At 35.0% G+C, this 66,993-nt stretch overlaps 7 protein-coding genes across 11 annotated transcripts in view; 5 read left to right on the top strand and 2 right to left on the bottom strand.

The window, feature by feature from the left end:
* LOC110096388 (chitin elicitor receptor kinase 1) overlaps positions 1–11,583 on the top strand; it is a 32,330-nt gene extending 20,747 nt beyond the window's left edge. For both annotated transcript variants that reach the window (XM_020822311.2, XM_020822310.2), the window contains exons 6-12: positions 2,375–2,464; positions 6,628–6,721; positions 6,818–6,969; positions 7,042–7,133; positions 10,157–10,292; positions 10,561–10,659; positions 11,152–11,583. In XM_020822311.2, coding sequence (XP_020677970.1) covers positions 2,375–2,464; positions 6,628–6,721; positions 6,818–6,969; positions 7,042–7,133; positions 10,157–10,292; positions 10,561–10,659; positions 11,152–11,316 — 828 coding nt within the window. In that variant the 3' untranslated portion in view covers positions 11,317–11,583. The remainder of the gene's footprint in view (positions 1–2,374; positions 2,465–6,627; positions 6,722–6,817; positions 6,970–7,041; positions 7,134–10,156; positions 10,293–10,560; positions 10,660–11,151) is intronic.
* A 2,145-nt stretch (positions 11,584–13,728) lies between these two features.
* LOC110096381 lies at positions 13,729–18,927 on the top strand. The gene is made up of 5 exons (XM_028695035.1): positions 13,729–13,960; positions 14,040–14,135; positions 14,245–14,437; positions 15,893–16,064; positions 18,780–18,927. The coding sequence occupies exons 1-5, from the start codon at positions 13,899–13,901 to the stop codon at positions 18,893–18,895; spliced, it is 639 nt and encodes a 212-aa protein (XP_028550868.1). The 5' UTR covers positions 13,729–13,898; the 3' UTR covers positions 18,896–18,927.
* A 5,628-nt stretch (positions 18,928–24,555) lies between these two features.
* Positions 24,556–32,273, top strand: LOC110096378 (putative 12-oxophytodienoate reductase 4). 4 transcript variants are annotated; one of them, XM_028695306.1, is made up of 10 exons: positions 24,559–24,767; positions 24,862–25,002; positions 25,126–25,256; positions 25,797–25,970; positions 26,065–26,587; positions 30,218–30,358; positions 30,653–30,783; positions 31,270–31,443; positions 31,524–31,785; positions 31,908–32,036. In XM_028695306.1, exons 1-10 carry the CDS (start codon positions 24,700–24,702, stop codon positions 31,915–31,917), a joined length of 1,755 nt encoding a protein of 584 aa, XP_028551139.1. In that variant the 5' UTR covers positions 24,559–24,699; the 3' UTR covers positions 31,918–32,036. The 4 variants fall into 4 exon arrangements, with proteins under 4 accessions (XP_028551138.1, XP_028551139.1, XP_020677988.2 ...); XM_028695305.1 differs by having other exon boundaries at positions 24,556–24,767; positions 31,524–32,260; XM_020822329.2 differs by lacking the exons at positions 30,218–30,358; positions 30,653–30,783; positions 31,270–31,443; positions 31,524–31,785; positions 31,908–32,036 and adding an exon at positions 29,274–29,400 and having other exon boundaries at positions 24,572–24,767.
* Positions 32,274–33,871: 1,598 nt separating this feature from the next.
* On the top strand, positions 33,872–36,524 carry LOC110096376 (putative 12-oxophytodienoate reductase 11). The gene is made up of 5 exons (XM_020822290.2): positions 33,872–34,031; positions 34,252–34,392; positions 34,852–34,982; positions 35,471–35,644; positions 35,742–36,524. Exons 1-5 carry the CDS (start codon positions 33,964–33,966, stop codon positions 36,326–36,328), a joined length of 1,101 nt encoding a protein of 366 aa, XP_020677949.1. The 5' UTR covers positions 33,872–33,963; the 3' UTR covers positions 36,329–36,524.
* Positions 36,525–51,157: 14,633 nt separating this feature from the next.
* On the top strand, positions 51,158–53,311 carry LOC110096379 (putative 12-oxophytodienoate reductase 11). The gene is made up of 5 exons (XM_020822293.2): positions 51,158–51,331; positions 51,536–51,676; positions 51,801–51,931; positions 52,402–52,575; positions 52,675–53,311. The coding sequence occupies exons 1-5, from the start codon at positions 51,264–51,266 to the stop codon at positions 53,259–53,261; spliced, it is 1,101 nt and encodes a 366-aa protein (XP_020677952.2). The 5' UTR covers positions 51,158–51,263; the 3' UTR covers positions 53,262–53,311.
* Positions 53,312–55,985: 2,674 nt separating this feature from the next.
* Positions 55,986–60,681, bottom strand: LOC110096375 (protein NRT1/ PTR FAMILY 6.1; the record flags this gene model as incomplete). The annotated part of the gene is given in 3 exon segments (XM_020822288.1): positions 55,986–57,075; positions 57,666–58,246; positions 60,464–60,681. Coding segments are annotated over 3 exon segments (1,667 nt in total), but the record flags the coding sequence as incomplete, so codon positions are not given.
* A 4,442-nt stretch (positions 60,682–65,123) lies between these two features.
* LOC110096404 (protein COFACTOR ASSEMBLY OF COMPLEX C SUBUNIT B CCB1, chloroplastic) lies at positions 65,124–66,875 on the bottom strand (the record flags this gene model as incomplete). Its single annotated transcript, XM_020822350.1, is given in 3 exon segments — positions 65,124–65,535; positions 66,509–66,661; positions 66,757–66,875. Coding segments are annotated over 3 exon segments (459 nt in total), but the record flags the coding sequence as incomplete, so codon positions are not given.
* Positions 66,876–66,993: the final 118 nt, after the last annotated feature.

The raw sequence follows: 66,993 nt of genomic DNA on the forward strand, positions 1-66,993 counted from the left end.
AGAGTTGACAAGGTTCGATCCATAAAGAGAAATGACTTCGAACACCCCGATGATGGCTGTGTTGAATGATTTTCTCAACCGGAGGGGTTCCCAAATACTTTCAATTGTCTCCCAAAAGTCCATTTCAAATACTCCAAAGCTCCACCCAAAATACTTATAAAAATCCAAAGCTCCACCCAAAATCCCAGAAAACTCCAAAATTTTAAATCCCAAAAATATTTAAAATGAAATCAATCTATCAACGTACTTAAAGCAAAATCCATCCACCCTCCGCAACAGTCTGCCGGGGTGGACAAATTTAAATAAACTCTAGCTCACAAAGAGCCAAATGCCTAGTCGAAAATATCACTAGGATCCATTCTCAAACAATCTTTTGCCAGTAAGGACGTGGTACGTGTCCTCTAACCGGCAGTTTCGCCGCCAAATGGCACTGCAGGTAAACGGTTATGACTCGGGGCCCTCTGAACCGAGTGGTTTTGCCGCCAAATGGCACCACAGATAGCGGTTATGACCAGAGCCAATACGCTCCTTAATGGCGTTAAATTCTTGAGATATGAATCAATAGGATATGATTGATAGGGCACAAAGCCCTCTGTTAGCTAAGGTGGATTCAAATTTGTCCCCTTAGGCAAACATCCAACCCAGGTCTACAAGGTTCCCTTGGATGAAGCAACCCATGGCTGCCGACAAGGATCCTGCTGTCAGGTTGGGTCGACTACCTCCTATGACTAAGTAGACAGGGACCACGATGGCCTGGGACGACAGAACCATGGGATCTTGATCGGGTCTATCATCCATTCCCCCACCATCCGCTTTAAGTGCAAGATGGTGTAATTTCTAATTTTAAATATCAATCTATTTTTCTTCAAATTCCCAATTTCTCTAACCATTCTCAATACCTAAACCTATGCTGCTACTATATGACAGATACACGTATTCTCTACTTATTTGATCTATGCTGCTACTATATGCCAGATACACGTATTCTCTACGTATCTGATTGACGACTAGCTCTAATCGAAAGTTCTCTCTCGTGATCGGGAGGGGTAATTAACTATAGGGGCTTGCGCCTATAGGAAACCAGAACTCAGATCATAAAGTCCTCGCAAAATGAGGGCGAAATCTCTGGGTAGTGTCTTATCTACAAACCCATCTGCCTTCCAAAATTTACCCCGAAACTTTATTCCGTTAAAACTCCCTCGCCGAATAAAAAGAAAAAACGCGAGTGGAGGCCGGGGCCGAATTTTCGGAGCCCACAAAGATAAGAACAAGGATGTTACTTGGTCCATATCTATAGTTGGAGAGACTGCAACAACCTATATAAAGATGAAGGCTAGATGTAGAGAAGAAAAAAATATTGTTCTTTTTGTTGTTACTCTCTTCTTGTTCTTGTCGCAAGAGTTTGAATAAATGCCTCTTATTATCATGGCCAAAAGTTGTCTTCTTGCTTAAATTGAAAAAAACAACATATAATTTCCCCTCATGTTGAAGCCAAAGATCTCATCTTCAAGCTCCTGAAAACTCCTCCCTTCATCTCTTTGTTGGTAATTTCTCTCCTTTCTCTCTCCATCTCTGTCTCTCTTCCCCCTGTCTCCATTTGCTTGTTATGGCAATCTCTCTTTCTAAGGCTGAATTTATAGTAACACTAAATGACTTTAAAAACATTGAATTAATTGGATGATCCCACAAAATTTTACAAGTTCTTTTGAAGTCAACAAAAAATCTCACAAGCCACAAATGATTTGGCATTATCGTTGCAAAATATTTATCCAATATTTGTAATAAATAAAAGTACTTAATCATTATTATAGAGATTTGTTAAAATAAAAATTTTTATTCTATAATTTTAACTGTGATTTGTGTTAAAAATTTGTGGGGCTAGTATTCCTGTTTATTTGATAGCATAAGTGTCTTCTTTCTCTCATGCACGTATTTTCCCTATTGTATTCCAAAAAAGCATGTTTACACACATGCATACTTGTCAATGCAAGTGTGAGTATATACTTAGTGTGCTTCCATGTCTTTTCCTATTTTCTTGAGATGTTTTCCTATCAGACCAAATCTGTTCTAGGATAATGAAGGAATATGAAGTTTGTTGTCTTGTGTTAAATTCACCATATGCCCGTGTCTGCCATGGTTTACCATGTAGAAGGTTGATCTTACATATTATTACGTTCCCTCTTTTTCATTCATGCCAAATTGAAAGCGATTTGGGAAAGATGAGGCTACTATAGTAAATGTAAAGAACTATCTGGTGTATTTTAATACCTTATTGTTAATGAAATCAATTGAAAAGTATGTTCTTTTACTTTGAATGACCTTGGTTTTTCAGAGAACGTGTCTACTTACCTACTGAATGTTGCTGTGCTTGTAGAAAGCTGCTATTAAGAAGATGGATATGGAAGCATCAAGAGAATTTCTTGCTGAACTTAAAGTTTTAACTCATGTTCATCATCTAAATTTGGTAAGTTTTTATTCAAATTTTCCTTTATGTGAATCATTTTCTAATTTCCAAAGCACTGCAACGTGAATCTTCTATACTAGTTTATTCTTAATGTGGCGAATATTTTTTACATTTCTTGAATGTAAACTCCATACGCATGGTAACATATCTTTCTGAATAAGGGCCATGATCAATAGTGGTGTTCTCTTTTGGAATGGTGAAAACTTCCACCTTTGGTTGTTACTTGCATTTTACATCTACTAGCTAGGAATACGTTAAAAATAGAGCAAATTAATTTTATTTCTTTTCCCTTTTGTTTGTGTTTTAAATAATGACTAAAATAATTTTTAAGGATAATAATCTTTTAGCAAGTTATTTGTTAATGTTATAAATATAATAAACTTGAGTTGTTAATAGGGTTCTTAAAAAATTAAAATCTGCTTGAATTTGGCTCAGTTTGAAATCAAATCAACTCAATGTCAAATTTGTTTTTGAATTGCTTGATGTTGTCTCAAAAAATGACTCAAAATGATCAAGTATTTATGTAGAAAAGTAGAAATATGAAAGTGATTTGATTTAGTACAAAGTGTAAAAGTATTTATAAACTTTTTCAAAAATCTTATAATGGAAAGAAATCAAAGCTAATAACAAAAAAAGGAAAAAGTCCACAAGAGGGGTTGGTGGCTAGAAGAGGAAGAAGAGGCACATGGATTGCAATTTAAAGGTTATATGAGGATCAATCCTAAGGTTGGAATCATTAATCAATGTGCTCAAGAATCTTTACTAAGATTGGTTAATTTGTAGGTCGCATGGTCTTTCAACACTTCCCCTCAAATTGAATGGCATAATTTTATGATTACAAGTTTGCTTACAATATATTTGAATATGAGATTGCAGAGTCCTTTGGTGATAATATCGACTAGTTGATTTCTTGTTGATACATATGAAGTACAAATCAACCCACTTTCTAGTTTCATTTTTATGAAATGCCTATCTACCTCCAAATATTTGGTACGATCATGTTGCAGTGGATTATGAGCAATGTTAATGTTAGATTTATTGTAACAATATATCTTCGTTGGCCTTTCCTATTTGGTTTTTAAATTTTCCAAGATAATTTTGATTTATAGAGGTTCACAAATTTCTTGGTCAATTACTCTAAATTTAATGCCAACATTAGATCTTGAAACAACATAATTTTTTCTCCTTAATGTTATGAGATTTCCTCCTAAAAATGTATAATATAAATTTGTGAATCTTCTATTTACAAGTGATCATGTATGGTTTGCATCAGTGTACCCTTCAATTTATATGGTATCTTGCCTTTTATATGAATTTTTTTTTATATGGACTTGATTTAAAATATCTAAGGATTCTAAAAGCAACTTGAATGTGAGACTCTGTAGGTCTGTGCATGAATTGACTGATGAGACTTCTACAAATGTGATGTTTGGATGCGTGCGAGATAGATAGATCAATTTTCTAACTAATTTTTGATATTATCCAATGTCTATTTTATTTTTTCATGTGTCCATTTTTAACTCGAATTAGTTGAGTTTTCATAAGCTTTGCAATCAATCATTTTTGTTTCTTTCAGTAGATCTATGATATATTTTTGTTGATAGATGAATATTCTTTATTTTGATTGAGCAACTTTTATGCCCAAAAAATATTTCAAGTTTGCCCAACTTCTTAATCTTGAATTCTTCAGCAAGGTTTTTCAAGAGAGGCACATTTTCTCTATTATCACCACTTTTATCAATTATATTGTCAATATATATAATGAGAATTGTAATTTTATTATCAATGGAGTGTTTTATGAAAATGCTATGTTTCTCTTGGCTTTATTTGTATCCAGCTTCATTCTTGACTTTTATGAATTTACCAAATTATGTATGCGAAGTTTGTTTAAGGCCATATAGGGCCTTTTTTTGTTTATTGTGAAAGAACTATAAATTTCAAGTGTTGGATCCAAATATAATTCTTTTTCGATGTACCTATATAAGAAACGTTCTTTACATCATATAATCTTGCATGGATCATTCATGATTTGCTATTAAAAAAATTATGATGCGTACTATATTCATTTATGTGGTAGGTGCAAGAGTTTCTTAGTAGTCGATTCTATAGGATTGAGTATAGCCTTTGGTTACCAATCACCCTTTATGTCGTTCTAGTCTTCCATCTTCTTTATATTTAACAGAAAAAAATTCATTTGCATTCTATCGTTTTCTTAATTTTTGGCAGTTCAATGATCACTCAAGTGTGATTTTTTTTTTAAGAGCATTCATTTCTTCATCGCATCCTTTAAATTCTTATTTTCAAGTGCCTCAAATAGGATATTTGGTATTGTAATGGAATTGGAACTTATATTTGTAGAGACTTTATGGGTAGGAGAAATTTTTTGAAAAGATGTGTAATTATAGATATTATATTTGGAGAATGCATAGTAAGGGCCTAAGGGGTTTATCATTGTTACTTGCTGGAGATTTTTGTTGGGCTTATTCCTTCTCGTATATACTTGAAGGAGTACAGTATCTGAATTTGTTGGAGGTTGTGTTGTTACAATATTAAGGTGAAAGATAGAGATTTCATCAAATGTATCTTTTAGTTGAGAGTTCTTCTGAAAATGAGTTTGATTGACAAAACTTTACTTATCATAATGTGACATCTTTCGAAGGATTTCAAAACAGTTTTTTGACGGCATGATAATAACACTTATACCTTTATTGAGTTGAGGCATAACCGTTAAAGAAATATTTGAGAGCTCTATGATCATGTTTATCTCAGTGTTGTTTATGGGTGTGGACACGAACAATGCACTGAAAAATTTTTGGTGAAACTTTTGAGAGGAAGTTCTTTGTGGGGAAGAATTAAACTAGATAGTTTAGAGGATCTTTGAAGACAATTACCCTTGAGGGTATTCTATTGATTAGGTATGTGACAGTTATGATTGTTTCTCTCCAATTTTTTCTACACTTAATTCTGGAAAATAAGAGTTTTAGTGACTTTCAAAAATGTCAAATTTTCCTTTTCACCACTCCATTTTGTTGGTGAGTGCTCAGAGAGGAGGATTTGTTGATGAATTTTTTTTTGGAAAAAAGATGATAATGTGTGATTAAAGTAATCACAAGTATTATCAATCCAAAATACCTTGATGTTACTATTAATTATTTCTGTATTATTGTCCGTAAAATTGAGAAGAATAATGCTCATATTAGATTTTTGTTTGATAAAATATGCTCATGTCATATGATTGTAATCATCAATGAAAATGATAAATTCTGAAGCTCTAAAAATGTTGAGTATTTTGGAATGTCCTCAGTTAAGAGTCTATAATTAGAAAAGGAGTAGAAGATTGATAATTATTTTAAGGAAAAACAGTACGATGATGTTTAACAATTTCATAAGTTTTACAATGAAATATTTTCATTCATAAAATGAGATGGAAATATATATTGCAGGGTTTTGAAAGAGGGATGCCTTAGCTTATAATTATGTTCTCATATGGATTTCATATTTAGTGTAGAAATGGAAGAACATGAGGGGAGGCACACAAATTAGAATCTAATAGTTATAAGAGGATCGAGACAACTATTATAATCATTAATATTTGTGCTTAAGAATCTCTATTGAGATTGATGGACTTGTTGGTTGCACGGTCTTTCAACAATTTATATAAAACATATAATGAATATAATATGATATATGTATACTATATAGTATGATACTTACATTATTTACGTAGCTAACTAATTAAAAATAAAGTTCGGTTCGACTTTGAATCAAATCATTTTGATTTGATTCAGTTTGGCTTGAGATGACTTAATTTCTACTCAAGTTCAAATCAAGCTAGAATTGAATTTTTGTTGTTGTGAGATGAGCAAAATTCAACGCAATGTCAGATATGTTGTTGATAGGTGCTTTAAAATTGTCTACATTTTTGTACATCCTGATTTTCAGCCATGAATTTTTTTGGTAATTAATATTTACCTTATGTTGCTTTGTGAGTTTTACACGCCATTGTGATATGTATGGAAAAATCATATTTGTATCTGGTGCTTATCCACTTTTGTTGCTGTTTATGCAGCATCTTTCCGACACTGATATACACTTTTTTTTTCTTCTTTAAAGTTGAATTTTTTTGGTTGGATGACATTTTCAATGTTATTATTCAAATGCAGGTTCGCCTAATAGGTTATTGCACTGAAGGCTCCTTATTTCTTGTTTACGAATTTATTGGAAATGGTAATTTAAGCCAACATTTGCGAGGATCAGGTAAGATAATTTTGAGATCAAATTTTTTGTAGTGCAAATCAAGTTTTAGTGCATAAAGGTCAAGTTGCAAAATTTCATATCTATAAATGATTTTAGGCAGGGATCCTCTTCCATGGCTGAGTAGAGTACAGATTGCACTTGATTCTGCAAGGGGTCTAGAATATATCCATGAGCATACAGTGCCAGTTTATATTCATCGTGATATCAAATCTGCAAATATTTTAATAGACGAGAATCTTCGTGCAAAGGTTTTCCTATCTTTAATTCTTTGTGCTACAAATTTATTGTAATTTTATAATTAAAGAAATTTTTTCTCCCAGGTTGCAGATTTTGGGTTGACCAAACTTACTGAAGTTGGTGGTGCAACCTTGCAGACCCGTCTTGTTGGAACATTTGGTTACATGCCTCCAGAGTAAGCATCTTATATTTCTATTGTTAAACATCCTTTACTTCTTCTTTATTGGTCTAGACTACTAATTTCTGGTTTCAATGTTCTTGGTCCTTCGCTTTTTATTTTTCATCTATTGTATGCTGGAAAAAAATTCATCTGTTTAAGCAGTTGCAGATAAGTTATTATTTTCTCATATTCCCCTAAGCTCACCCCAACCACCAATGCATTGAATTTGGAGGTTGTAGCCAACTGCTCACCTGTTGTGTCTTTACTCCCCACTCTCTCCCTTTCTTAGACCCAAAATTCTCATGGTTCTGGTTGTAGAGGAATGTTAGCCACCTCCCTGCCCCTTCCTTCTCTCCCACTCATTTTCGCTCTTTGTCATTGTCCCTATCAAAAAGGATGCCTGCAATTAAGGTAAATTTTAATTAAAAATAAAATGTTAAAAGTTGGTAATGAAATTATTACTGATGTCCCTAATTGCTAATTATCATTCATATGAGGTAGGTGGTTATATAATTTGAAGTAGCTGTGATCAATTCACACATATATATTAAGAAATATAGATATATGTATATATTGACACACGCATCTTTTAAGACATTATTCAAAACATGTGCCATCTTCAAAACTTGGGCATAATTTTGCTTAAGAGTATATATATTGATGTTCGATTTTTCTATGATCACAATTTGTTTCAAGTAGATGAGCCATGACTAATATATCTTTGAATCATTTTGATCATATCTACATTGTGTTGGGATGCAAAATGGAACTAAGGATTGGGTTCATAATAACTATGTTGGCTTTTATATATTAGCTTTAGCTTTCAGATTGTTTGGTGTACACCTGTTAGTATTGAAGAGAAGAAGCCTTCTGTAAATGGAAACTTTAGACTTGTAGGCTTTTGTATGATTCCTTCGAAATCTTCTCTAAAGTAATGGCTAATAAATTTGGCTTTTATTAAGGGGAGAGGTATTACTGACTGCATCCTAATAGCTTATGAACTTATTCATAGTTCGCCAAGATTAAAAAATAATTTATTTTTAAGGTGGACTTTAAAAAAGCTTTTGATTGGGATTTTATTCTTTCAATTCTATTTCATAGATTCTTTCCTCTTTAGTTTATATCCTAGAACAAAGAAATTCTTGTCAATGATTGGTACCTCCTCATTTCTTTTTAGTTGCTTTATTGGTAAGCAGTTTAAATGCTTAAGAGGAGTTGACAAACTGATCCTTCATACTTCTACTCTTATAATGGTGGGAAATGCTCTTCACAAAATGATTATAGTACTTATCTGATGAGGTGGATTGAGGGTTCTGTTAGAGAAAATAGTTCTTATTCTAGTATCCAAGTTATTGATGATACTATCATATACTGTGCTGCTGATTCCAAGCAAGATCTTTAAAACTATACTCTTCATGTTTGAATGAGCTTGTGGTCTCAAAGTTAACAACTGCTAAATCCTCTCATGGTCCTGGGTTTAGTCTTCATCAATTGCAAACTTGGAAACCTTCCTTATGAAACTCTGGGAATTTCTCTTAACAATGAACAACCTTAAAACCAATTGTGGCTTCTAAGCTTTGATTAATTAAGAGAAGTTTGGCCAGTTCGAAATGCAAATTACTATTCAAATGTGGTAGATTGATTATTATCAATTAAGTATTTTCATCGATTCCTCTCTATTATACTTCTTTCTTCTGTATTCATTCAGGGGCCATTAGGAAAATCAGGTGTAATTTCTTTGGCGATATTGTTTGAAAGGGAGGTTTTTTTTGTGCTTCAGGAATCCTTAATCATAGAACTCTAAATCTCTCTTTTGGGGAGATTGATCTGGAAATCTTTGGAGAAGAACTGTCATCCTCTTGACGGTTCTATCATTCAAGATAAATATTTTTAGCGGAAAAATGCCGTAGAAATCTTGAAGGTTAATTTTTTTGCTCTCATTTTATCGTAGGGGTTGAGAAAAGCTCTGAAGCTTTTTTGAAAAATATTGTTAGGATTCCTTATTTGAAGCGCTCTCTTTTATGCTGGTCTTATATCTGGATTGATCTCTGTTCTATGGCCGCTATTTTCTCAGATCTCTTCTGTCTGGTTTGGAATAAAAACTGAACTATTCAGTCTTTTGTTCTTTGTTGGCATCTACTTTTTTGCTAATGCTGAGGATTGTGTGGGATGGGTAACCAGAAACCGAAAGGTTTCTGTTAAAACCTTCTATAATTTTCTTATTGACGGTGGGATCAGGAGTTTAGTTTGGGATATGTTCTAGGATTCTTCTATCACTCTCAAAATACCTATACATGCCTGGTTGCCTTCCAATTAAAAACTTCCTCGTAAATTCTTATTAGCTTAACATGGTACATTTCACTCCACTACGCCTATTACGTTCAATGCTTCTGAAGATGATTTACATCTCCTTTTCAATTTTGAGATTGCAGATAACCTCTGGAGAAGAATAAACTGGTTGTTTAATATCAGCGTCACTGTGTTTCCCTCTTGTGCGTTTTCATTATTCATCGGTTCGAGAAAGCTGAATATTTATGCTTCTTTTAAAGTCCTTTTTATTCTTTACTTTAAGTCTGCTATATGAGTTATTTGGTTGGAGAAGAATTGAAGAACCTTTAATTACAATGTCATTATAAATGAGAGGCTCTCTATGGTTTTCTTTACGATATCTGGTACAAAGGGAAGCAAGTCATGTAAACTAGAGGCAACTATGAAAGTTGTTTGAATGACTGATGATCTCAAAAGTTTTTTCATCGGCAAATTGTAATTTTTATGCTGTAGTTATTTATTTGATGTTTTTTGTGGTGGCTTGAGTCTGTCTTTTGATAGAACTCTTTTGTGTTCCCCTTTATTGTTTGCTATTGTGTAACTTTTTCTCTGTTTTAGTAGTGGGGTGTGATATACCCAAGCTATTACATTGATAAAAAATCCTGTTGAGCTACAAAATAACGTAATGTTTTCTAATTTTTGGGGGTAAATTTCTATGTTAAAAAAATCTCTTTATTTATCCAAGAAATTTGTTTGCTACACATCTGCAGGTATGCTCAGCTGGGTGAGGTTTCTCCTAAAGTTGATGTGTATGCCTTTGGTGTTGTCTTGTTTGAACTTATTTCGGCGAAAGAAGCCATTGTAAAATCAAGTTCTTTGATGGAATCAACGGGTTTGGTCTCTCTAGTAAGTTAAAAAACTCATTTGAATATTTCCTTTGACAATAGCAATGTTTGCCATTATTACTTCAAATCTTTATTATTATTATTATTATTTTTTGTTAGAAAGAATATGAACTCTCCATTTAAGATCAATATTAATTACCACTCGCTCAGTTCTGTCATTTTTAACTAAAATGCTCAGTTTATAAAGTATGGATTTAAATGAAAAAAAGAAATGAATCTCTCTAGCCTGTTATTAACTTATTCTTTTATTAATCTCCTCTTCCTCACAGTTTGAGGATGCCCTTAGCCAACCTGATGCAAGGGAACATCTGAGGAAACTAGTTGATCCAAGGCTTGGAGATGACTACCCTATTGAGTCAGTCCTTAAGGTACATACTCCTACTTGTAATGTTTGGTTTGATATCAATTCTGCAGTTTAAATAGATTCCTTACAATTAATTTGTGATATAGTTTTATTCAAATTTATATTTCATTTGGGACAGCTTTTTTGTTGCTTTCTAAAATAACTTTTTAGTACAAAAATTTCTTGAATTAGAAAATTTTATACTAAAAGCCATTTTAGGAAGCAATACTAAAGTTGTCCCAGACTTCGTCTGGGATGACTTTCTTAATGCTTCTTAAAATAGCTTTCTATTATAAAAATTTTAATTTTTAAACTAAAAAGTTGTTTTAAAAAGCCATAAAAAAGTCGTCTCAAACGAAGCCTTATTCATGTAAAATGCAACCAACACTACTCACCTTTACACCAAATCTAACACATCAAAATAAAAGTATTTCTGTTCTTCTAACTTTGTGAACTCAAAAAAAACCCCTTAATGTACTAACATTTGCTCTTCTATTTGATTTCTGTACTGTACCAGTTGTCTCAACTAGCCATGGCCTGTACCCAAGAGAACCCCCATCTAAGACCCAGCATGAGGTCCATTGTAGTAGCTCTGATGACTTTATCTTCCTCCACTGATGAATGGGATCTTGGTGCCTTATATGCCAATCAATCCATGCTTAATCTCATGTCAGGAAGGTAGCAGAATTGATAGTTACAGCCATTTATTTTTATTGTTTTACTTGTCATGAGTGGAAGGGAGAATAACCTCCCATTCAGAGGTCTTGAGTACCAGTATTGATATAAGCAAAGCATTTATGTGTAGAATTTGTCCTTTTGGTACTCAGAAAGAGAGAATAGTCTGTATATTTGTATAAAAGATTACATTAACATTGAATTGTAACATTCTGCTGCTGATTTTTTAATCAGTTAGAAAGTTTTTGTTGATTGATTTGAAGAATTTTCAACACCATAGTTTCCTTCATCTATCATATATTGATCAGAGCATATTGGTTTTGATTTTGATTTTTGTTTTGAGGCAATAAAGATTCAGATTTATGATGAGTTATTAATTAAGATTAGTTTAATTTAGACTAATTTAAAATATAATGTATTTTTTAAATGAAATTAATGGAAAAATCCATTAAATTTTTAGTTGAATAAAAGAAAAGTTGGACTTATTTGAGGCAAATTTACAGTAAGAGTATCTGACTTGATTTATTTTGAGTTTCTGATGGCTTAATGGGCATTATAATTCAGTGTTATAACAATTCTTGGAGCAATGTAAATCTATGTTATATAAATGTTTGGTTCTATTATATGCTATAATGCTTGCCATTGTCACATTATAGATTATGGTTTAGGTTTGAGATAATTTTTTTTATTGTTTTATTTTTTATATCACAATTATCATTTTTATTTGGCTTTTATTTCTCTGCTTTAAAAAAAAAAAAAAAGTGTTTGTAAACTCTTTAAATGCTTGTCATTTCAGTTTTTAAAAAAGTTTTTTCTTCGATAGTCTTATAAAGCAGTAAGAAAGTTGTCACAAATTAAGGTTTAGTATAAGATGGCTTTCTTAATGCTTTTTAAAATAATTTTTTAATACTATAATTATAAAAATAATAAGAAAGTTGTCTCAAATGAAGTCCAAGATTTTGTTTGGGACAATTTTTTTTATATTTTTTTTTTCGTTATTTTAAAGAAAGTTTTATATTAAAAAGCTACTTTATAAAGTATAAAGAAAATTATCCCAAACGAAACTTAAATCTAAATGTTATAATACTATAAACTAACCGGTCGGCCGGCCGGTTCGCGATTCAACCGGTTGAACTGGCCTGTCCGGTCCGGTTTTAAAAGCATTGGAAATAGCTATCAACCATAGCAAATGTTAAACTCAATAGCTATTATTCATTTATTCAACAAATCTTTTGGAGAGATGTCATTTTTAAAGTTGTGACACAATTAATTAGCATACAAATCATAATTACAAATTAAAAATATCAATTTGTGTTGCTAATCTTGTGTAATTTTTTTTTTTACAATGCTTCACTCATCAAGAAAACTCACATAAGATTAGCACCATAAATTGATGTTTTAGTAATAAAAAAAAGATTTATATTACACATTATTTGGTTCTTATGGTTGGTGAAATTACATACCTCCATAAAAGTTCCCTAATAAATAACTAATGTCTCTTGACTTTTAATAATTGATAAGATTGATAGCCAATTAAATTAAGAAGGCATACATAAATATTAGTGAAGTTGATGATTTACAACCATGAAGAAAAGTAGATCTTTTATAAGCCAAAAGCTTTTGGGAGATGGTTTTTCCTCCATATAAATATTTAGTTAGGACATTTGCATGTATAGCAAAACCAATGAAATTAAACAATTTTTGCAATATAACGAGGAAAATATTCAAACTATGTTCAATTAAAATTCACACATTGTTGGAATATTATTCGGACTATATCTAAATCTCATTTGAATTTTATTTAGTTACAATTTAGGATTTAGGATTTATAAAAAGTTATTAGTCGAACACTAGGGTTGAAACTCTTGCTACAAGTTCTTTCCTTATTTAAACTTTCTTCTTGTCTAATTCGAATCTAATGATCGAATACTTGTTCAATCCTTTTAAAACAAGGATCGAGCATTGAACATGCTATCAAATAAAAATTAAATACGAAGTATATGTTCAAATAAGGATCAAAAGTTAAACCCGGGGTTCCAACGTTGTTAGTTTTAGAACATAGGATTTTGTTTTCGTCTCTTTCTTATTATAACCTATGAGAATAAGAATTGACGATGAATGAATTCTAATCTAGATAATGAAAAAAAATATCAATATTAAATTTTCACAAGATATTAAAGAGATGAATTATGATGAAGAGATGCTATAAGAAATTGCAAAGAAAAAGGTAGCTTTTTTATTAATGTTATAAGAAACAATGGCTCCTTTTTATATTGTAGAAATAATTTTGATAAAAAAACATTTTTTTTTATCATATATTGTTAAAGAAAAATACATTTTTTTCATGTACAAATATTTTGAGATTTTTTTTTTTTTGAAAAAAGTCGTTTTTTTTTTCTAGTTCATGCTTTTTGCGGCCTAGCGACGTGACACGACTGCGTCTGCGTGGCTTTAAAAATTTCCCCGTTTTTCCTTTCTCAAAATGCAAAGCTGACATTTTTTAGTGATTCTTGATTCGATCTTTCAAATTTCATGAACTAATCTGCAAGGGAAGTGAGAAGGGAGGAGTTCTTCTCTTTTTCGGCGTTGATGGCGTTCCTTCGGCTTCCTCTGATCCTCCGCCTCCGGCAAACCCTTTCTCCACTCAATAGGTCTTCGATCGTGCATGTCGAAAGATTGGATTATAATCATGGTGGCTGATTCTCACAAATCTCTCTGTCTCATTCACAGGCACAGCATTGGATCCGTGTCTTGCTTTTCATCTGGGAGTGGTTCAATTGAGATTAACATCTCAGATGAGGAGAGCAGACGCCGTCTACACAACAGGTTTTTTTTTTTTTTGGTGAATTGATACAGTTCCTTTTCTCTGTTTGTTTTGGCATTCGCAATTAGTGATTTGTCTGTGGCACCGACTATGCTTATCTGTTTCATTCAGATTGTTGTACAGGAGCAGACAGAGAGGTTTTCTTGAACTGGATTTGATTTTGGGGAAATGGGTGGAGGAGAACATACGCTCTTTGGATGAAGCGAAAATTAGATCTCTTGTTGACGTGCTAAACCTGGTAATTAGATCTCTTGTATTGTATTGGACTTTTTATGATATAATTGAGCTTATATTTATTCTTCTAGTAAACCACTTTTTATCATATAGTTAAAGTAGCCAAAGGATGAGGCCTTTTTCATTACAATTGGCTTAGGACATTAATCTGGATGTACACTTCAGATTTCTACAATCCGCTCGAAAGAATTTGATGGAAGCTTATTGTAAGGGATTAGTAGAGAATTTGGAAGGAGAAGGGAGATGGGAAATGATAAGAATCAAAAGTTCTATTGAAAATGAAAAGTTTTATTAAATAGACGGCTTACATTATTTATATGAGTGTGCATGAGATCCCTCAATCATAAATGGAAAGGAGAGAAGAGGGAGATAATATGAAGGTCACATTCTATTTGTAGTTAACTTCGGTAACTTAACCCTTACAAATAGGAGAAATTATTAGGCGCGGAGACTGGACGTAGAGATACGTCCGGACATCAACTTAAAATTTGACATGTGGAGTGCACTTTGGTTGCACTTTTTTTGTTGCGCTTTACTTGTGCTTTAATTGCATTTTAGTTGCGTTTTGATAGCTCTTTTGTTGTGTTTTTTTATTGTGCTTTGACTGCGATTTACCTGCACTTTGCTTGCGCTTTGGCTGCGCTTGACTTAAAGTTCTGCGAACACATTAAATATATAAGTAGAATTCTTTCCTTGTTTATTATGCTCTATTCATTGATTATTGATTATGGGAAAGTTGGTTGATGTGCTAGTTACTTTTGTATTTGAATGTTTTTAAGTTTAATTATGGCATTCCTCTAAAAATAGATTGAATCAAACCCAAAAAATCTTGCATATTCCTTAGAAAATCTATTTAAAGGACAATGTTAACTATGTTTCTTTATGGAATATCAAATTCCTTAAATCTGGTCTGTGTAACATTCAACTTAGAAGACCATCTCCACAAGATTTCTGTTTGATGATAATTATTGTTCAAATGGTGGCAATAAATAAAAATCAAAGACAAATAAAAAGAAATCAAGATGTTAATTGCCAATACAAAAATTTATTTATGGGCTAATTGCTCAACCCTCAAAGAGGTTTCTCTTAATTAGTTAAGAAACAATTTTATAAAAGAAATTCATATTAATTCTGGGATCAAATTATGGGTTGTTGGTTTGAAGCTTATTGAGAGAAATTTTTAGGGTAATTTATTCCTCCCATTGAATTTCTATGTCAAAAAATTGTTCAAATGGGCCAAGCCACTATAGAAGGCACAATTGATGGCAAGCGTGATGCTCTAATGGTGCGTTATGGCATGCAAAAATGAGCATTAGTACAAAGCTAACCAGCCATTGATGGAGATGGAAGAATAAATCAAAAAAGGAATTTAGTTTTCAAAAGAAAAAAAAAACAACACTTAAGAAAAAGTAGGACGTCTGTTCTAATCGTGACACACCGTCCTGCTGCTTGGCTTTGCTTTGTAATGAAGTATCCCCCAGCCAATACAGTTATACTAGTGACATAAGAAATACAACATGATAAGCCAAGCAAGATAAAGACGTGCCGTGGTGACTGTGGCTGGTTTCCCATTGTCGGAATGGCCCTAATCGCCATTCCCTGGATCTATTGGATCTTAACCTGCTTGTACCGCACCATCATGCCCTTCTACAAGTCACCGTTGACAGAAAACGGCGGCTTCTCCGGTGGAGTCGCAGGTGTGTTCACCAGGAGAAGGGAGGCGGGTGAGGTTCGACGAGACAACGGTTATCGGAACTTAGGACGTCGGCGGTGCTGATCCGACAGGCAAAAGGGAACGTCGTCGAAGGAGCGAATTCGAACAAGAAGGAAGGAGGAGCTGAAGAAGCCTCTCGTGCAATCTTACACCTCCTGCGAAGCAATGAAGCCGAACAGCAACGATGCCGAGGCATTTTCGTCGAGCGAATTTAGAACCCGCTCATATTGAGCGGGTTTCTAATTCCCGCAAAACAGCCTCCCTAATACACCCCTAATGCATCGGATGGTTTTCTTTTATTCCGCTCAAAATTAACCAAACAACCCAATTTAGTAAATACATGTATTTGTTTTACTTTACACTCCTAATTCAGGCAACCAAACAGCCCCTAAATATGGTCTGTGTAACATTCCACTTAGAAGACCATCTCCACAAGATTTCTGTTTGATGATAATTATTGTACAAATGGTGACAATAAATAAAAATCAAAGAAAAATGAAAAGAAATCAAGATGTTAATTGCCAATACAAAAATTTATTTATGGGCTAATCGCTCAACCCTCAAAGAGGTTTCTCCTAATTAGTTAAGAAACAATTTTATAAAAGAAATCCATATTAATTCTGGGTTCAAATTATGGTTTGTTGGTTTGAAGCTTATTGAGAGAAATTTTTAGGGTAATTTATTCCTCCCATTGAATTTCTATGTCAAAAAATTGTTTAAATGGGCCAAGCCACTATAGAAGGCAAATTGATGGCAAGCGTGATGCTCTAATGGAGCGTTATAGCATGCCAAAATGAGCATTAGCACAAAGCTAACCAGCCATTGATGGAGATGGAAGAATAAATCAAAAAAGGAATTTAGTTTTCAAAAGAAAAAAAAAACAACACTTAAGAAAAAGTAGGACGTCTGTTCTAATCGTGACACACCGTCCTGCTGCTTGGCTTTGCTTTGTAATGAAGTATCCCCCAGCTATTTAAAAGCCATATGGTCTGTTGGAAGATATCTTCCTCTCTTAAGTTATGCAGTAGTGTTTTTTGTGTGTATGAAAATCTTTAAGGGTTGAGTTTGCTTAAGGCATCGATATATAGAGTTTGAACTTCATCATCTCTCCTACTCTTTTTGTCTGTCTGGTTTGTGGTAGAAAGTAACTCTGAAGATTGATTATTCATCTAAGGATCGTTAGATAGGATGTTCCTTGGATCCTAGTTATTATATTATCCTAAGGAAAAGGAGACTAAAAAATAAATAAATGAATGAAAGTCATTCTAGTCATGCTACATACCTAATTAAATAGAGTAATGATGTGAATTTAATCAATAGATCAAGCCATCAATCAAGCCAAAATGTTGATGTGCATATAAATCTTAAGGGTCTTCTTATTAGTGCCATTAATTTCATTGGGAAAAAATCATGGGCAGAACAAGCTTCTCTTTTGAGGGTGGACAAAATAGAATTGTGAAATATATAATCTTATATATGAAATATAAAATAAACTTCTTTCTTAGCATCTGACCAACTGTATTTATTGAAGCAGGAAAAATGGCTAAAATGTTTATTTTTTTATGAAAAAAGATTTCTTAGTGGGCAATTACCTATTCTCTTAAGAAAAAGAAAGATTTCAGGGTGAACAATTGTTCATCCTGAGCTCTTCCTGGTTCCACCTTTGGAAACAATAACCCTCATCCAAGGAGTACCATAGAGTACCCAATAAGTTGGCTGGTGATTGGTGATGTAGCTTATCATATCAATCAAGATTCATCAGAAGGTGATCAATATCACTAATAGTCTAATAGATAAATTATATATATCATCTGAAAACCCTAAGGTGAGATCATATATTAGAATTGGCCCAACATCTGATAGAACTGTTCTTGATAGAAGAACCGAAATTGAATATGCTCAAGAAGATGTATGAATTTAATATTCATAAACACTTGCAGGAATCTTTGGGGTTTCCAATATGCCTTTTAGTCTTTAATGTTGAAAGTTTGACTAATGTTCATGTTAATTGACAAACCAATAACATAATTGTTTCTTACATTCTAACCATTTGATAAGGTCTTGAGGCTCTAGCATGGAGTTTCTTGTAGGTGTTTTGTGGAAAATGTCCAGTTTGAATACATAATGCATTATCATCCTTTATTGCCTAATTCTGGGGACGTTTAATTGTGAGCAAATAGTGGCTATGGTGAGTTATTTTTAATGTGATATAAGGTCACTAAGGCTTTTAGAGAAGGAAAAGCCATGCTTTTGATTGATATGATATATTTTTTTCCAACAATGTAATGGGTTGAAATATACAAAGTTTCTCTTTCTGAAGCTTTGCAATGATTAGTATGACTTTCACAGTTTCAAAGAGGAAGCGCAATGACATCTATGCAGGACATTTTTTCCAAAACAATGTCATATAGCTTTTGTTGAGCCTCATCTGCCGTCACACCTGCCCGTTTTTGGAATAAAACGGGTTCGTGGGTTGAGTCGGGTCAACCCGGTAACCCGAGCGGGTTGGGCCCGGATTGAAATATTTGACCCGTTTGTAAAAATGGGTCGGGTTCGGGTTGACCTGTTTTGACCCGGCTCAACTCAAGTTTCACCCGAATCCGAACCATCGATCCATTTTAACACCCCTAGATGCTAGTTTCTTCGAAAACTACTGAGTTATTATATGATAGATATGCTCATACTGGTGTTGATTAAGTATGGTATTGTGGGCTCCGAAAATTCGGCCTCGGTGCAGAACCAGGCCAGCCTTGGGTGAGAGGCTGGGATGACAAGAGAGGTCTGGAGGGAGGGCCAAAGCATGGGAATCAGTAATCACCTTATTTGCTGGACTTTATAGGCTTTTTTTAGGATGTCTTTCTTACTGCTTAAAATAGCTTTTTAAAAAGCTGCTTTAAGAAGATGCAGTAAAGCCGTTGTCCCAAACGAAGCCTAAATTTGAGGTGATGTTGTTATAAATAATAGTACTTGAATGTTTATTTTTTTCATATTGATAAATGTGAAAGATTCTAAAAATAATGGATTTAGTGATAAATCATAGCCCATAAAATTTCCAAGATATATAATAATGCAATCACTTTATTTCTTAGATAGAGAGTGCTGCATTATAAAATCAGTTGCACTTATAATAATATTCTTTAGAAAAATTTCTATTGTTCTTCATAAAATTTTAATTATTGAATGAATTTTTATTGATAATTTCAATGTATTGTATTGCTCTTATAATAGATGCATTATTGGGTGTCAACATAGATCAATGAGGCTTCTTATGTCAATAATAATCATCATAGCTGTTATGAGTTGTTTTAGTTTTAGGCTATATTGCTCATGCATGTTATCACACCTTGGTAATGCTCTATAAATAGAGGCCTTGGGTTGATGTAAGATTTGGGGAAAATTAATGAAGCTTTAAGTATTTTCCTCCCCAATTGTTGTCTCTCTCTCTCTCCCTCCCTCTCCCTCTCTATCTCTTGCAAGAAGATCTCTCAAGATCTCCTCCAAGATCCCAACAAATGGTATCAGAGCTAGGGAGATGGAGGAAGTTCTTTCGGTCAAGCAAGAGAGGAGGTTTTCCGTGACATTTGCCATCAGAAGGAGTATTGCTGGCTCGGCCAAGGGAGCTGACGGACGTGCGAAATCGGGTTGAAGTAGGCTTCGCCGGTGGTTGGTCAGGCTGAAGGCAAGCCGGGCTCGGGTGTGTTGGCTGGCAGCGAAGGGCTTGATGATCAGCTGGATTAGAAGGTTTGGAGGCTGGCAGTGAGACTTGACGTCAAGATCGGCGAGCTCAGTGAGGATCAGAAGAAACCCGATCGGGCTCGGGGTCACAGAGGTGTGATCCGGAGCTGCTGGCCGGAGGAGAAGTTTTGGCTCACGGAGGTGGGATTCCCAAGAAGTTCAGCAGGCGTGGTGTTCAAATATGATCGGAGCGCAGACTTCAAACGAGCGGGAGTTCGGATCTTGCGCACATGAGAAGATTGGACGTCGGGACCGACTGGAAGAAAGATCTGTTCTTGATTAAAAATCGGTTCAGATCTTTTGAGGTGGAGTCTTAGATTTAGGTGGAGTCCAGAAGGCAGCTGTAGAGGCGGAGAGAGAGACCCTTGATCTTGAATTCCATCAAGGTGGAGAATTATAGGAGCATGTTGAAGCATCAAGAACCTCGTGGAGGCAAGATGGTCGCGAACTTGGGATTGTGACGAGCGGAGCACAGGTGAATGCGCAGGGCTCGGTGGACGGGTGGATCGTGCGAAGTCGCAGGTAGGAGCGCGCACGGGTGTCCAGGGCGATCGGTTGGATTGCAATAAGTTCGAGTTCTTGTGACAAGTGGTTCTTTGTTTTTGTAAAACTAAATCAAGGTGGAGATTGTTATGAGTTGTTTTAGTTTTAGGCTATATTGCTCATGCATGTTATCACACCTTGGTAATGCTCTATAAATAGAGGCCTTGGGTTGATGTAAGATTTGGGGAAAATTAATAAAGCTTTAGGTATTTTCCTCCCCAATTGTTGCCTCTCTCTCTCCCTCCCTCTCCCTCTCTATCTCTTGCAAGAAGATCTCTCAAGATCTCCTCCAAGATCCCAACAATAGCTCTACATAAAAATTGAAACAATAATTTTATTATAAAATGTTTGATCAATTCAAGAGCTCGAGAATTCCATTATAAATTGAGAGATTAGGGTTTTTTTTTTGGGACAACTTTTTATCATATTTTAAGTATTTTTTATTATAAAAATTTCTTGGTTTAAAATTTTTATGTTAAAAAGTTGTTTAAAAAAGTTATGCCAAATGAAATTTAAGGCTTTGAAATTTAAGCTGTGTTTGGGAGGATTTTCTTATTGTTTTTTAAAACATCTTTCTAGATAAAAATTTATTGGTAAAAAATTTTATATTAAAAATTTGTTTTAAAAAACAGTAAGAAAGTCATACCAAATAGAGGCTTGGTTTGGGATGATTTTTTATTGTTTTTTTATAGCAAGTGTTTAGTGCAAAAATTTTAGGTTTTATTTGGGATAATTTTCTTACTGCATCTTAAAGCAGCTTTCTAGTACAAATATTTAATTTTTGTACTTAAAAGTTGTTTTAAGAAGCAGTAAAAAAGCCGTATCTTAGTTTTTGTATTAAAAAGTTACTTTAAGAAGTAGAAATAAAGTCGTCCTAAACAAAACCAAAGTCTAAAACTTTGATCTTATTTGGGACGACTTTTTTATTATTATATATACAATAGTTTTAAGTATAATATTAAATGAAAATAACATAAAAATATTGATCAAAAACTGCATCAAGTGAAGCCTATTTTAAAAAAATTAATATGAAAATTCTGAATTTAAATATAAATTTGATAAACATGTGATCTATTATGATGCAACAACTTATACTTTCGGAGCAAATTATTACGTCCGGATACTAATCCAGATTTGCCACGTCACCAAAATATAACGGGATTCAGTGTATTTGGGACACGCTCAGAGACATAATAATTCGCCATACTTTCGCACACTCACCTCAATATTTTATCTTATACGGTACTTCACTTTTGTACCATCAATTATTAGTTTAATAATTTGGTGCATCTATGTCATCAATGACGTCACAACTTTAAATTTATAAATAATTATTTATTTTTTTTTTTTTTGGGAAATTTATTTATTTATTTAATTTGAAGACTTTAATGCATATTATAGAATAAAAATAATAATTTTAAATATAAATAATTAAATTTTAATATAGGGGCTACTATGTAATTAGTGGTCGTCATAATACAATTAGAGTTTGAAAATTGTTGTGATATATATCTAACTAGAGAACGCATTTTGTTTAGTCTAACCATATCAAAATGATCATTTTAAGAATAATTTGAAGTTAAAGATAGATTATTTTTTATATTTATGTCACTTTGATTGTTGGATAATAAGTTATGCACTCCGCCCATGGTAGAACCCGATTTACACCGCTAAACAATCAAGTATGAGACTGACTCCACTCATTTTTGTAGCAGAGCCCGTACAATCCTCTCCAAATAAAATTCAAGGCTTAGTTGATGGATTGATGAAAGGGTTAGAGCGATTTAATCGTATACTTGGGTAACTTTAATGATGCAAATGTCAGCAATAGAAAATATCTATTTTTAAGTTCTTATAATAATTGAATGGTGCAACGTGAAGGCGGTTCACATACATCATGTTTGACAACATATTTTCTTTCGATGAATTGAGTGATAGTCATCATAAAATATAAAATATAAATAAAATTAAAAAATAATTAAAATATATATATTTTCTAAGAGATCGTTAAGGCTCAATTATACTTTGCTCAATGTACGACAAAAGGAACGAGAATCCCTCATAGATTAGATGGCAAGATTCGCCAAGGTAACACTAGAAGTAATAATTTCCAAGATGCTTCTTGCAAAATAGTTAATGATCAAGGTTTATTAGACTCACCTTATTACTTTATCACCAAAAAGCTTTGAGCTATTATGGTTGAAATGCTCTTGAAAATGACCAATCTACTCTCCAATAAATGAGGCCGCTTTTTTGTTTTTATAACTCAACAACAATTATCTAATTGTCTTGAAAGATTTGATAGACATTATAACAATCATCATGATAGGGATTAATGACAAGAAGCTTTAAGAGGTTTTTAGGTTAACCAAAACCATCAATTAGATCAATGCCATATTCCTCTTGGTTGGGAGGATTTAGAACTTTCTATGCTAAAGGCCTAAAGAGACCAATCCTTTTATTTGACCATGAGATTGAAAAAAAAAAAAAACTATATGATAATTCAGGATGCATTAACTAGCCAGCATCTATCTGTCACATGTTGATAAATATTGACAACTTTAATGTAATAATTTAAGATAAATAATTCTTTGATTAGCTAGTGTTATGCATCATGATGAGAGCGACCATGAGTTTAAGAATTGTCAAGTCTTAAAAGCTATGTTTAATATGCAACTTGATGATGGGCAATTTCAACAATAATTGGTGATATTAATAATCCCTCCTCTCTCAATCAACAATGTTGGCTAACCAACACAAGTAAAAGGATGACAAATAGTGTTATTTGTGGAGTGACATAATTGGGATATAATTAGCATCAATGAGCGAGTTAAGTGATCATTGGTTGAGTGGACCTAAAGCTACTTAGAGTCAAAGTCGATGACAATTTGGCTCATTTGAGGTAAATCTTCACAAAAACCAATGATTATTTTATAGTTGTTGACCTCTTCTCCATCTAAAACATCTTTAATGATGCCATCATCATCCTGGCAATAATGAATACTAGCAAGGTGTTGTGTGACCTTATTGATATGGGCATCTTAGTAATACCATTGTTCGATGCTTGATGGGTTGAATGAGGTTGGATGTGGACTAGTCAACCTTGAGGTCACGCTAGAAGATGGCAAGTACTTTGTGACTAATAATGAGGACTTCATGGTGCTTTGGGCACCATTCGTGTACAATGCAACATCCATGTTGAGACAGTCTCTCATTAGTTTTCTAAATTAGTTTTCCAAATAATGATGTCAACTTACAAATCTTTCATTAAGTTCTCAACTATGGACAACCTTATAATGGAGTAAAGCGACTTGGTCACTTTCATGAGGTATTATCTCAACACAATGCTGAAGAACTTGGACCTATGATTAAGGCATGTCAAGAACAAAATATCATTGACAACAAATGTTTAAAGAAGCCTATGAAGTTCCTAAAAACTTATTGAAGAGTTTAGGTGCTTTTTCAAAATCAATGATTCTTATGAAGGCACTTATCTTTTAAATGTAATAAACTTGTTTAGAACTAACCAATATGTCTTTTCATGAGAGCACTTTGAGATGTGTGACATTAGTATAAATTTCACCTACCATCATCTTCATGTCCAACTGAAAGGCAATTTAAATCATTAAAAAATAGCGCAATCACTCCGGTGAAATTTAAGGTGCAATCTAGGAGGAAGTGGAGAAGCTTCATGATATCGAATTTATCAAGTTAGCTAGGCACACTTAATAGAACTTCAACATTGCGATGCTCAAGAAATCTAACGAGAAATGAAGAATGCGTGTAAACTTCATAAATGCAAATAATGCTTGTCCAAAAGACCCATACTCACTGCTCAACATAAACATACTAATATTAAACCCACATTCTTAAGTTTCCCTTCTTGTACAATCATCTAATCAATTAAGAAAAGATAAAATTTATGATCAATAAAGGAATATTTTGTTACACCATAATCTTGTTCAATTAAACCCACATGCTTAAATTTTCTAAATACCTTCTAATACAATCATCTGACTAATTAAGAAAAGACAAATTTTATCATCAATAAAGAAATATTTCGATTAAATTGTCAAACTGAACATGGTGGAGCACCAGAGGAACAGACGATCAACGAATTTTTTTTATTTTTTATTAATTTTTTTATTGCTTTAAAGCCGATTAATTTGAACGTGAGAAAGGCCTCTAATTTTATCAATAAATTATTTTTCGTACTGCTAAACCCCAATTCTCAATCGAGGATGGTGCGGCGTAGACCAACGTTAGCTTTTCTGCTATAAATCTCTATTCAGTTCTAGCTTAAGCAGATCTGTGGAAGAGACAGAGAAAGAGAGAGAGCTATGGCTGAAGAAGAGAAAATACCACTTCTGAAACCCTACAAAATGGGCAAATTTAATCTCTCTCACAGGTGAGCCCTTCTCTCACAGTTCTGTTGCGATCAGATCTGTAATATGTTTAGGAACTGGAAGAGATTAATTGTTTTGCTTGTAAATAATTTTCAGAATAGTATTGGCACCACTGACAAGGTCAAGATCTTACGGGAATGTCCCACAACCTCATGCCATCCTCTATTACTCTCAGAGGGCAACAAAGGGAGGTCTTTTAATAGCTGAAGCTACAGGGGTTTCTGATACTGCTCAAGGGTAATTTTCAGTTTAATTTGTTTTTATTTATTAATTTAATTGAATTTTTATTTTTTTTTTCAATTTGTTGCAGCAATATAAATTGAATACTGTTCTTAATTTTATATTATTGGATGAATTTAGGTACCCAAGCACTCCAGGAATATGGACCCAAGAACAAGTGGAAGCCTGGAAACCTATTGTTAAGGCTGTTCATGACAAGGGTGGTATCTTCTTCTGCCAAATATGGCATGTTGGAAGAGTCTCAAATAATGGTAAAAGATATTATTCTAAGACACTCTGTTGATAGTAGCTGATGATTCTTTTGTGCGATTGTTCTATATATTTGCACTCTGATTGATAAAAGAAAGGATTTTGAATGAGGGAGATGAAGAGAAAGGAAGTGATGTGAATTATTTTCTAAGTTTAGGGTTTAGGTAATGTAATTATGTTGTTTCGTAAGCATAAAGTTAGTTTAGATGCTGTAAAAATTCTGCTTAAAGAAAATTCCTCTCTCTCTACTTTTCCTTCTAATTAGAAGAGAAATACATTTTTGAGTTATAGAAGAAAATAGAAGAAAATATTTCTCTATATTCTTTTGCCATCTCCTCATCTTGATCTCTCGATCGAGAGAAAGTAAAACTTTCTTCTAAATTCATTCTCTTCTCGCTTTTTATATGTTAACAATCAAATCATTAGTTTGTATTAAGCAAAAATTGTGGAGAATTTTTTATTTGTAAAGGACATGCTATACATGTATTAATGGGGAGAATATTTTAGGACAACTTAATTTGATATGGATTGTGTTTTTATAGGTTACCAACCAAACGGACAAGCACCTATATCGAGTACTGATAGAGCAGTCCCTCCTCAAAAACAACATGATGACACTGTGGAAGAGTATTCTCCTCCACGGCGCTTGACAACCGAAGAGATCCCTCTAATTGTTAATGATTTCAAACTTGCAGCAAGAAATGCGATTGAAGCTGGTATCTATTTATATATAACACATTATTCTTGTGCTAAATTTTTAAAAGCATATGCATATATTTGCTTATATATGTATGGTGTTGTTATTCTTAGGTTTTGATGGGGTAGAGATCCATGGGGCACATGGTTACATAATAGAACAATTCATGAAGGATAGTGTAAATGATAGGACTGATGAATATGGTGGAAGCATAGAAAATCGATGTCGATTCGCCCTCGAAGTCGTCGAGGCAGTCGTTAATGAGATCGGCGCTGAACGTGTGGGCATTCGACTCTCTCCTTTTGCTGATTACATGGAATGTTGGGACTCAAATCCCGAACAATTGGGACTTTACATGGTACAATCATTGAATAAATATGACATTCTATACTGCCATATGATCGAGCCAAGAATGTCAATTATTGATGGTAGAAGGCAGATTCCTCACCGCTTGCTGCCTATCAGAAAGGCTTTCAAGGGTACTTTTATTGCTGCAGGAGGATATGATAGAGATGAAGGCAATAAGGTGGTGGCTGAGGGTTACACTGATTTAGTAACATATGGGAGGCTATTCTTAGCTAATCCAGATTTGCCAAGAAGATTTGAGCTGAATTCTCCTCTCAATAAGTACAATAGGTTCACATTCTATACTCCAGATCCAATTGTTGGCTATACAGACTATCCTTTTCTAGATGACTAAAGCTGTTCTCAATATTTATATGAGAAAGTAGAGTTAATGTGATTGTTGAAGATGAAAAGTGAGCGAATAGATGTTGTCTATCTCCAATTGTTTTCTTTTTATTTCAGTAAAGGTTAAGTGTCAGATCATAGGTGTTAATTCTTGTTCAATGTATGTTAATGATTGTTGGCTTGGGGAATATATAGTGAGAAAAAACCTATTAATAGAAATTAAATACTTGCTATTTGGTATAAGTGATGCAACTGAAAGGTGTTATTTGAAGTCTCTCTCCTGATGCTAATTGTGTAAGTTCAAGCATAATTCTATGACATATAACATAGTATTAATTAATTAAGAAGATATTCATTCAAACTTATATGAAATATTTAAAATATAAGTGTAAGACAAATAGCCAAAATATGTAGGAATACGAATACAAATGCAGGATGATTTTAATATACAATTTAGAGCAATGATATATGAAGGGTGTATGTGGACAATTTTATCATCGGCGCAACACTAATTTCTTATAGTTTTGTGGGCTCCGAAAATTTGCGCCTCGGCCTCCCCTGTTTCGAGAGAGATTTTAACAAATTAAGTTCTAGGATAAATTTTCAGAAGGCAGATTGAGTTTGTAGATAAGTCACTACCCAGAGGTTTCGCCCTCATTTTGTGAGGACTTTAAATCTGAGTTCTGATTTCCTATAGGCGCAAGCCCCTATAGTTAATTACCCCTCCCGATAGCGAGAAAGAACTTTCAATTAAGGCTAGTCGTCAATCAGATACGTGCTATGTATTGGCATATAGTAGCAGCATGGGTTTAGGTGTTTGAATGTTTGATATTTAAAATTTGAAATTTCACCTTCTTGCACTTAAAGTGGATGGTGGGGGGAGTGCTAATGAGCCAGATCAAGATCCCATAGTTTCGTCGTCCCGAACCATCGTGGTCCTAGGTTTACTTAGTTAGAGGAGGTAGTCGACCCAACCTCATAAAATAATCCTTGTCGGCAGACATGAGTTGTGTCGTCCAAGGGTACCTTGTAGACCTGGGGTGGATGTTTGTCTTAGGGGACAAATTTGATCCACCTTAGCTAACAGAGGGCTTTATGCCCTTTTGATTATATTCTATTAATTTATATTTCAAGGATTTAGTGTCATTGGGGAGCATACGGGCTATGGCCATGATCGTAATTTAGTGGTGTCATTTGACGACAGACCACTCGGTTCAGAGGGGCCCGGTTTAAACCGTTTCCTTGTGATGCCATTTGACTGCAAAACTGCCAATTATATGACATGTGTCATGTTCCTGCTGGCAGGAGACTGTTTGAGAATAAATCATAGTGATAATCTCGACCAAACATTAGCTCTTTGTAAGTTGAAGTAGTATTTAAATTTATCCATCTCGGTAAGCTGTTGTAAAAGGTGGATGAGTTTTGCTTTAAGTGTTTTGATGGTTAATTTCAATTGTTAATATTTGAATTTTGGGATTTTTAAAGTCTTGATTTTTATGGGCATTCTGGAATTTGAGGGTGTTTTGAATGCTTGGAATTAATCCATCCAGTTAAGATCTACGTTCAACACGGCCATCATCATAGTTTCATGAGCAATTTTTTTTATGGGTCGAACATTGTCGAGTCTGTCTACTAGCTAACAGAGGATCAGGTTCATAATTGGCTTTATGCCTTTTTTAGTGATTTTTTTTTCATTATAGACCTTAAAGGTCTAATATGAATGTATAAAACAAATGTCTCGGTCGATGTCATGACCGTATATTTGTTTGATAGTTCGAGCCTTGTCAACTCCTATCTACTCGCATAAAAGGATATGACTCAAACTTAGATTTATCATTTGACCCGCGAAGCATTCTCAGACGTCACATGTGCACTTGTAACACGCTCGTCAAGGCCCATGCAAGTGTATATTCTTACATGTATACAGGTTAATATACTTCCGTGTGTGCTTTCATATTTGTATGTATACAATGTACAATATGCATGTGAGGGCATTTTAGCAATCATCTGACACCGATCAACTGTGCGGGCAACCCTCGCTTGAGTGTGTGTAGCATTCCATTTGAGAGCTTATACACGTCTTTTGTCCGCTTGTATGAATATTGTGGATGTATGGCGTGACATCACATTATGGTTATTTGTTGATATGTTGTGTAGTGGCACTGGTAGACACTTTCTACCCGCTTGTATTCATATTGCGAATCTAGTGGCAAAGCGTCATGCTGCGGACTCTTGGTTGCTTTGTGCAAGTGAATGCTCACATTTGTTGGCGACCTTCAGATAGCTGCTTGTGTATGTGACATGTCTCCTACGGTGATTCGTAGGAGTTTACATTTATACTTGTATATTCACGTGTACACATGATGCGACTTGCATTTGTGTGCTATTTAGTTGCAGTGTAACATTTTGCATTTGTTGTATATTACATGATGCATATTTGCGAGGGGCCATTTTGATTGGTGTTGACCGCAGAAGCTCGTTATACCCACTACATATCTGTCGTCATAGTCTGCAAAGGCTTACTTTCATTGTATACTGTGTTGTGTATGTCTTCTCTTTACTTACATGTCTTTCATCATCATCTTGTGAACAATATATCGAACATGTGTTAAGAGTCCCTCGTGATTTGAAGGTAAGTGTTGCTTATGGTTGTATGGTGACATTGATATCTTCATCAGACCTCTATTGCTCCTACCCTTTGATGAATTGTGGCATTTGTACTACAATCCTTCTTCTACTTGTAGGCCAGGTATTGTATCAAGGACAGATCTCCTACAATGCTTCTCAGGAGCTTGTATGCACTACAAATGTGTTGCTCAGATATATTACGTGATTATATAGTTTAAATATGTTTATTATAAAAATTCTAGTTATTTTTGAAATAAATAATTGCAAAAAAAATAATGAATTTAAATATTTATAATTTATGAATATTACAAATATTTTTATTTTTTTAATTATACAAAAAAAAAATGTATGAATTAATAAAGTATTTTAAATTAAACTTATTTTTTTAATAGCCCAACTTGCGTGGACAAAAGTTTGCCATCTACTTGACTGAAAAAAAAAAAAGTAAGCCATCTATTTTGGCCATGATTGAAGTAATTGTCAAATAGGTAGGTAATCCTCAGTTGTCAATCTTGGCTGGTGGCTCCATGGCGTGCAACATACACTTCCCTTCTATGAATCTCTATTGAATTCTAACATCTTCATCAATTGAGTTGTTTGAATTGATTTAAGAAGGAGATCTCCAGACAACACACACACACACACAGCTTGCACAGTAAGCTATGGCAGAGGAAGAGAAGATCCCCCTGCTCACACCCTACAGAATGGGCAAATTTCATCTCTCTCACAGGTCAGTCCTAGTTCCACTCTATTTTTTTAATTTGGTCTGTTATCTTACTTCACCTGCATTCAAGTAGAGATTTGAGAGACATTTTCTTTCTATCCAATCTGTTACATGGCTTTTATTGCTGGAGCTTAGCTTATCGATTAAATGATCTGTTGACATCAGAACTGTAATATGTTTACAATTAAATGAGATTGATTGCTATATTTGTAAATAATTTTCAGAGTAGTATTGGCACCACTAACAAGGTCAAGATCCTATGAAAATGTCCCACAACCTCATGCCATCCTCTATTACTCTCAGAGGACAACTAAGGGAGGGTTTCTAATTGCTGAAGCAACTGGAATTTCTGATACTGCTACAGGGTACTTGGTGATTTTATTTGCTGTTACTTAATTTGATTTTTTTATTTTTCAATTTGTTTGAACTTATTTTTCTAAGGGGCTGTTTGATATCCTATTTTAGGAAGGATATAAGCAATGTTTGACTTAAATCCTGAATCAAATAGAAAACCAATTTATCAAAATTTAACAAGATTTAACAATTATCATGCCAAATAATATTCAGATTATAATCCTTTCATTTTTTAGTAAATTTGGATTTACAGTATTTATTAAGTACTGCTTGGACCTAAATTTTATAATTTTGCTTGAATTTAGGTACTCAAGCATTCCAGGAATATGGACCAAAGAACAGGTGGATGCCTGGAAACCCATAGTTAAGGCAGTGCATGACAAGGGTGGCATCTTCTTTTGCCAAATATGGCACACTGGAAGAGCCTCCACTTATGGTACTCATCTGACCATTGCAAAGGAATTAACTCCTCAGTTGATAATAGCTAATGATTCTTGTATGTGATTGTTCTATATATTTACACTCTGACTGGGACTGGGAGAAGAAAATGAAAGATTTGGAGTGAGAAAAATGAAGAGAAAGGAAATTATGTAATGGTGATCTCAGTTCTAAGAAAGAAAAGAAAATGATTTTTCTATAATTGATTGAGAGTTAAAAGAAAATGAAGGGAAAAGTATATTGAGTTATTATTAGACATGGATATCTTCCTGATGCATGAGATCCTTTCCCTTGGATTGTGAGTAATTTAACTCTCTTGATTCATAAAGATGAAGTTAGATTAGATATAATGAAATTTTTAACTTTAAACTCCTGCAGATCTAACTAGTGCACAAGAGAGATTTTTAAGTAATAATTTCTTTTACATGTACTGGAGAGAATTTTCTAAGATCAGGTCAATTTGATATGCACTGTGTTATTGTAGATTACCAACCAAATGGACAAGCACCTATATCAAGTACTGATAAGCCTATTCCTCCCCAAAAACAAGACGATGACACCATGGTGGAGTATTCTCCTCCACGGCGTCTGGCGGCTGAAGAGATCCCTCTAATTGTTAATGATTTTAGACTTGCAGCAAGGAATGCAATTGAAGCTGGTATGTAAATATATAAAATATAACACATGCTATTATTGTATTAACTTCTTTAAAAGCTATATGTTTGATGCTATGTCCAGGCTTTGATGGGGTAGAGATCCATGGTTCACATGGTTTCTTAATAGAACAATTTATGAAGGATAGTGTAAATGATAGAACTGATGAATATGGTGGAAGAATAGAAAATCGGTGCCGATTCACCCTTGAAATCGTCGAGGCAATCGTCAATGAGATCGGTGCGAAACAAGTAGGCATTCGACTCTCTCCTTTTGCTGATTACATGGAATGCTGGGACTCAAATCCGGAACAATTGGGGCTTTACATGGTGCAATCATTAAACAAGTATGGCATTCTATATTGCCACATGGTTGAGCCAAGAATGTCACTTGTTGATGGTAGAATGCAGATTCCCCATTGTTTGCTTCCTATGAGAAAGGCATTCAATGGTACTTTTATTGTTGCAGGAGGATATGATAGAGATGAAGGTAATAAGATGGTGGCTCAGGGTTATACTGACTTAGTAGCATATGGGCGGTTGTTCTTGGCTAATCCAGATTTGCCTCGAAGATTTGAGCTAAATTCTCCTCTCAATAACTACAATAGGTTCACTTTTTATACTCCAGATCCAGTTGTTGGGTATACAGACTATCCTTTTCTTGATGACTAAAATTTTCTCTATACTTACAAGTGAGTGAGTAGATTGAATGTCATTGTTGAAGAGAAAAGTGGGAGAATACGTGCAATTTATCTCTGATTGTACCCTCTGTATTTCATAAAAGATTATGTATCAGATTATATTTTTAATGTTCTTGATCAATATTTGTTAAAAAGACGTCCCTCTTTATATAATATTGAAGATATTTCTCTTATGGAGAAAGGGGACCAACTGTTTGATGCCCTATTCAGTCATGAGACCAAGAAGACCTGGTGCCTTCTTGGACTAAGGCTTTGTTTTGGATAACTTTCAGGCTTAGTTTGATTCGGTTTATGCTTATATAAAAAGGAGTTTTAGAAAAGGAGGTTGAGAAAAAGCCGTTCAATAAAATGGAGTTTCAATAATGAGATACGTTTGACTAATATTTTTAAAAGTACTTATTAATACTTGAAAGTAATTTTAAATTGTTTGTTTAGGAGTTATGCTTTTGAAATTTTATTATAAAAGACATTTTGTGACCAAAACTCCGTTTTGTGACCGAAGAAGCAGATACGAAAAGAATTTTGTAACCGCCGGAAAAACGATGTTTATTAAAAAGGAATTATTGTTAAGCTTTGATTCCAAACAGTAAATACTAATTGATTTTGGCGTATTCAAACGGAAACGGAGAAAAAAAGCCTAATCAAACGAGGCCTTAGCCATTGTTTTTTATTGCTTTCTAGAAATATTTGTACTAGAAAGTTGTTGTATAAAGTAGTAAAAAAAACTGTTCCAAATGAAGTCCAAGTAACATTGAAAAGACTTTTTGCTACATTTTAACTAAATCAAGCACTCGAAGCTTATTTGGAAGTTTTAGGATAATATTTAAGGGACCAAAATAATCTCTAAATTTTACATGTTTGTAATCAAAATGAGCTTCTCAGCGAAAGGAATCCAAAGAGCCCAAGATCTATCAATTTCAAAGTCATTATGATATTTTAATGTCTAAAAATGATCTATGATCAAAGAAATCAATGCAATCCGTCTGATGAAGTGTTTAAAATTTTTGACTAAAATAATAAAAATATCACTAAAAAATAAACCTCCATTATTCACATAAAGGGGACTTAAAATTGGAAAGTTTAGAGATTTGTAGAATCCTAAAACTTTGCCTGCCCATGGACATCGGCAATCACCATCACAATTGCTAACACCCGATTGTCGTCACCTAGCTGGCATTGCTCAACTATGATTGTCCGATCTTCATTGCCCAATTATCATTACTCACTGCTCTTGCCTGACTTTCATCTCCAAACCTTGAACCAACACCAATGTCAGTCATCTGTCACTGTTTCTCAAAAAATTTTCACTACATTTAGAAGAGTTCAAGCAAGCTATCTAGATATTGTAATCCTGTCATCTCTCATTGAGGAGAATGATGTAGCACATGGATGTGATCCTAGTGAAGCAAAAGCAAAAGCACATGAAGCTCAAGTCATGAATAAATCATGAAGATTTACATAAATCATTTTTATGTGTTTTTAATGTATTTTCATAATTATAATGTTGTAATTGTATAAGTGTGAGTCCTGGCATTTGTAGAGTTGATTATATATATAATCAAATAAAATCATATTTAAATATGGATCATTAAATAATAAAATTAAAAAAAAAAACAAATTAAATTAATTATTCTGCCGGACGCAAACTTATTATGTATCCTAATTTCTTGGACGAAAAGAAAAGGTATACGTCAATAGTGAATGGGGACAGGCACCGTATAGACCACATGAGTTTCTCTTCTATAAATCTCTATTGAATTCTAACATCATCAAAGCTTTAGCTGTTCGGTTTTTTTCCAGGAGCAGAGCTCGCTTAGTATAGCTATGGCAGAAGAAGAGAAAATACCACTTCTGAAACCCTACAAAATGGGCAAATTTCATCTCTCTCACAGGTCAGCCCTATGTCCACTTGAAAATTTAATTTTGCTTGTTTATTTTGTTAGTTTACCTCCATTCAAGGAGACAGAGTTAGATCACTTTTCTTCATATTCAATCTTTACGTGCTTTTTATAGTTTGAGCTTTGCTTCTTGATCAGATCGTCTGTTGTTATCAGAAAAATTAATGTCTAAAAATTAGATGAAATTAATTGTCTTATTTGTAAGTATTTTCAGAATAGTACTGGCACCACTAACAAGGTCAAGATCCTATGGAAATATCCCGCAACCTCATGCCATGCTCTATTACTCTCAGAGGACAACAAAGGGAGGTTTTCTAATTGCTGAAGCAACTGGGATTTCTGATACTGCTACAGGGTAGTTGGCAAAATTTTATTTGCTGTTATTTAATTTGATTTTTTTTACCCCCAATTTGTTTGAACATATTTTTCTAAGGGGCTGTTTGATATCCTATTTTAGGAAGGATTTAAGCAAAGTTTAGCTTAAATTTTGAAGCAAAGAGACAACCAACGCATCAAAGTTTAGCAAGATTTAACAATTATCATGCCAAATAATATTCAGATTATAACCCTTTCAAATTTTGCTAAATTTGGATTTGCAGTATTTACTATATGGACTTGAATCTATACAGCTCACCTTGATCTATTGGTTGAGAACTTTGATTATCAACCAAGAGCTCTTGGGTTCGAGTCTCAAGTATTGAAGGTGTATGCGAGTTTGTCTTAATTGACCTGAATGTCCCAAAAAAAAATAAAAGACTTGAATCTTAATTGATACCAAAGATGCTCTAACTTTTAAAATTTTGCATGAATTTAGGTACCCAAACACTCCAGGAATATGGACCAAAGAACAGGTGGATGGCTGGAAACCTATTGTTAAGGCAGTGCATGACAAGGGTGGCATCTTCTTCTGCCAAATATGGCACACTGGAAGAGTCTCCAATTATGGTACTTACTTGAACCCTTGTAAAGGAAATAATTCTCAGTTGATATTAGCTAATGATTCTTTTATGTGATTCTTCTGTATATACAATCTGATGGGAGTTGGGGGGAAGAAAATAAAGGATTTGGAATGAGAGAAATGAAGAGAAAGGAGATAATGTAGATTATTACCTCAGTTTTAAGAAAGAAAATAAATTAATTTTTCTATAATTGATTGAGAGTTAAAAGAAAATTAAGTAAGAAGTGTATTGAGTTATCATTTGGCATGGATATCCTCTTGGATTGGGAGTAATTTAATTGATAGAATGAAATTTTTAATAAAAAATTTCCCAATGAAAACATTAGTTTGCAGCATGCAGAACTAACTAGTGTAAAAGAGAGATCTTTTAGCAATAATTTCTCTTGGTAAAAAAACATGCCATGCAAACTAAGTACATGTACTGGAGAGATTTTTCTAAGATAAGCTCAATTTGATATGCACTGTGTTGTTATAGGTTACCAGCCAAACGGACAAGCACCTATATCGAGTACCGATAAGTCTATCCCTCCCCAAAAACAACATGATGACACCGTGGCGGAGTATTCTTCTCCACGGCGCCTCGCGGCTGAAGAGATCCCTCTAATTATTAATGATTTTAGACTTGCAGCAAGAAATGCAATTGAAGCTGGTAAGTAAATATATAACATACAACAAGTGCTATTACTTCATTAGTTCCTTTAAAAGCAGAAGCATATATTTTCTTATAAGTTTGATGTTATTCCCAGGCTTTGATGGGGTAGAGATCCATGCTGCCCATGGGTACTTAATAGAACAATTTATGAAGGATGGTGCAAATGATAGAACTGACGAATATGGTGGAAGCATAGAAAATCGGTGCCGGTTCGCCCTTGAAATCATCGAGGCAGTCGTAAATGAGATTGGCGCCGAGCGTGTGGGCATTAGACTCTCTCCTTTTGCGGATTACATGGAATGTGGGGACTCAAATCCAGAACAATTGGGTTTTTACATGGTGCAATCATTAAACAAATATGGAATTCTATATTGCCATATGGTTGAGCCAAGAATGTCAATTGTTGATAGTAGAAAGCAAATTCCCCACCGTTTGCTTCCTATGAGAAAGGCATTCAATGGTACTTTTATTGCTGCAGGAGGATATGATAGAGATGAAGGTAATAAGAAGGTGGCTGAGGGTTATACTGATTTAGTAGCATATGGGCGATTGTTCTTAGCTAATCCAGATTTGCCACGAAGATTTGAGCTAAATTCTCCTCTCAATAACTACAATAGGTTCACTTTCTATACTCCAGATCCAGTTGTTGGGTATACGGACTATCCTTTTCTTGATGACTAAAATTTTCTTTATACTTACAAGTGAGTAGATTGAATGTCATTGTTGAAGAGAAAAGTGGGAGAGTACATGCAATTTATCTCTGATTGCACCCTTTGTATTTCATAAAAGATTATGTATCAGATTATATTTTTAACATTCTTGATCAATCTTTGTTAAAAAGAAGTCCTCTTTATATAATATTGAAGATATTTCTCCAATAGAGAAAGTGGACCAACTGCTTGATGGCCCTATTCAGCCATGAGACCAAGAAGCCCTGATGCCTTCTTGGACTAAGAAATCCCTCTTTATGGCTATTGTTTTTTTTAACCTTTCAAGAAATTTTTGTGTTAAAAATCTGTTGTAGAAAATAATAAGAAAAATGTCCACAATGGAGCCTAAGTAATGTTAAATAGTCTTTTTTGTTACATTGTGTTGTTGTTGAAATTTTATTAAATTTCACATATATTATAATGCAAATCACAATTGAAAATTATTTTATTTTATATATTAAATATATTTTTATAATATTTAATATAAAAAAACAATCAAATTTATATGTAAAACTAAAGGACTGGTCAAAATTGATGAAGCTGAGGATTTTTTTGGTAGTTTTGAGAAATCAAAATCAAATTTGAAATCTTATTGTAAACGATATGGCATTAGTCTTGCTTAGTCGCATCATTCATTGGCACTTAATAATAAATAAATATGTTATGTAACTTAGTTTATTATTACCAAACATACCATGTACTATGGCTATCTTAAAGCCTATATATTGGACTCTGTACCTAAGGCTGAATAAGGAAAAAACATTACTTTACTTTCTTCTTCACTTTCGGCTCTTTGCTCTGTTCTCTGTCTTCTTGAGATCTTCATGTTCCTGGACAAGAACTGAATCAATATCCAATAGTTCTTCATGGTATCAGAGCAGGAATAAAGAAGAAGCAAATCAATGGTCGACTCCAGCAGCTCAAGTCTCGGTGATCAAACCCATCGCACGGGATCAAATGTCATGGAGATACCTTCTTCACTCAAATTCGTTGTATCCAACCTCAAAAACATCGTCAACACTCCTCTCTCCACCGAAAACTACTCGCTCTGTCGATCGCAGATAACCAAGATTCTTCGGGCAAATGCGTTTGAACAATTTCTTGATTCAAAGGTTCAACAACCATCCCGTTTCTTGGATACATCGGAGGGTTCATCCATCCCGAATCCAGCTTACCGTCAATGGGTTCGCACGGATCAGAATCTGATGGCGGCAATTTGTTCGACTATATCGGCATCGGTATTACCTTATATTGTAAATCTTGACTCTACAGCCGATCTATGGGATATCTTAGAACGCAGGTTTCAATCGTCAAATTGCTCCAAGGTGATACAGCTCAAGAACGAGCTACATAATATCTCTATGAAGAATCAATCAATGACTCAATATCTCACAGATATTAAGTCATTAGTAGATCAAATCGCGGCGGCTGGAGCAACTGTGGAATATGAGGACATCATCCTGTATATTCTTAACGGGCTTCCACAACCCTATCAATCTTTCAAGACGGCAATCAGAACAATGCTCGTTCCCATAAGTCTTGACAACTTATATTCACTTCTTCTCAGTGAAGAAGTGAATATCGCCTCTGACACAGCTCGGGCAATAGCCAAGCAAGATCCCAATACGGCTCTCTATGCTTCCCGGGGTCGTGGACGACGAAATCGCGGCAATCTGCCTCAGAATTCAAATAATCGAAGCAAGACTTCCACGTCGTCAATCATATGTCAGATTTGTAATAAAAAAGGACATATGGCTGCCAATTGTTTGCACCGCATGAACAGCCAGTATGTCCCAAAATCTGGCAACTCTTCTCCAAAAGCCATGGTCGCACAGTCAGAACAAGCAACTACTGATTGGTATCTTGACTCTGGCGCATCATCGCATCTTACGAATTCACTCGACAATCTTCAAATCTCAGCCCCGTACACAAGAAACGATGGCATCACGGTAGGGGATGGGCGGTCGGTTCCGATTGCCCACTCAGGTGCTGGAATACTTCCAACACCTTCTCGTAAGCTATATCTTTCTCAACTTCCGCATATTCCCAAATTACATTACAATCTCTTGTCTATTTCTCAACTTACTAAGGATAACAACATCTCTATTGTTTTTGATCCTTTGGGTTTCACCTTGAAGGATTTGAAGACCAACCAAGTGCTACTTAAAGGTCCTTGTCACAAGGGCCTGTATCCGATTAATTCTCTGTCTTCAGGTGCTACGTTGAAGGCGCTATCTGCTACAGCAAATGGATCCAATATTTGGCATCAAAGATTGGGGCATCCACATAAAAGAACACTTGAAACAATTGCTAAATGCAACCCGTCTCTCAATATACCTGTATCTGTTTCTATTTGCAATTCTTGTAGGGCCAATAAAGGCCATAAACTTTTGTTTGAAAAATCTGAAAATCGTAGTAACAAAATTCTTGAGTTGATCCACTCTGACGTTTGGGGACCCTCACTGGTTACCTCAAATCAAAGTTTCCAATATTATGTGTTGTTTGTGGATGATTTTTCACGCTTTAGATGGTTATTTCCTATGATTCATAAATCTGAAGTAACTAACATTTTTATTAATTTCAAGGCGAAAATTGAAAATCTCACGTCTCACAAGATCAAATGCCTAAGGACCGATGGAGGCACAGAATATGTCAATTATCAACTCAAGCAATTTCTCATCCAACATGGCATTCAACATCAAATCTCGTGTCCGTACACGCCTGAACAGAATGGCATGGCGGAACGCAAACATCGCCATGTCATAGAGACCACACGCACATTACTTTCCAATTCGTCTGTTCCATACAAGTACTGGCCGGATGCAGTCTTGACGGCAACGTATCTTATAAACCGAATGTCGTCCCCCACCATCAAGAACATGTCACCTTATGAGCGGTTATACCATCGCAAACCCGCTTACGGGCATCTACGCACCTTCGGATGCGAGTGTTTTCCGTTGACCCCAAATCATCTACGTCATAAACTTCAACCGAAGGCAGCTTCTTCTGTGTTTCTTGGATACTCGGACACATACAAAGGCTATAAATGCCTCGATCTTGCTACTAACAAGATTCATATATCTCGCCACACAACATTTAATGAACAATCATTTCCGTTTTTTAAAATTAATTCTATGCCTATTAATACTACTACAGAGTGCTCTCCATACTTACTAACTCCAGTTTCTAAATTCTCTAAACCACTGCAGGCTCCTCCTACATATGCTCAACCCACTGCCTCTCCGATTATTCCTCACACAATTACCAACCCTACGGCTACCTGTGATGCACATCAACATACATTAGCTTCGGATGACAACCATATCACTCAGTCAAAATCCACTCAGGTACCGTGTCATCCAATGATCACCATAAACAAATCAGGGTCACTAAAACCGCGCCAACGTTTAAACTTGCTTCATGAACAAGTCAGTTCCATCCCTGATTCCGATCCGACCACATTCAACGAAGCGAACAAACACTTTGAATGGCGACAAGCAATGGCTAATGAATTCTTTGCATTGCAAAAACAAGGTACGTGGCAGCTTGTCTCTAAACCCTCCAATGCTCCTATCTTAAGTTGCAAGTGGACGTATCGCACAAAGCGTCATGCCAACGGTTCTGTGGTCACCTACAAAGCACGACTAGTGGCATTGGGTAATCACCAAGAATTTGGCATCGACTACAATGAAACGTTTAGTCCGGTAGCAAAATTACCGACAATTCGTATTCTACTAACGGTCGCACTCAACAATAACTGGCCGGTACAACAATTAGACGTAGCAAATGCATTCCTCCACGGCAACTTATCGGAAGTCGTCTACATGACTCAACCAAAGGGGTTTGAAGATTCGTCTCATCCCGAACATGTATGCCTTCTCAAGAAAGCGATCTACGGCCTCAAACAGGCCCCCCGACAATGGTATAACACTTTCACATCTTATCTTTTATCTATTGGCTTTACTCACAGCAAATCGGACCCTTCTTTGCTTATCCAACACTAGTCAGACACTACTATTTTTCTTCTCATGTACGTTGACGACATTTTGATTACTGGTAACAAATCTGAAGCAATTTCTCATTTACTGCAGCAACTAAATAGCACTTTTACTATGAAAAACCTTGGCTTGGTTAACTCTTTTCTTGGCATTAATATCACACACAACACAGATAGTTATTTTCTTTCACAAAAATCCTATGCCCAATCTATACTACAGCAGGCGTTTATGGTAAATTGCAAATCCATTTCTAATCCTTCCTGTACTAAGTTGCCTAATCAATTTTCGGAAGACAAGCTGCTTGCGGATCCACTTCTGTACAGGAGATTAACGGGATCATTGCAATATCTTACTCTAACACGTCCAGATATTGCATATACAGTAAATTTACTTTCTCAACACATGCATAACCCATTATCTCAACATATATTTATGCTCAAACGTTTGCTAAGATATATACAGGGAACCTTGTCATTCGGTATACCTATCACCAAGAGTAAGTTAACTCTTCAATCTTTCTCCGATGCGGACTGGGCCGGCGACCCGATATCCAGAAAATCTACGTCCGGCTACTGTTCCTTCCTCGGCACCACTCTCATTTCCTGGACAGTGAAAAAGAAACACACCACGGCCAGATCATCTACCGAGTTCGAATATAGAGCACTAGCGGCGGCAGCGACAGATATCATTTGGCTAAGGCGCATTCTCTCGGATTTCAACATAAATACCGATCTTCCAACCGATGTGAACTGCGACAACACATCCGCTATAGCATTGGCCAACAATCTGGTGTTTCACGCAATAACAAAACACATTGAAATAGATCAACATTTCATCCGAGATCACATTGCAAATAAAGCAATTCGTCTGCTACCGATTAGTACAGTTGATCAAGTAGTATATATTTTTACCAGGCCGCTCTCCACACCAAGATTTCAAAAGCTTCGTGACAAACTAACTGTATCGCAAGCTCCATCCGTTTGTGGGGGAGTATTAGAGCATAATAATAATAAATAAATATGTTATGTAACTTAGTTTATTATTACCAAACATACCATGTACTATGGCTATCTTAAAGCCTATATATTGGACTCTGTACCTAAGGCTGAATAAGGAAAATACATTACTTTACTTTCTTCTCCACTTTCAGCTTTTTGCTCTGTTTTCTATCTTCTTGAGATCTTCATGTTCCTGGACAAGAACCGGATCAATATCCAATAGTTCTTCAATTCATTGGCACTTTTTATTTATTTTTATGTGTATAAATAAGCTAAACTTGAGTCAGTCCAATAATTTAATTTGACTTGATTTTTACGGAGCAGAATATGAACTATTAGTGAATATATATATATATATATGTTGCGTCCTAGAATATTTGTGGCGGTAGAGAAATATATAGTTTAACGCTTTAGCATTGTACGAAGATCCAACACAGATAAAAAGAGAGGGTGTAGTATTTATAAGAGACACCAGAGTTTTTACGTGAAAACTCCTGAAAAGGGGGAAAATCCACGGGGCCTGACCCAGTTTAAATGAATCCACTAGTATTTTAAGTCGATTACAAATGAGGGCCTTCCTTGGGAGAAGGTCTTAGCTTGATGGTACAAATGTACATTATATAGAGCGCATACATGGTGGGAGTTACAATAATCAACATGGATATGTTTATTTGGTTAGCAGGACCATAATTTATAAGATAGAGGTCAGGAAAGATCGTAGATGGAAGGAGACCGGGGTCAGAAAGACCATTGTCTAGTGATGGAGGTTGGAACAATCGTAGTAGGTGATAGATGTCATAAGGATCGTAGTCGGCAGGAGACATGAGCCCGAAAAATCGTAGTTGGTAGGAGATCGAGGTCTAAAAGACCGTTGTCTGGTGATGGAGATCGAAATGATCATAGGAGGCGATGGAGGTCGGAAGGACCGTAGTCGGCAGGAGATCGGGGTCCGAAAGACCGTTGTTGGCAGAAGGCCAGGGTCTGAAAGTAATTATTAAGCCAAACATAAATGTTATCCAACAAGACCAAAATTACTTTAATAAGATCAAAGTAGCCTAAATCAATCACTCAGAATTTATTTGGAAGTTGTAGGATAATATTTAAAGGACCAAAATTATCTCTTGTCAAAACAAGCATTCTCAATGAAAGGAATCCAAAGAACCTAAGACCTCTCAATTTCAATGTCATGATATCAAAATGCCTAAGAAAGACGTATGATCAAGAGACTCAATGCAAGTCATTTGATGAAGTGTTTGAAGATTTTGACTGAACTAATCAAAATATAACTAAAAAAATAAACCTCTTTTATTCACATAAAGGTGACTTAAAATTGAAAAGTTTTTTCTGACCATTTATATTGGCAATCATCATCACAATTGCCAACACACAATTGTCGTCAGCTAGCTGGCATTACTCAACTATGGTTATCCGATCCTCATCGCCTAATTGTCATCACTCACTGCTCTTTGTAGGAACTGGCGTGTAAGAGCCAGAACTCACGGATCGGTTTAGGGAGAAAAGACAAGAGCAAGAAAGGGGAAAAGAGAACCTTGTTCAATACCGAGATGATTACAGTGATCCTATAATTAGACTATTGCTGGTAAAGATGTAAATATTCTAATACAGGTTAATGCTAATACAGTGGTCGCTAACAGCCTCCCTCAAATTAATCTTCGTTTTGACGAATGGTTAATTTGGTTCTTAAGTCTTGATACCGAGCCGTGGTGAAGGACTTGGTGAAGATATCTGCAGCTTGTTCTTTGGAAGATATGTGTTGAAGGTTGATGCTTCCATTGTTAATGTGTTGTCTAATAAACTGATAATCAATTTCGATGTGTTTTGTGTGGGCGTGAAAGACTGGATTCTTTGTTATAGCAATTGCAGAGACATTATCGCAGTGAATAGTTGTTGTCGGTTGCTGATCCATAGTGAGCTCGGAGACAAGTCGGCGTAGCCAAACCACGTCTGATGTTGCGGCTGAGAGAGAGCGATATTCTGCCTCTGTTGATGATTTTGCGACGGTAGCTTGTTTCTTCACCGACCAAGACACCAGATTTGGTCCGAGATAGGTGCAGAACCCGGAAGTCGACTTCTTGTCCATATGATCGGATGCCCAGTCCGCATCAGAGTATGTCCATAGGATGAGTTCTCCTGACTGTATAGGGAGACCGAAGGATATAGTTCCTTTGACATACCGGAGAATGCGAGTAAGTTTTTCAAAGTCTGCATTGGTGGGATTTTGCATTTGTTGACAAATTTTATTTGTGGCGAATGCTATATCCGGTCTTGTGATTGTTAAATATTGAAGTGATCCTTCTATTCAGTGGTATAGCGTAGGATCGCTGAAGGGCTGTATGTTTGCCATCTCTTCTTTAATGTTCGGTGTGCTTGGTGTTGTAGACGGTCTGCAATCCATGAAGCCAGCGTCCTGAAGTATTTTGGCTGCATAGTGTGTTTGTGAGAGGAAGTACCCGTGAGACATTTGCTGGATTTGTATTCCTAAGAATAAAGAAATATTTCCCAATTGCTTTAATGCGAACTCTGCTTGGAGATCTTCGAGTAAGTCTTGTATTTCATTTTGGTTGTTTCCTGTGACAAGCAGATCATCAACATAGATTAGGAAAAATATTGTAGTATTGTTTTTATTAAGAATTAAAAGTGAGGGGTCAGAACGACTGAACCGAAATCCTTTAGTTTTGAGGAAGTCAGTGAGCTTTTGAAACCATTGTCGTGGCGTTTGTTTAAGGCCATAAAGTGATTTGTGGAGCTTGCAGACCGAGTGGGGAAGAGCTGAATCAACAAATCCCGGTGGTTGACACATATAAATATCCTCCGGTAGATCACCATGTAGAAAGGCATTTGATACGTCCAATTGAAGGACGGGCCAGTTTCTGTTTGCAGCGACAGTAAGCAAAATTCGGATGGTAGTCATTTTTGCAACCGGACTAAATGTTTTGTTGTAATTTTCTCCATATTTTTGAGTGTAACCCAATGCTACGAGACGTGCTTTGTAGCGTTCGATTTGTCCGTTTGGTAATGTTTTGATTCTGTAAGTCCATTTGCATCCTAGCACTGGTTTGTCCAGCGGTGCGGGAACTAGAGTCCAAGTCTTTTGCTGTTTAAGTGCTTGAAACTCAGAGGCCATTGCTTTTTGCCAATGCGGAATGTGTCTTGCTTGATTGTATGTAACTGGAGTGTCCATGTCCTCTGGTGTGCTGTGGAGAGAGTACAGTGGATTCGGTTTGGTTATTCCTGACTTGGACCTTGTCTGCATCGGATGAATGGTTTGCTTCGGCGGTAGTGGATTAGGCGAGATAGTTGTTTCTGGTGTGATGACGGGAGGTAGAGAAATTTGGTGAGGGATTGGCTTGGTGGTTTGTTTTGTGGGTAAGTTTTGGTGACTTTGAGTTACAGCGGATGCCGGAACAAGTAAAAGTTGTGGTTTTTGCTTGTCTGTCTGGAGATTGAGAGAATTGGTTTCGGTTTGGTAAAGAAAATTGTTTTCAATGAAAACCACATGACGAGAGATTTGAATTTTGTGAGTTTGAAGGTTGTAACATTTGTAACCTTTGTGGTTGGTGGAGTAGCTTATGAATATGCAGTCCTGAGAGCGAGGGGATAGTTTATTTTCGGTGTATGGCTTTAGCCAGGGATAACAGAGGCAGCCAAACACCCGTAAATGATTATAGGATGGAATCTTGTTGTATAGGAGTTGATAGGGGGATTGGAGCCTGTTTGATTTGTTCGAAATTCTGTTAATGAGGTGAATTGCTGTAGAGACTGCTTCTGCCCAAAACTGATTTGGAAGATTGGCCGCATGTAGAAGCGTTCGTGTTAGTTCAAGGACGTGACGGTGTTTACGCTCCGCCACTCCATTTTGTTCCGGCGTATGCGGGCAGCTGATCTGTTGATGTATACCTTTATTTTGAAGAAAAGATTTGAAATTAGAACTGATAAATTCTCCACCGCCGTCCGATTGAAATATCTTGGGCGTTTTGTCAAATTGAGTATAAAGAAAATTGCAAAGATTGCGAAAATGAAAAAACGTCTCTTGTTTGGTGTGCATGAAGTAAATCCACGAGAATTTTGTAAAATCGTCAACAAAGATTGCGTAATAACGAAAACCGTTAAGAGAGTTAGTTGGTGCGGGTCCCCACACATCCGCATGAATGAGTTCACATGGAGAGTGTGTAATCGTGGCTCTTGTATTGAATTTGAGTTTATGGCTCTTAGAGATATTACAAGATCTACACACAAAATTATTTACAGGAGAAAAAGAAAGAGACATAGAGTTCGCAAGATTGTAAAGTAATTTGTTATTCGGATGGCCGAGTCGGTCATGCCACAGGGTCATAGAGTTCTTGACAGCTTGTAGTGCGACTGGTTCGGTATCCGCCTGCTGTTGAATTGTATAGAGTCCATTACGAAGATGGCCACTGATTAGCAGTTGATTGTCCTGCGAATCTTTCATTTGAAAGCCATTAGCGGTGAATATAATGGATATAGAGTTATCTTTTGTTAGCTTAGAAACAGAGAGAAGATTGTGCTTTAAAGACGGGACATGTAAGAGATTTCTTAAATGAAGCTTACGCGTGGTGTCTGGCAACGGAAGTAATCCCTATCCCGAGTGTTGTATCGGTAAGGAAGAACCGTTTGCCACAGACACCGAGTCCGAGCCATTGTAGACGGACGCTTGTTGAAGATTGCTGCTATCTGGCGTTAAGTGCGTGGTTGCTCCAGTATCAAGAATCCAATCTTGAGTTGGATAATTTGATGGTTGTGCAAACATTGCCCGTGGCTGATAAGGGACGGTTGGCGCATATTTGAAGTTACAGCGATGCCAACAGTTGATCGCTATGTGTCCTGTTTTTCCGCAGATTTGGCAAGTGGGTTTTGTATTTGTTGTCGTGGATGTCTGCGGCTGTGGGGGAGTCGGAGCTGAGAGATAATTATTGCCAGATTTTGCCTTATGGTAGCGCTTTTGTTGCCTGCCTTTTTGAGTGTTGTATTGATTTGTATAAAAGGCATTTTGATCGGTTGTAGTCTATCTTTGATTTTCTTGAGTTATATGGATCTCTTCACTGCATAAGAGAGAATATAAAGAATCTAAATCAGCGGGTAGAGGGGAAGTTCGTATGTACGTCTTGAAGGAGTTGTAGGTAGCCGGTAGCCCGTTTAGAATGTAGTGAACAATGTCCTCGGGATCGATCTTGGATCCAGACGCCGCTATGTTATCAACGATGTTCTTTATCTGAGTAAGATACTGTTGCATCGTTAGATTCTTTAGTTGTATGTGATGTAATTCGTTCTTGAGCTGAATGACTCGAGAACGGCTTGTAGGTTGCAGGCGACGTTCAAGCGTCGTCCAGATTTCTTGCGCAGTGGTGGCGGTGATGACATATGGTAGAATGCTTGGTGAGATCGTTGCGAAGAGAGCCGACATTAAGTTGCTGTCAATGAGCGTCCAGCCAGCGTGCTCTGCCGATTTTCCATCAGACGGAGGAGGTTCTGCTCCAGTTAGATGTCCGGCGTATTTGTTTTCCGTGACCTGCTGAAGAACTTGAATCTGCCAGATAGCATAGTTGTCGATCGTGAGGGGGTGTGGGATGAGATTCTTGATGTTTGAGATAAGGAATTTAAGAGTCGTCGGAATGCTTATCTCTGGTTGAGTGCTACCGGGCTGAATGGAGGAGGATGGAGGGAGGGAAGAAGAAGAGTCTTGATCTCCCATCTAGTCTCTGATACCATGTAGGAACTGGCGTGTAAGAGCCAGAACTCACGGATCGGTTTAGGGAGAAAAGACAAGAGCAAGAAAGGGGAAAAGAGAATCTTGTTCAATACCGAGATGATTACAGTGATCCTATAAATAGACTATTGCTGGTAAAGATGTAAATATTCTAATACAGGTTAATGCTAATACATTGGTCGCTAACACTCTTGCCTGGCTTTAATCTCCTAACTGTCAATCAACACTAATGTCACTCATCTCTCATTGTTTCTCCAATATTTTTTGCTATATTTATAAGAGTTCAAATAACATTTCTTGATGTTGTAATACCGTCATATCTCATTAGGAAAAAAAATATAGCAAAATATAGGCATCTCGACCTCCTCACAAAGTCCGCATTTTGAGAAAATTTGTAATGCTGACATTTGATGGCGTCCTTGATGTTGTAATACTCAAACGAAGTCCGACCGCGAAACGAACTTCGCCACTGCGTTTAGGACATCCTAAATACCTAAGGATGATAGCCAATTTATTCAAATTAAAACCTGTGAGAAGGTTGACACTCATCTCATGTCAAATCACACATTTTGAGGAAAATGGTGCTCGGCAATACCCAAATAACATCCAATTGACAAACGGACTTCGTCATTGTGTTCAGAACACCGTTAATACTCTAAATACACTACTAATTTGTTCAATTGAGGTTGCGCACATAAATCAATTTGGTTCAAAAGCAACAACATGCATTTTGAGGAAATTAGACCTCGGTGTCGCCCAAACAATGCCCAATCGCAAAACAGACGACGTCGTTGCGCCCCGAACATCAATATTACCCTAAATCACATATTAATTTGTATAATTTTGATATTCGACAAATTCAACACGTTGAACTAGACAGTCGGCATGTAAATCGAAGAATTACGTAAACCAACCGAGGCGGCTTTTGGCTTGATTAATGTTGTTTCGTCAATAAAAATTAATGCATCCGATGACATATCACCAATTTGACCGTTATCTTATAAAATTTTATTAAAATATCAAAACCAAGAGAGAAGAAAAAGTCAAATGCATTAAATGAGATACCTTGTTCTGTCGAAATCCAAGTCTTCTCGCCGGTCACCTTTAGGAGAAATTATTGTGTACGCAATCCGAACGTGTTCGGATGTGCGTACACACTGCTTATTTTGTTGCGTATTTTTTGAGACATAATTTTTTCGTGGCAAATAAATAGTAAATAAATAATACTCACTAAATACACAAAAAATAGGTAGAAAACATAATTTATCAAAAAATAAGCAGTGAAATAAGCAGTAAATATGTAGCATCCGAACACAATTCTGCGTTCGGATTGCGTACACACTTACAACCTTTACAACCTCTTGCTTTTTTATTTTTATTTTTTTTTTTTAATCACCACACCTGCTGCTTTGCTTTTGTTTTATTGTGTTTTGTTTTGTATTTATTGGGGGTGGGCTTGCTGTTAAAACGAGTACTCTCTGGTTTTCCACTCCTCACCACTAAAAAGGCCCATAATCAAGCCAATTTCTGTCTCCTCAAAACTCCAGTCCATAATCATTTCAATATAGCCCACCACTCATATCCTCACCAACAGTCCATTGTATAAATCAGCCCAGTTCACATGAAATCTACCTCAAAAGCCCACTGGCTCTACATTACGATCACATTTCAATATATAAAAGAAAGGGTGTCAAAATAAGTTTTCGAATTAGATTTAAGTCTAACCTGGAATTGACCTGATTTCAACTCGCCTGACTTGAACCCAACACTGCCCCAACTCGACCTGACCCCGTCCCTACCCGCTGACCCAGTTAAGTGATAGGGGAGACAAAGCGGGATCATGTGAGCAGGCAAGTGTGAGCAAATGAGCGGTCGAGATAAATGAATTGCAGGTTGCTTTTAGGTTTTCGAGTTGACCCGAACTAGACCCGTTTCCAAATAGATTGACCCATGCCAGAAAGTTTCTGGTTGGATTTTTGGGTCGTATCAAATATTGACACATCTACCAAATTGAACGGTCTGAGCTTGGCTTATGAAAGCTGATAGTCTCGTCCAATTATTGAGCCCTCTGGATTGATTTTATCATGTATTTTCTTTTGATTCTTTGACTCTTGTTCTGGTTCTTTTATTTTTAATATATGTTTTGTTTTGGAAAAAAAAAGACACTTAATTAAATTAATTTAGTGACTCAAGTGTGGGAGTGTAGTAGGAGGCCAAACAATTGGCTAGGGAGTGTGGAAATGGTTAGTCATACATGAAAGAGTGGTTAATTAAGGTGGTTACTAGTGTGAGCCACCCCTCCTTTCCCTCATCTTTTTTTAATTTCAAATTTATCTTGTGAAACTTATATGAGTACTTAATTGGTTGTGAAATGAAGGATATTGGTGTGTTTGTGGACTTAATTTTAAACAAAAAATAAGTTTGCTGAAGCTTGGTGGCCAACCAAACTAGGCAGGGTTGATTGATCCTTCCTAGGACTACCTAATACTTGAGTGAGTAGTAGGATTTATCTTGCTTTATTTTTCCTAATTTTTTTCTTTTATGTTTTCAGAATTTGGCTCTTAACAAAACACAATGAAGAAAAAGAATTCATACAGTCAACCCCACATAGTGGAATAAAGGTTTAATGTTATTATTGTTGTTGTAGTCATTCCTCGCTTCAAAATTTTACCTAATCCACCATTTGAGGCCTTTTGTGAGAATTGGCTAAATTGACCTAGTTTTAGTTTTCCTTCAACTGGGTAACTAAACTCTAAAATTTTCCAAAAACTCTATATCCATTGTAGATATCATAAAATTTGATGTCTCTACATTTATTTGGGGTTCTTATTTGCTAAATTCCAAATTTCGTGAAGCCCAAAATCACTTATAACTTCCGTCGGTCCAATTGGAAAATTTGCTCATCTCAATGTAGGTTACATTTTTCCTATTTCAGATTTCGATAGTTTTGTATTTTCTATATTTTTTAATTACATTAATATTTCCATTACAAGAAAATGAGGATAACTTTGTTTTGATAAAACTTTTACCGCATAATTTCTTATATAGATTATAATTACGAATATAATAAAAAAATAAAAAAAATGATTACGAATATTTTGAGTATATTCTAAGAATTTTTCGTCTAGTGATTTTGAAAAAGCAGCGATTTTTGTCAACTCAAAATGTTATTTTGACACCCAAAAGTAGTGTTTCAACTCAATTAAAGCTTTATAATGATGTTTAACACAATCTCTAATAATTTAGTTATGTTTAAAAATTATGAATTCTTTCTAAGGAGAATTTTTATTGTCTACCATTACGACATTTTTTTTTTAATTTCTGAATTGAATCCAATTATGCTTTAATTAATGAAATGTGTTGAAAAATATATTGAGAAGTGTTGTGATGTGAAGCCGGTGCCAGTGGACGGTCGAAATGAGATTTTGTTATGCTGATTTCAGCGGGATTCTGTTATTTAAGCAATTTTGAGCTTGTTGGATTTGTTTTATTGAGTCGCATGATTTGATTACAAGCACGTCAAATTTGGAGGTCATTTAATCCTTCAATTAATATCCATAAATTTTCAATTATATTTCAAGTGCTTGATTTGAGGTCATTCAAATTCGAATGTCTCATTGAGACATTCAATCGACTATAAATTTTCTTAAATCCGAGTTTACATGGACTTGAATTTGATTTTATAACTTTTTAATTCAAGCATACATCAAGATTCTTGAATTAAATTTATGTATATCATGACCTCAATCACAATGGAATATTTTTTTCATGAGTTAAATTAATTTTATAATTTTTAATTATAAATTATAATCAAATTTAAATAAGAAGGAGCTCAACTATTTAGTTGGCTCATATTTATATATAATCATAATTAAGATCATGCTAATATTTAACTAATAAATAAATAAATAAAATCAATTAAATTAATTATTCAGCCAAACACAAAATTTTATTTATAGGCCTATTATTAGGAAAAAAACAGTAAAAGGTTGGCTATTGAAGTATTCGGAAATCCGCATTCGTTAACGCAGTTCTAATAGCTTCATCAGTTGCCGCATTCGTTAACGCAGTTCTAATAGCTTCATCAGTTGCGCTGTTTGATTTGTTCTACGAAGTGTCTGCATACGAGAGAAAGAGAGAGAAGAAAGCGAGCACAGTAAAGCTATGGCGGAGGAAGAGAAGATCCCCCTTCTGAAACCCTACAAAATGGGCAAATTTCATCTCTCTCACAGGTCCGGACTTCTTAATTTGGTCTGTTTTTTTTACTTTACCTGCATTGAAGGAGAGATTGAGAATCCTTTTCTTTCTATCCAATCTTTTACATGTTTTTTATTGTTAGAGCTTAGCCTCTCGATCAAATGTTCTGTTGATATCAGAACTGTAATATGTTTACGAATTCAATGAGATTGATTGCTATATTTGTAAATAATTTTCAGAATAGTATTGGCACCACTAACAAGGTCAAGATCCTATGGGAATGTCCCACAACCTCATGCCATCCTCTATTACTCTCAGAGGACAACAAAGGGAGGGCTTTTAATAGCTGAAGCTACAGGCGTTTCTGATACTGCTCAAGGGTAAATGTCAATTTAATTTGTTGTTATTTAATTAATTTGATTGAATTTTTATTTTTTTTTTCAATTTGTTGCAGCAATATAAATTGATTAGTGTGCTAAATTTAATAATTTTGCATGAATTTAGTTACCCAAACACTCCAGGAATATGGACCAAAGAACAGGTAGAGGCCTGGAAACCTATTGTTAAGGCAGTGCATGACAAGGGCGGCATCTTCTTTTGCCAAATAAGCCATGCTGGAAGAGTCTCCAATTATGGTACTTACTTGAACCCTTGTAATAACAACTACTGATTCCTTTGTGCAGTTGTTCTACATGTTTAGGCTTCATTTGGAACATCATTCTTACTGCTTTCTAAAATAGCTTTAGAAAACAGTAAGGAATCTGTCGCAAATGAAGCCTTACACTCTGATTGGAAATTGGGGGAAGAAAAGGAAAGATTTGGAATGAGAGAAATAAAGAGAAAGGAAATGATGCCAATTATATATTCTTGCATTCTCATATTAACACTCCGAATCAAGAGAAGAGAAAGTAAAACTTGCTTATGCATTCATTTCTTCCATTTCTTCTCTACGGTCTCTAAGGATTAGTTTGCATTATACAGACTTTGGTGCACCTGAGATCTTTTTGAGTTGTCCAACCTAATATTTTCTCCTTGTAGAAACCTTGTAATACATGTTATAAGCACATGTATTTGAGAGATTTTTCTAATATCATTTTAATTATAGATTACCAACCAAATGGACAAGCACCTATATCGAGTACTCATAAGATGATCCCTCCCCAGAAACAACTTGACGACACCATGATAGAGTTCTCTCCACCACGATGCATGACGATTGAAGAGATCCCTCTAATTATTAATGATTTCAAACTTGCGGCAAGAAATGCGATCGAGGCTGGTATGTGTGTGTGTAAATAACACAAACTAATTCTTCTATTAGTTTTTAAAATTCATATGCATTTATTTGCTTATATCCATATGGCGATGTTATTTCTAGGCTTTGATGGGGTTGAGATCCATGGTGCACATGGTTACATATTAGAACAATTTATGAAGGATAGTGCAAATGATAGGACTGATGAATATGGTGGAAGCTTGGAAAACCGTTGTAGATTCGCCCTCGAAATTGTCAATGCAGTCATTGACGAGATCGGCGCCGAACGTGTGGGCATTCGACTCTCTCCTTTTGCTGATTACAATGAATGTTGGGACTCAAATCCAGAGGAATTAGGGCTTTACATGGTGCAATCACTGAACAAGTATGGCATTCTATATTGCCACATGATTGAGGGAAGAATGTTAATTGTTGATGATAGAAGGCAGATTCCTCTCCACTTGCTTCCTATGAGAAAGGCTTTCAATGGTACTTTTATTGTTGCAAGAGGATTTGATAGAGATGAAGGTAATAAGGCGGTGGCTGAGGGTTATACTGATTTAGTTGCATATGGGCGGTTGTTCTTAGCTAATCCAGATTTGCCAAGAAGATTTGAGCTGAATTCTCCTCTCAATAAATACAACAAATTCACCCTCTACAGTGCAGATCCAATTGTTGGCTATACGGATTATCCTTTTCTTGAGGACTAAAAATATTCTCAATATTTGAATAAAAGAGTACATCTAATGTGAGCATTTAACCTAGTTGTTGGCTATAAAAGCCACCAGTAGAGAAATCGGGCCGTGTTGTTGGTATTAACTATTATATTTGCTTTTGTATACTCTCTTTATTCTTCAACAATAAAGAAGGGATGATCTTTGTATCATTTGCTACATAGTGGGTTAGACCCCGTGATTTTTTCCCTTTTGAATTTTTCACGTGAAAAATTCTTTGGTCTTATTGCTTTCATTGTACACATTGAATCTTTGTATAATACTGAGAAGTAAAAATATACACTCTACCAACTCAAATTTTCTAGCACGCAATAATTATAATGGGAGTTTCTTCTCTATTATTTTAGTAAAATTTACTGTCTTGGATAGAATTTTCTAATCCTCCTCTACTTGGTTGACATCATATTATAGCTCCAAAATCTAGAACTTCTCATCCCTCTTAACCTTCTTTCACTACATTAGTAACCATTATGAGGCAATAGAGATTTCAGTTGCCTTAGAAAATGAATAGACCTGAAAAAAATACTTTTTTTTTTGTTTTTTTTTTTTTTTCTTATTCATGGAAAGGTTGGAGTAGCTCCAATAGAAAATAAAATTATAGAGAGTCTTCTTGGATGTTTTGATCACATAGAATGGCAGCCTTCCGATGACTCGATTAAAAAAGTAGATGTATTAGATATGACTAATGTTAAGAAAGATAGAGGTAGATGTATTAGAGGTAGACCTAAAAAGTAGATGTATTAGATTTGACTAATGTTAAGAAAGATAGAGGTAGACCTAAAAAAAATGGCTAAAAATATTAGAAATGACATTTCTTTATTAGATTAAATGGAGAAAGGGATCAAAACTCTTTGTGAGGAACAAAATAATCTCCAACTCTTTTGAGGAACCAATTTGATCCCTCAACTCTTAAAAATAAGATTTTTTTTTTTTTTATTCTAACATCCAATGTTGGAGTTAATGGTGTTAAATATAAGGATATTTTGATCATTTTAATTAAACCTTTATTAAATATATTTTCAAATAATCAAAATTTTTCAAAAAATTTTTATCAAACATTTCTTTAATAAAAAAAAGATAATTTTAGTTTTAAATTCAAAAATTTTAATCATATTTTATAAAATATGATATTTATTAATTTAGAGAAATCAAATACAAATATATATTATTTTCAATTTAGTCATACATATTTTTAACAATCATATTTTATAAAATATGGCAAAAATTTTAAATAAAAATTAAAATTATTATTATTTTTTTATTAAATAATTAATAAATATTTATTTAAAAAATAATAAAAATACCCTTATATTTTATATCATTAACTCCAATATTAAATTTTATGACAAAAAAAAATCTCATTTTAAAGAGTTGAGGATCATTTTGGTCTCTCACAAAGAGTTGATGGACAATTTTGATCATTTTCTCAATTTAAATGAGAATTTAACTCTTAACAAAATATAATGGAGAAAAAAGAATCATGAGCCCGACCCCACATAGTGGGATAAAAGCTTGATATTATTGTTCTTATTCATGAGATGTCACTAAAATTCTGGAGACATTTTCTTATTCAATGGTAATTTATATTAAACTCCGATCAAGAAGCACTGCGATATTTAGCGTCTAAAAAAAAAATTAAATCGAAGATATGCTAAGTGAACATCTTTCCTGTAAAAATACACATTTCATCTTAAACACGTCACAGATGCCTTAAGCAGATGAGCCCACTTATTAGTAACTCTTCACTCAACTGTGATCTCCCTTGATTTTTTGAAAGATGGTTATGCCACAGACTATTACTGAGGCATTCTTATCAAGAGATGAGATTTTTCCACCATGAAAGAATTGATAGATTCAAGAATTTATATTTTATGAAATTTTACTTTTTTTTAATGCTATGTATTTTATTTTGTATTTCACAATGATGGAAAACAACTCATGATCATACTGGGTTCGGTGCTCTCAGGTTGGTTCACACCTTTTTCCTTCCACTTGTGTTGATCTTGCTTCATTGCTCCATGGTGACTTGTTGGGTATAGTAGCTGGTTCTCTATTGGGGAGGAGTTTTTGGAGAAATAAAATGTAAACCTGTGGGTTTCTTTTTAGCTTGCGAGCTAATCTTCTCCCTATTACATCCTCTCAGGTTTCTTTCTACTTCTTACCTCCACGGTTTTCTCTTCCACCAGTATTTTTGTTCTCTAAATATTGTGAGTTGTGTGGTGGTGTTGTGCCCTGTTCTGTTAGTATTTGCTTGAAGAGTGCAGCCTTATACTGGATCAAAATTTCAATGGTGGATCACTAGCTAGATCTTTCCTTTGAGCACATTTCTCTAATTTTGTGAGTTGCATGTGAGGTAACCAATTGTGATTGTTCTGACGGTTTTTATAGTTTATGTGTTTTTTATATTTTCTTTACGAGATTTCCTACTCATTTCTCACATTTGTTTCCTACTAAGTTCCTTTCTTTTGGTTTTTGCTTATGTTTTAGTGAAAGGAAGTTCTTAACTGTGTGCCTAGTGTTCTCCTAAAAAGTTTAAGACCCTAAGTTGCATCATCATATAAGGCTAGCAGTTTCACCTCCTCTCCAATTGAAAGTAATTGGAAGTAATTTGAGCTTTCTAAAAAAGAAACTCAAAGAAATAAGCTAAAGGGGCACACAATGTTGGATCTCTTGCCCTATAAACTCTATTGAATCTGCATATAAACAACAGAAAGGCAGCAATTTCAATATATGATCAACTAATCTTTTTAAGACATTATTTTGTCCACCTGCATTTATCTCTCTGGATTGAGGTGTTTCCTTTTTAAAATAGGCCAAAAAAATACCCTCATCAAAGTCACAGGAGTACAAAATAAGCCAACACAATTAATAAAATAATTCTAGTATAAATTTAGGATACCAAACCTGCCTCGTGTGACTCCCCTAACCATCAGCGTTCGGTTTCAATTCCCCTTGCATTTCCGCTATCATCTTTGACCTGTACTCATAGCGGTTGGCAAAGAACAGAAAAGCAGAGAAATTTATCACGCTCAGCACAGCCAGAAGCCAGTACAAGTAATCGAATCTTCCAGTATTTATGTTCTGTGATAACCAAGATGGGCGTCCTCCAGCCTCATTTCCTGTCACTGATCTTACAATGTTGTTTAATATGGTAGCAACAAAGCAGCCCAATCCTCCAGCAATGGCAGCATAAGCAGACCCAATACTCCTCATAGCATCAGGAGCCTCCTGATAAAGGAATTCAAGAAGACCGACAATGCAGAAGACCTCAGCTATTCCAATAAGACAGTATTGAATCAGCAACCAGTAAGCACTCAAACTAGGCATTTGAGTCAAGAAAAGAGCCTCGTATCCGTGTTTGATGGCATAGTTTCTTCGATACCTCTCGAAAAGACCAGCCCATGCTGCAGAGAGTATAGATACGGCAAGGCCAAGGCCAACTCTTTGAAGTTGGGATGCACCTTGAGGGTGCCCGGTGATTCTGCGGGTGAGTGGTGCAAAGGTAGAATAGTAGAGAGATAAGATGAGGAAGATACTGAGACCGGGGAACACAGGCATGCAGGTAACTGGGAGCTTTAGATGTCCCAGGTGGGTATTTAGCGTGTATGCTTGCTGGACTGAGAGGGTCAGGAACTCTGTCAGGATAACACTAAGCATTATTGTGCAGGCAGGAATAGGTAGAAGCTTTATAAGTGTCTTAACTTCCTCAACTTGAGTTACAGTGCAAAGTTTCCAGGGACTGGGTTCTACACCATCTTCCTTCAGTTGCAAAGCAGCCTTATCTAAACACCTTGAACATCCAAAATTTAAAAATAACAAAAGGAATTAGCATATTTATAAAAAACCATTTTCTTAGGGGTGTCAATTTTTGAGATGACCCGAAACCCGACCCGAACCTGGCCAGAAAATCCGGATTAGGGTCAACCCGAACCCGAAACGGGTCTAGTTCGGCAACCACTTTCAATTCAGCACTGGCTCAGTAGGAGACTTCAACAAATCAACCCATTTTAAAAACCGGGTCGGGTTCGGGTTGACCTAGCAACCCGAAATTGACACGAAAACTCGTATTTGCCCCGAAAACCCGAGATTGACCCATTTTGACCCGAAAATTGAAGATTGACCCTATTTTTTATCCGAAAACTAGCAATTTTGGGTCAACACCGGGTCATTCGTGTCGGGTCGGGTTTGGGTCCAAAAACCTGACTCATTTTTAAAAATACGGTCGATTCGGGTTGACCCGAATAGTGCCGGATCAGTTCCGGGTTCGACCCAAACCCTACCCGTTGACCCGAATTGACACCCCCTACATTTTCTCGATTGAAAAAGAACGGCCATAGTTCATGGGTGTATTAGGATTTAGGAAGGAAAGGCGTCAAATACCGGAATTCATCAGTATGTTCAATCTTGCCACTTCCTTTGATAGCAGATCTTCTGCCAGGGATTTCATACAGGCCTAGGAAGTCACTATGAGAGAAGGAAACATTTCTCTTTCTAGCAGCAGCAACCAAGACCTGCGCAACACGAGTAAGAGGACTGCCTCCAGGCAATCTATGCCGATAGAGGGGTGTGCCAACAAAGAAGATCACGTTTGAAATGCCCATTGCAATGGCCAAAGAACCAAAGGCAGAACCCCAGCCATATTTCATTTGAATATACACCACCATCGTGAAGGCCACAATTGCCCCAATGGTAACTGAAAGATAAAATAGGTTGAAGAATCGATCCAAGTGGGCCTTATAATCTCTACTTCTCTCATCGAACTGGTCTGCACCAAATGAAGAGACACAAGGCCTGATACCCGCAGCTCCAAAAGCTGTTATGTAAAGAACTGTATAAAGGTAAGTCATCTGCCATGGCTTGGGCTGCTCACAACTTCCAAGTAGTATGGACAACTGGTCACAATGGGATTGATTAGGCATGAAGACGCCCACTGTAGCAATTAAGGTTACTGCCGTCAAACCCTGTGATATTAAAGAAAAATAAAAAGATTAATATAAAAACCCTTTGAAGGAGGGCCATAAAAGTTTTATGATTCCTAAGCGTATGTAACTGATACGTCTGTTCATGTCTGGCAAGAGTGTTATATGATCCTTTATTTTCTCTCCCTTTTTTTGGCTTTATATCTATCAGATAGTAGTGTCCCTATATATCGTGTGTATTGCGTGATGTCAAATGTTTTGTTATGCTATTTAACATTTTTTTGTCATTCTAATTTTTCATTTATTTAAGTGAATATTTCAACAATCAAATATCATCAACAAAACAACATATACAAGGGGCTTAATTTTAAAAGTTCTTTTGCAATCATCTACATAAACAGTACTAAAAAATATGCAGTAAAAAACAATCCTTGATGTAAATCGATGAAAATCCTCAAGTCGCTCCAAAACAAATTTTAATATATATATATATATATATACGCACACTCAACGTATCTTTGACGCATTTTTATTCCTTAACAAGTATCAAATTAATTCTCATGGAGCTCAATCATACACCTTAAGGTCAATAAAAAATTATATGAAATTTTTTTTCTATTTATATTTTTCCAATAATTTTCCTCACCAAAAAAACCAATTGCCATAAGGAACCTTTCTAGCATGAAACCAATTTAGTTCACTAAATTTGATATAATTTGTAGAATTAGTCTTCAAATTTACCCAATATTCCATTAGCATCACAATGCATCTAATTTGATCAAAGTCTTTAGACTCCTATCTCTTGGCTTAGCTATTTATATATGACATTTTCTTCTTAGTACTAAACAAACATAGTTCTTAATGCTCTTAAGATATACATCCATCAATAATACTCTTTGTTGTGTGGTTAAACTCTCTACTAAAATCACATTACAATCTTTAAAAGAAGTTCTCATTTCTTAAATTGTGTTCATTATTGCAAGGTAACACCGTAACAGACTACTAATAAATTAAGTATAACTTCTCTCATTATATTTATAGTTTCCAATTCACATCAAGCAAGAATCTTCTCATAGTATATCCTACTAGAACCTATATGCCCTTTTGAATTACCTCCAATGAATATTATTTCTTCTTCAAATATAAGTGTTATTACTTTCTCCATCTCTTTCCAAATTTGATTTTTTAAATAATTCTATAATCCAATTTTAGGAGCATAAGAACTGCTCACACTCATAATGTTATCACCAATGATTATCTTAATGGTACTCACCATATTCACCTTCTTTCAACATCCATCAACTACTAACTCAATCTCTCGTATTATTACAACCTTCAATAACTTATTTTCTTCTCTAGTGTCCTTGAATTTTTTATTTTAACATTTAAATAATCTTTTTTTTTCTAATAATCAAACAATAGTTATTCTTCTTCTAATCATTGTGCCCATGAATTCACCAGCCAATCATCAAATAAAATTAATATAGCCTACTAGTACAACAAAACTTTGTTGTGGTTTTCTTGAACGAGTGAAAGCTAATAAATCATTCAAGTTTGAGTAGGCAAAACCATGGGAATGCAGCAAAGGCTTTTTAATCACAGGGTTTCTAGATTATTTTTAAGGGGTTCATCTGAAGTCGGGATAAATGGCCATATACTTTAGATATTTCAACGATAGCAATAGAAATCAATAGATTCAGAAATGGATGGTGACATCATTACGTGGTGCACTTAAAAAAAACAAAGAGTATAGTTTCCACCTTCCCTCTCCACCGAAGAACAATATCATCAAACATTGAAAAAAACATATGAAGTTGGCTGTACCAAATGTAAGTGAATAGTATCGTTCGGCACAACAAAAACTTCCAAATTCACTCAGTGAATAGTGCATTAATTTATGTGATGCATATGTGGGCATATGTGGGGTAAATTAAATAATGAATATTAATACTAAACATTGAAATATCATTTCTTTGTTTCCACTATACTAAACAGATAGGGTGATTCATCAGCTGGCATCCATGCATTATCTAATAATAATAAAAAGCATTACGCGAGTATGGAAAATACGGTTGTTTTAAAAATAGTAAATTAGAGTGAGGGAATAAGCTTCTACAACAGAACCACCAACCTAAACAGGCTAAAGATTGCAGTGTTGTTAAAGTAACATCCAAGCGTTCCAACATAACCTCAAGATAAAAGAGATGTTCACAATTAATTAATGACTAAAATGCAGTAAGAGCTCATAATAATTCTTACAATAAGATAGATTGTTGTGAATATCGCTATCGTCCAGTATCTACCAAGAAAGGCATCAGCAAGGAAACCACCAAGCACAGATGAAGCTTGTGATATCCCAAGGAAGTTGTTCACTGCATTAGCAGAGCTAGTAAATGGTCGGTGCATGACATAGAACATGAATGCCACCATATTCACCGACAGCCCAAAGTAGGCCATTCTCTCTGCCATCTCATTCCCTGAACAACACATCATGGAAGTAAACTGATTAACAATATGCAATCGAATTACTAAAAAGGTACTCAATGAGCAAGATCCCAAATCCATCACACAAAAATTTTCCAATAGCTTAGGTGGGCTAGCAAACTAAGGGGCTGTTCGATAGCAGGATTTAGGCCGGATTTGAGGTGGATTTGAGCGAAATCTAGCCAAACGGCCTAAAATGCAAAACCAAATCTCACGGCAAATGAAAGCCGCTGTAGATGGAAAATTTAGACTTTTCGTGCTAAATCATGGATTTCTGAAATTCCATCTTAGTCGGATCAACGAAATATGTTGGTTTGAGAGGAAGAGTCCGCTCGTTAAATCCGTTCTTGTGGGCTCCGAAAAATTCCATTTTAGGGTGTGTGATCCCGGGGGAATTTTCAGAAGGCAGATTGGGTTTTAGATAAGACACTACCCAGAGATTTCGCCCTCATTTGGTGAGGACTTTTTGATCTGAGTTCTGGTTTCCTATAGGCGCAAGCCCCTATAGTTAATTACCCCTCCCAATAACGAGAGAGAATTTACACTTTAAGAAATTTAGTTATTAAGGTTGCTTCCTATCAAAAAAATTTTGAAAAATAAAAAAAAAATTGTTCCAATAAACTATTTATAGTTGTTTGGAAAATAATCTTTTAAAAAAATTGTGATATTTGGAGTTGAATAAGATCATTTTTTATATCTGGAATTTGCTTTGTCGAGCCACAGCTTAACCGAGAGTTTATCAAAATTGAAGATCAAATGATCATAAATTTAATTCTATAAATTTAAAATTTAAATATGCATCAAGATTTATGTCCGGTTTGACGTATTATTTCTATAAATTTTCCTCCTATCCATTAAAATTTTGAAATTATTAAAAAAAAAATTTTTGATCCAATAAAATTATGGAATAATTTACCTCTTATAGACCCTTAATGCCCATTGAATCTCATAAAATTTAGGGTTTTTTTTTAATCAAAATAGTGTTTAGGGTGGCTAAAAAAGCTACTCAACTCAAAAGATCAAATCAAATTGAAAATTTTGATTAATTTGGTTTTAGTCTAATTTAGCTTTAATTTACACTTTTGTATGAGCTAATTGATCAGTTTGAGTTAGGTTTTTCAAATATTGAAAAGATTAAATTGAATCTAATCATGTTAATATATGATTATTTTTAGTCATCTAATTAAATATATATGATTAATCATAATTTAATAATTCATAAAATATTTTTTCTACTAATAATATATTTAAAAATTAAATCAATATCAAACCAATAAATCAATTTGAACTAAACCAAATGACTACAAATTCTATTTTTTTCTAATATCCAATCATAAATAAAATTTTGAATTGAATCATTTGGTTTGCTTTCACTTTCAATAATTCAATTTGTTTTCCATTTTTTGAATTAGGATAACCCCAACTAGGTCAAGCCTAGTTAAATTGACTTTAATTTAGTACTAATTGGGAACCTAGGTTAGTCTAAACTAACCCTTATTAAGCAACAATAAAGCTAATTTAACCTAATGCTTCTTTTTGTTAGTTAACTTACCCATGCCTAAAGCTGATCCAACCCATATCATAGTTAATGCTCATTGCTTAAAGTAAGCCAAACCATCACAAATTGGGCTCACCTTCGCCAAATCAAACCTAACTAAAGCCTAACATAACCTAATTAGATCTACATTAACCCAATATGAGTTCTTCCATAACCAGTATATCAAGCTTTGATTAGTCAACAATCAACTAAACCTGAGTTCAATTCCACTTACTTTTGATCGATATTAGCTCACTTAAAGTCGTGCAAGTCTAACTAACTTGGAGTTATAGCTTAATTTGAGCTTACCAATCATCCAAAGTTCAATTTGAGCTCAAATGGATGACCTCTAATCAAGTCACTTAGTTGGCAAGAAGCGGCCAAGGTGACAAAAAAAGTTGCTAATCACCTCCAACAATGTACCCTAGCACAACCCTCCCCATGGCCAAGGTCTAAAACTCATCTCTTCCCAACACCAAAACTTGAATCAATAGTACTCATGTCGATAGATTATTGATAAATCTTTAGTTTCTATCTCCATTTATAGGGGTGGACATCCTAGGCCTATAGTTCCCTTAGTGTCATTATCCTCTAAATTTCCCATTATCATCACTATTTTGATATGAGATCATCCGTTTTGAATTTAAATTGTATATTATATTGTCATTCTCTGCAATAAAAACCACTAAATTTATAGCATTTGAGAGCACTCTTACACATTTAAAAGCTTTCCTAGGTTTATAATGCCTATGCAAAATCATAGCTAACCTCTTAGCCTTTAATCACCAATAATAGAGCTAAATGGCTCCTATGGACACACCAACACCTTTGGCGGGTAGTGCAAGCAAACTACTCATGGCTCTAGTGAAGTTCCATGAGAGTAGGCTAAGAAAACCCTCAACATTAAAACTTTATTAATTATTATAGCACAATAACATGTCTATCGACAAGTCATATCATCTTCAACAATTCCTAAATCAAGAACAAAGTAAATATTTTCATACCCCCTGGCCTAGTCTAATAGCGCTCCACTACTTAATTTCATGTATCTATTATACATATATCCTATAGATAGCAATGTCTATAAGGTTTTGTTTGGGACGGTTTTTTATTGCTTCTTAAAACGGAGTTTTAACTAAAATTTCATTTTAAGAAGCAATAAAAAAGTTGTCCTAAACAAAACTTAAATCTCTTTATTATAGTGGTGAAACTTATATGCTTTAGTTTGAAAACCTAAAGTGAAGTAGAAGACGATGAAACAATCATTTGATTAGTATCAAATTGCATATATCAAACCAAATAATGTATAATTCTACTGAATTCAATTATGATAATCCTATGATTAATCCTTGGTAATTGAATCTTAATACAATGGATAATGCATTTTTGTTTTGATCCCACCCACCTATCTACATCACTAGCATAATGGGCTATATGGATGAATGGTATGATGATAATGTATTTAATATCAATAATAATGATTAGTCTCAATCAATCCATTATAAAGGGAACTTGGCCTAATGAATTTGATGATGACTAATACAATTTGAATGTGATGTTAGAAAGAAATAGATGTGGGGGTGCTTCTTTTTTTCTTTTTTTTTTTCTAAGTCCACAAAGGATCAATTAAGATATTGTGTTTTGTCTTGTATTATATATTTTTGGCAAGTTTGTTGAAGGATGTGACCAATGATTTGCTCATCTAGGCATTTATCATGTTGATGTTAATTTTTGAATGCTCCTTCATTCATGCTTTAGTGAAGTTGTTGGCGGTGGAAGCCTTTGTTTGACTATAGGCTTTATGTGAATTTAATTATACCCATTGTTTTGAAAGTCGGATCAGACCGATCGATTCGACTTGTTATACAGGGAACCAGTTCACAAAACCATTCCAGCATGACAGGGAATTGGTTGGCCAACCGGTTTGAATTTTCTCTAAATTTGACTTCGCATTGAACAAGATAAAACCCATTTGGTCCCAATTTTTAAGAACCGGTTTATATATTTATATATGAACTAAACTTCTATTAAATATGAATTCAAATCTATGATTAGGGCTTATCATTTAAATATTTTTAATATTTATTATATCATCCAATTCAATTGCGATTAAATCCGATGAAACATCACCAAATTAAATTAAAAAAAACTTCAAATATTTAGTTCTATCATCAGACTAGTGAAATAAGCATCAACTTAACTCAGAGAAATTATTAGGTGCGGAGTCCAAATATAGCTTTTCGTCCGGACTCCGCAAATAATAATTTGTCCTTTACTATATAGTTCTTTGGCTTGTTGAATAAGCGACTCATTCACATGGAGAGAACAGTCCAACCTTCATGCCATTCAATTTTGAAATCAAGATGTTGAGCAATGGAGAGCACTTTTTCTGTTTAATTTAGCTTATAGAAACTAACAAACCAAGATATATTCTCAGCTTTAGAATGTTAGATTACCTGAAGGAATTCAAAATCAGTAAGAAAGCGGTAAGAAAGCCTTTGGCTTAGTTTAGGGACAGTTTTTTTACTGCTTCTTAAAGCAGTTTTTAAATATAAAAATTAAATATGTGTACTTAAAAACTGCTCTAAGAAGCAGTAAGAAAGCCGTCACAAACGAACTCTTAGGTTTCGTTTGGGACGGCTTTTTTATTGCTTTTTAAAATGGAGTTGTAGTACAAATTTTTTAATTTTTGTACTAAAACTCCGTTTTTAAAAGCAATAAAAAAGTCGTCCCAAACGAAGCCTTAATCTATCTCATGAAAAATTCTTTCAATCCCAATTAATCAACTCTTTATACAAAAACAAAAGAACCTTTCATAGCCCAAAGCCTTCTACTTGTTATTGAACTATAACACAAAACTATGTGCATACACTATCAATATATTTAAAAAGGAACACAGTCAATAATATTTTTTTTCTTCATTGTTATATTTCCATTCAATACACAAAATTTTAATCCTTCTTGTTCTGATTCAACGCACAGAGATTCATCACATTATGCTATAAATTGGCTTACAAATACTTAAAAAAAACTTATTACAATCAAACTCTACAAAGAACAACTGAAACAAATTGACATGGAAATACCTTTAAGCTTTTGTTAGAATGTTCACCTCACGCACTTCTATTGTTCAAATATTCCCTTTACATAGATCATACCTTTCTCACTGAGCTGTAGCTCCTTCCTCATCTGCTCCACTTGCTGATCATCCCCACGCACAATGATCTCAGAAAGGTTTCCTTCATTACCTACTATAATCTTCACCTTTATCTCCTCTTTCCTTGATGCCCGTTGCCAGTAATAAACTCCCCTGATCCATGAAACAGTGCGACAACTCAGTCAGCCATTGATGAGCTTTACAAAAAGCTTCAATAAGAAAAGCGATTACCTACCAAAAAGCTCTTTTTCAAACGGTATACTATCTGATTGTTAAGATTGAGGTCACAGATTTTAGTCTAATCTATTAATAGATCTTCAGAGAATTAAAAATTGTAATTTTTTTCCTGTATGACAAATACTAACTTTTGTTGAATTTTAATAAATCGTTGGGTCATTTGTTTGCTGCAAACAAATAAGATTTGATAAATCATGTAAATCAAAATTTAGTAAATCTTGCCAGGATTAAAATCTAAAAATTATTTGGCATTCCAACTACTAAATCTGAAAGTATCCTACTTTCAATCAGTAAAATTATTTTGGCATTACAAATACCTGGCTTGGTTAAAATCTTGTCAATGTCACATGTCTTTGTTTGAGACGGCTTTCTTGCTGGTTCTTAAAATGATTTTTTAGTACAAAAATTTTAATTTTTGTATTAAAAAATAGCTTTAAGAAGCAGTAAAAAGGTCATCCCAAATGCCGGAGAAATTATTAGGTGCGAAGTGCGGACGTAGAGATACGTCCATACTCCAATAAAATGTTGACACGTGGTGTGGACACGTGGATATTCAAATAGATTTATTTTTTACTTTATATATTTAATGTGTTCGTGAAACTTTAAGCCAAACACACTAAAAGCTCAACGAAAGTATAGATAAAACGTAGTCAAAGCGCAATAAAAAAGCACAACAAAAGAACAGTCAAAACGCAACTAAAACACAAGCATATTGCAACCAAAGTGCACTCAACCTGTCACATTTTAAAGTGCACTCCGACCCTAATAATTTCTCCTCAAACGGAGCATAAATCTTATCTAGATAAAATTTATATGTTATCAGTCATCATTCCAAAAAAATATATAAATATTAAAAATAAAATCAAAAGAAGGGAAGCCATTGGCTTACGCGAGTGGGCTTAGCGCCATGAGCCAGAACCAGTTGTTGCCTCCCTCCGGAATGGCAATGGAGAGGACGAGGCCGACGCTTGCAAGGCTAATGCAGGTGCAGAAAGTGAGAAGCGCTGCCTGGCCTCTGCTTGGCACCATCATTCCTTCAAACCTTTCGTCGAACACATTGCAGGCATGATATTTATTAGCCATCAAATGTTTCAACAAAGTATAGAGATATAAAGAGAACGAGAAAGAGAGAGATACGTGATGGTCTCGCCTCGGTCGGAGATGGTGAAATTATTGCGAGTGAAGAACGAAAGGATCTCCCCAGCCACTTGATTTGCCCTAGTAGCTCCTTCTTTCACAAAACTCTTCTGCACTATCTGAAATTTTCGAAATCCCCCCAACAAAAACATAAAGCTCCAAATCAATGAATGATTCCACTACAATTGGTTTCAATTTAGGAAGAGAGAGAGAGAGAGAGAGAGAGAGAGAGAGAGA

The sequence above is a fragment of the Dendrobium catenatum genome, unplaced genomic scaffold, assembly GCF_001605985.2.
Source record: "Dendrobium catenatum unplaced genomic scaffold, ASM160598v2 fragScaff_scaffold_621, whole genome shotgun sequence".
NCBI classification, from domain to species: Eukaryota; Viridiplantae; Streptophyta; class Magnoliopsida; order Asparagales; family Orchidaceae; genus Dendrobium; species Dendrobium catenatum.

What these genes read in the sequence shown, in the direction of transcription:
- LOC110096379 (XM_020822293.2), top strand. Translation starts at nt 51,264, where the DNA reads ATGGCGGAGGAAGAGAAGATCCCCCTTCTGAAACCCTACAAAATGGGC. An exon ending in AAATTTCATCTCTCTCACAG is followed by an intron (nt 51,332 to 51,535) that starts GTCCGGACTTCT and finishes AATAATTTTCAG; the next exon opens with AATAGTATTGGCACCACTAA. An exon ending in TGGAAGAGTCTCCAATTATG is followed by an intron (nt 51,932 to 52,401) that starts GTACTTACTTGA and finishes TTTTAATTATAG; the next exon opens with ATTACCAACCAAATGGACAA.
- LOC110096376 (XM_020822290.2), top strand. Translation starts at nt 33,964, where the DNA reads ATGGCAGAAGAAGAGAAAATACCACTTCTGAAACCCTACAAAATGGGC. An exon ending in AAATTTCATCTCTCTCACAG is followed by an intron (nt 34,032 to 34,251) that starts GTCAGCCCTATG and finishes AAGTATTTTCAG; the next exon opens with AATAGTACTGGCACCACTAA. An exon ending in ATTTCTGATACTGCTACAGG is followed by an intron (nt 34,393 to 34,851) that starts GTAGTTGGCAAA and finishes GCATGAATTTAG; the next exon opens with GTACCCAAACACTCCAGGAA.
- LOC110096381 (XM_028695035.1), top strand. Translation starts at nt 13,899, where the DNA reads ATGGCGTTCCTTCGGCTTCCTCTGATCCTCCGCCTCCGGCAAACCCTT. An exon ending in AGCTTATATTTATTCTTCTA is followed by an intron (nt 14,438 to 15,892) that starts GTAAACCACTTT and finishes CAACATGATAAG; the next exon opens with CCAAGCAAGATAAAGACGTG. An exon ending in CTTCTCCGGTGGAGTCGCAG is followed by an intron (nt 16,065 to 18,779) that starts GTGTGTTCACCA and finishes GTGTTGATTAAG; the next exon opens with TATGGTATTGTGGGCTCCGA.
- LOC110096378 (XM_028695305.1), top strand. Translation starts at nt 24,700, where the DNA reads ATGGCTGAAGAAGAGAAAATACCACTTCTGAAACCCTACAAAATGGGC. An exon ending in AAATTTAATCTCTCTCACAG is followed by an intron (nt 24,768 to 24,861) that starts GTGAGCCCTTCT and finishes AATAATTTTCAG; the next exon opens with AATAGTATTGGCACCACTGA. An exon ending in AAGGAATGCAATTGAAGCTG is followed by an intron (nt 31,444 to 31,523) that starts GTATGTAAATAT and finishes TGCTATGTCCAG; the next exon opens with GCTTTGATGGGGTAGAGATC.